Below are 72,089 nucleotides of genomic sequence, written 5' to 3'. Positions count from 1 at the left end.
GGTATGCAAGTGTGAAATCTGAAGCTGGACAGGTTAAACTAGGACTGGTTGTAAAACTCTGGCCTCTTATCTTCATCCAGCATTCTTTTCATTGCACTGGGCTCCCTATTATCTCCAAGGATACTCCACTATGAATTTACTATAACATGGAGAAATTCAGAGAAAATCAATACTGTCATCCACATAGGAAGTGAAAATTTTAAGTAAGCTTTAGGATTACACAAGGAAGTCATCTCATACCACAACTGCAGAGTGTAGTTTTCTTCCTATTCTTGGAACTGGTGGGCAGAGTGAAGTCATGCATTTGAGTAGAGTGGGAGAGTTTGGAACAACCACTATGGAACATGCATGCTGAGAGCTGAGGGAATGAGGTTGGAATTAAATAGAATGACTGTGCGTGAAACTACTTAGCATGTTGAATGAATTTCTCAGCAATGTTGCAACGATAAAGAAATATTAAACCCAAAATGTTAATAGTGCTGAGTTAGAGAAATCCTGCCCTAGAAACATTTTAAGTGTTTAATGGCCACATATGGCTGGCAGTTACTATACTGAACAGCACAAATATAGAATTTTTCCATCATTGCAGAACATTCTACTGGAGAGCTCTGGTCTAGTAGGTTTTCAAGATCCTTTTTTAACCTCTGAGATCCTAAGCAAATCAATGAAAGAAAAGAACAACATAGTAAGTATTGAGAGAAAGAAAAATAAAGGAATGGAATGAAATAGAATTGTCTTTGGAGGCATCAATTAATTATTGACACTAAACATAAGTAGTTCATATCTGAAACACAGAGGGAGATATTTTGATTCTGCTTCACATGTAGTGAAGTGTAGTGTTTGGATCAAATTAACTATTGGCTAAAATTAATTAAGCATGTTGACAAACTAAATGCCACTTTGTAATCTACAATGCGATAGTTGTCTGACTAGTTATTTGTTTTTTTCCTGTTGTCATAGAGCTGCTATAATTACATATACAGTGTCCTACCTGTTTGGAAGGCAGAGAAAATATACAGTGAAAGCTTTCTTTAGAGTGAAATAGGCAGCAAATAGGATTTACATTTAATAATATACCCCAGTTTTAATAATGAGTTGTTTTGAGTCTCCCTTTTCAAAGTGAAATAAAACACCTTCTTGTTCATTACCACACCTGTGCCTAATCCTGAGCACCTGACTCTTGGAGATAAATGAGATGAAGCTGGTGTCTTTAAACAGCCTGCAGGCAGAGGAGAAATATTTAAAAACATTATCAAGTGTAGAAAAAAGGGAAAGTGAAAGAAAGTGTTCTTCAGTGGAGCACTGGGAATTGTTGAATGGATCCTTGGAAGATTAATTAATTCTATAGTAGTACCCACGTTTGATGGGCTTTCTGCTTAGAAGAGGTTGGGACTTACCTGGTCGTACAGTGGATAGGAATCTGCCTGCCAATGCAGGGGATACGGGTTCGATCCCTGGTCCAGGAAGATTCCACATGCTGCACGGCAGCTAAGCCCCTGTACTACACTACTGAGCCTGCAATGTAGAGCCCGCAAGCCACAACCATTGAGCCCATGTGCCTGGAGCCTGAGCTCTGCAACAAGAGAAGCTACTGCAATAAGAAGCCCGCCCACTGCAACTAGACAGTGGTCCCCGGTTTTCACAACTAGAGAAGAGCCCAAAGAAGACCCAGCACAGCTAAAAATAAATAAATAAACTTATTTTTAAAAAGGATAACCCCTCAAATTTAAGTTTATTTCCTTATGGGATGTTAATAAGCTTGGTATTTATTATGAGCATGTTCACTTTAGCATTCCTTTGGCTGATATATAAATCTGTCTTCATATTTTCTTTTGAACTAGTTTTAACATCTCATTCTTTACTCATTAATTGTTATTGTTCAGTTTCTAAAATTGTGTTCGATTCTCTGTGACCCCATGGACTGCAGCATGTGAGGCTTCCCTGTCCTTCACTTTCTCCAGTAGTTTTCTCAAACTCATGTCCATCAAACCAGTGATGCCATCCAACTATCTTATCCTCTGTCACCTCCTTTCTCCTACTGCCCTCAGTCTTTCCCAGCATGAGAGTCTTTTCCAATGAGTCGGCTCTTTGCATCAAGTGACAAAGTATTGGAGCTTCAGCTTCAGCATCAGTCCTTCCAGTGAATATTTAAGGTCGATTTCCTTTAGGATTGACTGGTTGGATCTCCTTTCCTTGCAGTCCAAGGGACTCTCAAGATTCTTCTCCAGCACGAAAATTCAAAAGCATCAATTCTTCAGTGCTCAGCCTTCTTAATGGTCCTACTCGCACATCCTTACATGACTACTGAAGAAAATCATAGATTTTACTAGAGGGGCCTTTGTTGGCAAAGTGATGTCTCTGCTTTTTAATATGCTGTCTAGGTATGTCAGAGCTTTTCTCCCAAGGAGCAAGCATCTTATAACTTCATCACTGCAGTCACTATCTACAGTGATTTTGAAGCCAAAGAAAATAAAATCTGTCATTGTTTCCACTTTTTCGCCATGAAGTGATGGGACCAGGTGCCATGATCTTAGTTTTTTGAATGTTGAGTTTTAAGCCAGCTTTTTCACTCTCCTTTTCCACCTTCATCAAATGGCCCTTAGTTGCTCTTCAATTTCTGTCTTTAGTGTGGTAATTATCTGCATATTTGAGGTTGTTGATCTTTCTCCTGGTAATCTTGATTCCAACTTGTGATTCATCTCATTAATTATGGATTGATAAAATCTTTGACCTGTGTTCATTTCATATTTCTATGAGAGTCACACTTTCTAACTTTTTGAAAGTTATACTTAGGAGAAATCTAACTTGGTCAAGTAATGCTGATGGATCAAGTCTAGTGAATCAAGTGGGTTCAGAGGAAGCCATAGATTTTTGTTTGACCACACTACATGCTTACAGGATCTTACTTCCCAGGGATTGAACAAGGGCCCAGCAGTGAAAGTTCTGAATCCTAAACACTGGACCGCCAGTAGAAGTTAACCTGAAGAACTTTCTGACACTGTGTACTGAGTACTTCCAACTGATCCTCAAATCTGCTCACCACCCAGCTCTGGACTCTGGGAAGTTGATTTCTGTGGGTTACATCATGGGCTCTCCTAACTCGGGGCTGGGACTAGAATGAAGCAAGAGAGACACCTAGGGCACCACATATAAAAAAACACTCATTCTCAGACCCTGACAGAAAGTGCTTCCTTGAATGCAGTACCCTAGGCACTTCTCTAGCTTCACTCTAGTCTCTGTGCTATGCTTAGTTGCTCAGTCCTGTCTGACTCTTTGTGACCCCATGGACTGTAGCCTGCCAGGCTCCTCTGTCCATGGGATTTTCCAGGGAAGAATATTGGAGTGGGCTGCCATTTCCTCCTCCAGGGTATCTTCCCTTTTCAGGGATTGAACCCGCATCTTCCACATTGCAAGCAGATTCTTCACCACTGCACCACCTAGGAAGCCCCCACTCAAGGCTCAGCCTGTCTTAAACCCAGACTTCACATTGATTTTAGCCAATAGCATTATAGTCACAAGAGGGAAAGAGGAGAGTGAGGTTATGATATTTATTATAACCCCTGTAAGCAGATGAGTAAAGTATGCGGAAGATGTGGATTCAATCCCTGAGTTTGAAATGAGCACAGTAGTTTGAACGTTCTTTGGCATTGCCCTTCTTTGAGATTGGAATGAACACTGACCTTTTCCAGTGCTGTGTTTATTGCTGAGGTTTCCAAATTGGCTAGCATATTGAGTGCAGCACTTTCACAGCATCATATTTTAGGATTTTAAATAGCTCAGCTGGAATTCCATCACCTCTGCTAGTTTTGTGCACACTCTAGGACATCTGGCTCTAGGTGAGTGACCACACCAATGTGGTTATCAAGGTTATTAAGACCTTTTTTGTGTAGTTCTTCTGTGTATTCTTGCCACCTTTTCTTAATCTCTTCTGCTTCTGTTAAGTCCTTGCCATTTCTGTCCTTTACTGTGCCCATCTTTGCATGAAATATTCCCTTGGTATCTCCAATTTTCTTGAAGAGATCTCTAGTCTTTCTCATTCTATCATTTCCGTCTATTTCTTTTCATTGTTCACATAAGAAGGCTTTCTTATATCTCCTTGCTATTCTCTGGAACTCTGCATTCATTTGGGCAAATATTTCCTTTTCTCTTTGCCTTTTGCTTCTCTTCTTTTCTCAGCTATTTGTAAGGCTTCCTCAGATAACCACTTTGCCTTCTTGCATTTCTTTTTCTTTGAAATTGTTTTGGTCACTGCCTTGTGTACAATGTTATGAACCTCTGTCCACAGTTCTTCAAACACTCTGTCTACCAGACCTAATCCTTTGAATCTATTCATCATCTCCACTGTATAATCATAAGGGATTTGATTTAGGTCATACCTGAATGGTCTAGTGGTTTTCCCTACTTTCTTCAATTTAAGCCTAAATTTTGTGATAAGGAGCTGATTATCTGAGCCACAGTCAGCTCCAAGTCTTGTTTTTGCTGACTGTATAGAGCCTCTCCATCTTCTGCTGCAAAGAATATAATCAATCTGATTTCAGTGTTGACCATTGGGTGATTACATGAATCACAGCCTTGTGTAGCCTAGTGAAGCTATGAGTGATGCCATGCAGGGCCACCCAAGATGGATGGGTCATTGTAGAGAGTTCTAACAAGACGTGGTCCACTGGAGAAGGGAGTGGCAAACCACTCCAGTATTCTTGCCTCAAGAACCCCATGAGAAGTATGAAAAAGCAAAAAGATACGACACTGGAAGATGAGCCCCTAGATTGATAGGTGTCCCATATGCTCCTGGGGAAGAGCAGAGAAACAGTTCCAGGAAGAATGAAGAGGCTAAGCCAAAGCAGAAATGATGCTCAGTTGTGGATGTGTCTGGTGGTGAAAGTAGTCTGATGCTGTAAAGAACAATATTGCATAGAAACCTGGAATATTAGGTTCATGAATCAAGGTAAATTGGACATGACCAAGCAGGAGATGGCCAAGAGTGAATATTGACATTTTAGCAATCAGTGAACCAAAATGGGCAGGAATGGGCAAATTTAATTCAGATGACCATTGCTTCTGCTGCTGTTGTTGTACTCAACAACAGTACTCAAGAAACCAAGCACCACACTCAGAGAGTTGGAGAACTCAGGTTTATTATGCCAGCGGGCCCAGAGGTGTTAACACTCCAAACTCTGAGCCCCGAACAAAGGGGTTACAGAGTTTTATACATGGACAGGCATGATTAAGTGGGTTTGCAGGGGCTGAGGTGATTGCAAACAGTAGGACAAGGATGAGTTTTTAGTATTGTGAGTCCCCACTTTCTGAGACCTATGTGATCTAGACTTTGCAAGGAGCAAGCTGAGTTACAGAGGCAGAAAGAGCAGTTGGTTACATAAAAATTTTAACTTTCCTCTTCACTATGGGCAAGAATCCCTTAGAAGAAATGGAGTAGCCACCATGGTCAACAAGAATCCAAAATGCAGAGTTAGATGAAATCTCAAAAACTGACAGAATGATCTTGGTTCATTTCTAAGGCAAACCATTCAACATCACAGTAATCCAAGTCTATGCCCCAACCACTAATGCCAAAGCTGAAGTTGAACGGTTCTATGAAGAACTACAAGAACTTCTAGAACTAACACCAAGAAAAGATGTCCTTTTCATCATAAGGGATTGGAATGCAAAAGTAGGAAGTCAAGAGATACCTAGAGTAACAAGCCAGTTTGGCCTCGGAGTACAAAATGAAGTAGGGCAAAGGCTAATCGAGTTTTGCCAAGAGATTATACTAGTCACAGCAAACATCCTCTTCCAACAACACAAGAGACAACTCTACACATGAACATCAACAGATGGTCAATACCAAAACCAGTCAGTTTTTATAGGGGTGGGTAATTTCATACTAATGATTGGGAGGAGTATTCCAGCTATTTTGGGGAAGGGGTAGGGATTGCCAGGAATTGGGCCACTGCCCACTTTTTGACCTTTATGGTAGGACTTGGAGCTCTCACGGAGCCTGTGAGTGTGTCATTTAGCTTGCTGGTGTGTTACAAAGAGCATACACTGAGGCTCAGGGTCTGGTGGAAGTTGCCTCATCTGCCATCGTGGACCTACTTGGTTCTAATCAGTTTATGTTGTGTCCTCAGGCTATTCCATTCTTTTAAACATTGTGCCCTGCCCCCTTCCCTACTGTTTCAGAGTTGCTCACCCAATGGAATGATTGAGTCAGCAGAATGCACACATTTACCCAATTTATTGCTGCTCCCCCTAAATTGGGTCAAAGAAAAATCAGTTCCCTAGTGTTTACAGTCTTTTAACAGATTAGTTCTATGCAGCCAAGACACTTGAACTAATTACTAATACCCCTAATGAAGCTTCTCATTGCTCTTAGTAGGGAAAAGTGAGGTAGTGAGTAGGGCAGGAAACCATGGGTATTAGCAGAGAGAAGTCCCTCTCCCTGTAGGGGAACATGAAGAGCAGGGAAACAGGTGTTCCTGTCTAACTTTCCCTTGCCTTTTGAATTTAATCATTAAGTTATGTTTAATCAGGGGTGTGTCTAGCACCCTTTAGAGAGGATTCAGCTATCAGTGAAGTCCTGCTCCTATATTTATGAGATTGCTCCAACAGTGTACCTTTTTTTGGATTCTCCTGGGAATATCACTTAATAGTGTTAATTTTGTGTTCAGAAGGCTCTAGAATATACAGTAATCATTACATAACAGAGAAGAACAAACTGATTCAATATTGGATTTGTTCCTTCAGCTCCAACCTTTGCGCTCTGTTGCCTGTGCTTAGTCATGCTGGCTCTGCACCTCTGAAAAACAGTGTTACCTATAACCTGAAGTATACACAATAGCCCATTCTCAAGGTTCTGCTTCCCTTGAGCTTTAAAGGTGTAACATCTTTCATTCATATAAAGTTGCAAAACAGATAATAGCAGTTGTCTTGTTGGAGGTTTATAGGAACCTCGTGACCAGACCTGCGCGGACAGCTGCAAGAGCAAGGATTATCACATCTTCTCAGTTTGCAACAAGCAGCCACCTCTCCTCCCTTTTCAGTATAAAAGAAACCTGAGTTTTAACTCAGATAAGAGGCAGTTTGGGACATTAGCCTGCCACCTTCTCAGTCTGCTGACTTTCAGAATAAAGTCACTATTCCTTGCCCCAACACTTTGTTTATTGACCTGTTATGCAGTGAGCAATACAAGTTTGGACTCAGTAACAATTATATTAATTAAATTAATTTCAAGACCAAGATGTATCAAGATTAAAAATTTCATTTCCTATTTTATTTCCCGTCTCAAATTATGGCCAGCCCACTTCCCAGTATAAGTCAACAGAGGTGCTGTTATGAGATTAATACACTTTAGTAATGAAATGCTAACACAGAAATGCCCAATTTTGAATACATAACCCCCCACTCTAAAATTTCTTGCGAGAAATTAAATTCAAAGATTAAAGTCCCAAAGAGACTGTAATAGTCTGACCTTGTTACAGAAACAATTTTACCTTGTCTTGCTGCTGCTGCTAAGTCGCTTCAGTAGGGTCCAACTCTGTGCGACCCCATAGACAGCAGCCCACCAGGCTCCCCCGTCCCTGGGATTCTCCAGGCAAGAACACTGGAGTGGGTTGCCATTTCCTTCTCCAATGCATGCATGCATGCTAAGTCACTTCAGTCGTGTCCGACTCTCTGTGACCCCGTGGACAGCAGCCCACTAGACTCCTCTGTCCACGGGATTCTCCAGGCAAGAATATCGGAGTGGGTTGACATTTCCTTCTCTTAGTGACCAACGATATAAAAACCTTATTTCTTGATCATGTTACATGAGGGCTATGGGTTGGCTGAGGCTCTTCTGGCCTTTGTAGGATTCAACTTGCCTTGTGTGCAAATGTCTTCTCATAGTGGACCCGGATTCAAGAATGACCACTACTTGAGACATGCTGTTCTCATAGTGGAGGACAGGAGCAAGAAGAGCAAAGCTGAATCTTCTGAGTCACATCTGCTTACATTCTATTGGTTAAAGTAAGTCCCACGACCAAGCCCACATCAGTGGAGTAGGGGAATACACTTCAACTATGGAGATACGTGGAAAAGGTATGGAAGAAATCAATAACTGTGAACAAATTGGAAATATTGTATAAACAAGTGTTTAAAATTTTTGCCTTTATGAATTAAAATCTCCAACCTCTACCTCTCTCCCATCTTTCTTACCTTCTCTTCTGCCCCATCTCTCTGACTTCTTCACTCTTCTGCTTTTAAGAGATCATGTGATTATATTAAGCCCACCAATAATTCTGAATAATCTCCATATTTGGGGTCAGATGGTTAGTAACCTTAAATCTGTCTTCAAAGTCCTTTCACAGTTGTATCTAGTTTAGTGTTTGAAAAACAAAGTTGGGAATCTTGGGGAGACATCTTTGAAATTCTACTTACCACACTGGCTTCAACAGTGAAATAAGAAAAGTTATTTGTGAACTCATCTAGTCCTGGGGCATGTCACTGCCTTCTAGGAAATTAGTTCATTCAAATTATCCACTTCTAGGGGTCAATTCTGAGTGTTTCTTTCTGGATAGGAAATCAATCCATTATTTTTTTTAGATTTTCAAATGTGTTGGCATAAATCTGCATGTAATATTTCTTATGCTTCTTTTGCTTGCTCCTATATCTATGGTTATAGGTGCATAAACTAATCAAACTGATCACATGGACCACAGCCTTGTTTAACTCAGTGAAACTATGAGCCATGCTTTGTAGGGCCACCCAAGACAGACGGACGGGTCATGGTGGAGAGTTCTGACAAAACAAGGTCCACTGGTGAAGGGAATGGCAAACCACTTCAGTATTCTTGCCTTGAGAACCCCATGAACAGTATGAAAAGGCAAAAAGAAAGTACACTGAAAGATGAACTCCCCAGGTTGGTAGGGGCCCAATATGCTACTGGAGAAGACTGGAGAAATAATTCCACTTATTTCTGGAGAAAGAATGAAGAGATGGGGCCAAAGTGAAAACAACACCCAGTTGTTGATGTGACTGGTGATGGAAGTAGAGTCCGATGCTGTAAAGAACAATATTGCACAGGAACCTGGAAGGTTAGGTCTATGCATCAAGGTAAACTGGAAGTGGTCAAACAGGAGATGGCAAGAGTGAACATCAATGTTTTAGGAATCAGTGAACTAAAATTGGACTGGAATGGGTGAATTTAATTCAGATGACCATTATATCTACTACTGTGGCAAGAATCCCTTAGAAGAAATCGAGTAACCCTCATAGTCAACAAAAGAGTCCTAAATGCAGTACTTGGGTGCAGTCTCAAAAAGGACAAAATGATCTCTGTTCATTTCCAAGGCAAAGCATTCAATATCACAGTAATCCAAGTCTATGTCAAATAAACTGAAATTGAACGGTTCTATGAAGACCTACAACACCTTCCAGAAGTAACACCCAAAAAAGATGTCCTTTTCATTATAGGGGACTGGAAAGTAAAAGTAGGAAGTCAAGAGGTACCTGGAGTAACAGGCAAGTTTGGCCTTGGAGTACAAAATGAAGCAGGGCAAAAGCTAACAGAGTTCTGCCAAGAAAATACACTGGTCATAGAAAACACTCTCTTCCAACAATACAAGAAATGACTCTACAGATGGACACCACCAGATGGTCAATACAGGTATCAGATTGATTATATTCTTTGCAGCCAAGGATGGAGAAGCTCTATACAGTCAGCAAAAAAAAAAAAAAAAAAAAAGGCCAGGAGCTGACTATGGCTCAGATGAACTTCTTATTGCAAAATTCAGACTTAAATTGAAGAAAGTAGGGAAAACTCCTAGGCCATCCAGGTATGACCTAAATCAAATCCCTTATGCTTATACAGTGGAAGTGACAAATAGATTCAAGGGTTTAGATCTGATAGAGTGTCTGAAGAACTATGGATGGAGGTTCATGGCATTGTATACATGGCAGTGATCAAGACTATCCCAAGAAAAAAAATGCAAAAAGGCAAAATGGTTATCTGAGGAGGCCTTACAAATAGCTGAGAAGAGAAGAGAAAGGCAAAGGAGAAAAGGAAAGATATACCCATTTGAATGCAGAGTTCCAAAGAATAGCAAGGAGAGATAAGAAAGTCTTCCTCAGTGATCAATGCAAAGAAATAGAGGAAAACAATAGAATGGGAAAGACTAGCAGTCTCTTCAAGAAAATTAGAGATACCAAGGGATTATTTCATGCAAAGGACAGAAATGGTATGGACCTAACAGAATCAGAAAATAATAAGAAGAGATGGTAAGAATACACAGAAAAACTATACAAAAAAAGATCTTCATGACCCAGATAACCATGATGGTGTGATCACTCACCTAGAGCCAGACAACCTGGAATGAGAAGTCAAATGGGGCTTAGGAAGCATCACTACAAATTATGCTAGTGGAGGTGATGGAATTCCAGCTGAGCTCTTTCCAATCCTAAAAGATGGTGCTGTGTAAGTGCTGCACTCAATATGCCAGCAAATTTGGAAAACTCAACAGTGGCCACAGGACTAGAAAAGGTCAGTTTTGATTCCAATTCCAAAGAAAGGTAATGCCAAAGAGTGTTCAAACTACCACACAATTGCACTCATCTCACAAGCTAACAAAGTAATGCTCAAAATTCTCCAAGCCAGGCCTCAAAAGTATGTGAAACAAGAACTTCCAGATGTTCAAGCTGGATTTAGAAAAGGCAGAGGAAACAGAGGTCAAATTGCCAACATCCACTGGCTTATAGAAAAAGTGAGTTTCAGAAAAACATCTATTTTTGCTTTATTGACTTTGCCAAAGCCTTTGACTGTGTGTATCACAATAAACTGTGGAAAATTCTTAAAGCGATGGGAATACCAGACCTCCTGACCTGCCTCCTGAAAAATCTGTATGCAGGCCAAGAAGCAACAGTTAGAACCGGACATTGAACAATGGACTGGTTCCAAATTGGGAAGGGAGTTCGTCAAGGATGTATGTTGTCACCCTGCTTATTTAACCTATACACACATTACATCAACTGAAATGCCGGGCTGTATGAGGCACAAGCTGGAGTCTAGATTGCAGGGAGAAATATCAAAATAACCTCAGATATGCAGATGACACCACCCTTATGGCAGAAAGTGAAGAGTAACTGAAAAGCCTCTTGATGAAAGTAAAAGAGGAGAGTGAAAAAGGTGGCTTAAAACTCAACGTTCAAAAAACTAAGATCATGGCATCTAGTCCCATCACTTCATGCAAATAGATGGGGAAACATGAAAACTGTGACGGACTTAATTTTCTTGGGCTCCAAAATCACTGCAGATAGTGACTGCAGCCATGAAAGTCAAAGATGCTTGCTCCTTGGAAGAAAAGCTAAGACTAACCTAGACAGCATATTAAAAAGCAGAGACTTTACTTTGCCAACAAAGGTCCATATAGTCAAAGCTGTGGTTTTTCCATGTATGGATGTGAGAGTTGGACCATAAAGAAAGCTGAGCACCCAAGAATAAATGCTTTTGAACTGTGGTGTTGGAGAAGACTCTTCAGAGTCCCTAGGACTGCAAGGAGATCCAACCGGTAAATCCTAAAGGAAATCAGTCCTGAATATTCACTGGAAGGACTGTTGTTGAAGCTGAATCTCCAACAATTTGCCCACCTGATGTGAAGAACTGACTCATTTGAAAAGACCCTGATGCTGGGAAAGATTGAAGGTGGGAGGAGAAGGGGACGACAGAGGATGAGGTAGCTGGATGGCATCACCAACTTGTTGGACATGAGTTTGAGCAAGCTCCAGGAGTTCGTAATGAACAGGGAGGCCTGGTGTGCTGCATTCCACAGGGTCACAAAGAGTCGGACACGACTGAGTGACTGAACTGAATCTCTATGGTTGTTTCTTTTCTCACTCATAATTATATTCCTTTTTTGCTCCTTTCTCTTAAATCAGGTTTGAGAATAGCTTATCCATTTTAGTGTATTTTACTTTATTTTTTAAAACAGTAGAATTTATTTATTTATTTATATGTCTTTCATTTATGGCTGCACTGCGTTTCAGTTGCTGTGTGGGCTTTCCCTAGTTGTGGTAAATGGGGGATACTCTCTAGTTGTTGGGCACAGGCATTTCATTGCAGTGGCTTCTCTTGCTATGAAGTACAGGCTCTAGGGCACTCAGGCTCAGCAGTTGCCACTCCCAGGCTCTGGAGCATAGCCTCAGTAGTTGTGGTACATGGACTTAGCTTCTCCATGGCAGGCATGATCGTCCTGGATCAGGGATGGAACCCATGTCTCCTGTATTGGCAGGCAGATTCTTCACCACTGAGTCACCAGGGACGTCTCATTTTAGTGTATTTTAAAAACAAACACACAAAACAATAATTTTTGTTCTTATTCACCCTTTTATATTTTATTTTTTTATGTGTTTTCTATTTTCCAAAATAAGAACCTTGGGATCCTTTTCATTGAAATCTTTTCATTAAGAAAAACGATGTAAAAAGGAAGAAAGAAGAAAAATAATAAAAGGAAGAAGAAGAAGAAAGGAGGAGATGAGAGAAGAAAGAAAAACAAGAAATGTAACTTTTGTTTTAAGCTATTGTGCCATAAAGTTTGAAATGAAGTGGCTTCTTTTTCATTACTTTTTACTTTGTAGTTTGAATTTTGTTTTCTTCTTTATCCTTTATTTTTAAGCAGCTAATATATTTGGGTTCTGTTTCATTTTGATTGCTTTTTATTGAGTTTTTTTTTTAAGTTCTCTATATTCATTAAAAAGAAAAAAAAAAACAAGTGTTTCTGTGTAGGCCTGCACATAATTCATTTTCTATGTACAAGCTCAAAAATTTATTTTCTCTGTTTCAGAAAAACAAAGAAACCAGAGTCTATATTCATTACATTAATTTTATTAATTGCATTATATAATTACTCTGTATCCATACTTTTTTTGTGTTACCCGTTTTAACTCTTAAAGAAGGGAATTTATGCCTTCCACAATAATTTTATTTTTATTACATTCTCCTGAGATTTCTAATAGCTTTTGTTTTATATAACTAGCTGTTTTGTTGTTTGGTACATATATAGTGCACCAAAGATGCTGTTATATCTTTTACAGATAGAGTGTTTCTATTATTACATAAAGTGTAAGGTCCTTCTTTGTCACATTTATTGTTTCTAATCTTAAATTTTAACATGTGATATTAATAATGCCACTGCAGTTTCTCTTTGTTTCATTAATCTGGTATCTCTGTCTCCATTCCTTTATTTTCAAGCTTCTTTTTATTGCTTTAACTATATTTCTTATAAACAGAATATATTTATCCCTTTGTGTCAAAGGGATTGGTTCCAGGACCTCCCACAGATACCAAAACCTATGGATGCTCAACTTCCTTATATAAAATGGGGTAGTATTTGTGTAAAACCTATGTACATCCTCCCATACACATTAAATCATCTCTAGATTACTTAACAATACCTAATACAATGTAAATGCTATGTAAATATTTATAAATATAATGTAAATGATAATGTAAATAGCTGCTGATGCTAGGCAAATTCAAGTTTTGATTTTTGGAACTTTTCAGAATTTTTTTTTAAATAAGACTTTCTATCTGTGTTTGGTTGAATTCACAGATGTAGAACCCATGTATACATAAAGCTGATTGTATAATTGTTATTTTTTTAAACTCAGTCTGAGAGTCTCTGTTTTTTAAAGGGAAAATTCAGGCATTTCCCTGGTGGTACAGTGGATAAGAATCTGTCTGCTAATGCAAGGGACATGATCCCTGGTCTGGGAAGATTGCACGTACTTCAGAGCAACTAAGCCCATGTGCCACAACTACTGAGCCGACACACAGCAACTACAGAAACCTGAGTGCCCAGAGTTAGGGCTCCACAACAAAAGAAGCCAACCGCCATGAAGGCTTCACACCTCAATGAAGAGCAGCCCCTGCTCACTGCAACTAGCATAGCCAAAAATAAATGAGTAAATTTTTTAAAAATAAAAGGAAAATTCAAGCAATTCAAATATAGTCTGACAGATATTTGATACCAATATTTTATGTTTTTATATCATGTTTGTTCTTTTTCATTTTTATTATATTTTATAAATTGCATTTCCCCTTATTTTGGAAGCTTTCTTATATTTTCTACTCAATTAATACTTACCTATTCTATCAGTTCAGATTGTGATTGAGAGTCATACATACAACCAGTATTTTGTGTGTGTGTGATATACTTGAATCTACTTAAGTGCTTTTTATTATTTTTTTAAATCAAATTATCCCTGTCTACTCCAGAATCTTTATCTGTTCTACTTATTTTATAGCTGATTGCTAAATGAGCTGGACTTGGCAGGATGAGTAAACAGGAAAAAACTTTTTTTTTCAAATTTTTTCTCACTGCTAATCCTACAAAATTACTACGTTTGCTTATTCCTCCCCATCCCTAGGTGAAACCTCTGTCAGTTCTCACGCCCTTTCCCCTGTTATGTCCTGCCTGGATGGCCACCATTTGCTTGCTGTGACTCTTTAGATGGGTTGCTATTTTTCTCATATGGCTCAGAGAAGCTTAGGTCTGTTTATGGCAGTATTTAGTGACCACAGCTGTGTAAATGGTAGAAGGTAAAGTCCTTTTCATTATGGATTGGTTCTATAAAAGCAAGCAGAATATAATCCTCTGCTGAGGCATTTAAAGGAAAAATTCTCTGAGTTCCAGGTTTTTTCATAGGTTTAGTGTTTTCTTCTTAGTCTCCTGGGGACCAACGAGACCAGGAACACTTAGAGAGAACCAGAGACAATCTTTCCCAGGGGTAATCTACAGATTCCAACTGCCAGCTAGTCCCTAGACACAGCACAATTTCCATTATTGCCTTCTAACTCAGAGACTGGTCTCCAGAGCCATATTCAGATCTCAGCATTAGAACAGAAACCTTGTCTGAACTTGCACCCCACTTTTTGCAGATCCTAGCATCTGTTTGGCTAAGGAGATAATAGATTAAAGCTGAGAGTAGAAGAGAAAGGTGGTGAGCTTATGTCACCATCTTCCCACAACCCACTGCTCCCAGCTGTCCAGCTATTTCAATGGCCAATCCTCAGTGAGATGGAATTTTTAAATTGAGTTAGTGCCCTTCTAAAGAATAAAACTCACATGCTGCAGCAGAAACTTCCAAAAATAACATACAAAATCCTCAGTTCTAATTTAAGTTTACTTTGGGCTAAAGTCTGAAGACTGACTGTAGTTAGGTTTAGCCTCTAATTTAGAAAAGGTTGTAGTAAGAGACCTTTGGGAACATCTTTTAAGAAGTTACACTTACATTAAGAGCAGGGGAAAGGATGGGCTTCCCTGGTGGCTCAGATGGTCAAGAATCTGCCTGCAACACAGGAGACCAGGGTTTGATCCCTGGGTTGGGAAGATCCGCTGGAGAAGGGAATGGCAAGCCACTCCAGTATTCTTGCCTGGAAAATTCCAAGGATAGAGGAGCCTGGTGGGCTATGGTACACGGGGTCACAAAGATTCAGGCACAACTGAGTGACTAACACACACACTTACGTTAAGAACAGGAGAAAGGATGGGAATAAAAGGGGAATTTTAAATAAATCCTTACCATACTCAAGAGACTCCACATTGTTTATTTAATCTTTAAAACGAAAGTGAAAGTCATTTAGTTGTGTCTGACTCTTTGTGATCCCGTGGACTATACAATTCATGGAAATCTCCAGGCCAGAATGCTGGAGCGGATAGCCTTTCTCTTCTCCAGGGGATCTTCCCAACCCAGTGATCAGACCCAGGTCTCGCATTGCAGGCAGATTCTTTACCAGCCGAGCCACAAGGGAAGCCCAATCTTTAAAATAATCATACTGTAAAACAAGGTATTGTTGTCCTCATTTTAAGGCAGGAATATAGAAAAGTGAGACTCAGATAGTTGACATTATTTGCCCAAGTTGACTCATAACTGCCCAGATTCAGGGTCTACACCTGTTTCTCTTATACTGAGTATCAGGAAACCCGACCATCATCACTTGTGCTATTACTAGGTATATCTTCTATTTCTTGTCATTTTTACTGTTAGTGGTTAAGAGTCTGTGTTTTCTCTTCCGAGACCGCAGGGTAATTAGGGAAACTCTGTTGCTTTGCAGTAAGCCGTTGGGATTACTGCAGGGAATATGGTCATGCGGTGGAGACCAAAGAGAGCAAGGTCGATCCCTGTTTTCTGAAAAGATGACTTCATGACTTTGAGCTGCAGCTGTTGCTGCTTCTCCTCTCCACGTAACCAAAAGAAAGGTAATTAGCCAGGAAAATTTGTGTGTTCCCGCTCTATTACTCCCTACATAACTGAACCCACCACCTTATCTTGAGTCCTTTTTCTCTGGTTCTTCTCTCATTTACAGAGTCTCCAGTTAACATTCTCTTTCCGTCATCTTCATTTTCTCTCCTTGTCATCCTATTTGAGAGCCAAAATCTGCTTCTACTCATGCAGAGACGCCCAAGAGTAGCATTGATGACACACGATAAAGAAAACCTCCAGTCGGTGGAAAGAGAGACACCTGAACAAGTTCACTTCCTTACTCTTGAAAGTTTCCCAAAGACCTCCAAAACCTTCCTTTAACTGAAATGCTTCTAAATTAACCTACTTCTCCTCAAGTACTAACAGTTTAGACTTTAAAAAAGAAAAGTCCTTAAACAAGTAGATTACCAATGAACTCCTGAAATGCAACTTGTTTCTTAGTTCTGCTTTTTTACTGTTTGAGTTAATGAGAAGTTAATGAATAAGTAGAATAGCAACTGATTTAAAATTTTCAATCTTTTACAGGATTTACTACCAAAATTATTTACTTACTAAGGATCAGTTGTGCTTTTAAATTGTTTAACAATTCAGAAAAAAGTCAAAGTCACACTTGATAGAGGCATTCTATAGTAAAGAAGTTTCAACATTGACTAACAAAAAGATATTTGAAATTTTGCAAAGCCTTTTAATTTCATGAATTGCTAATGTAATATTGTAATAGTTTCCATCAATTATCCAAAGTGCTTTTATACAATTAATTCCACGTCTATCAAATTAATGTCGTATTGTTTTATTTGATATCTAGTTATGGAACAAAGTTTTGATGTTATTTGGCTTCCAATAGCAGATATCCAGAGTCAGTCTACACCATTCTTGGTCCTGAATCATATTTAACTGTAGGAATGCTGACGACTGAGGAATCAAACTGAGATAAGAGAAGTTTCTGAACTAGTTCCTCTTGGTGACCATTGTTTCCTAATTTTATCCTCCTATTTACTAAAAATATTATATCACTGTTGGTTTGTAATTTCAACTTCTATTCTTTGTTCTCTTCTACCACCCACTAGAATATTACCATTTAGACAAGAATTTCTTCTATGATCTTCTAACTTCGTTATTTGCTTCTTGTTACCCCCCAAATGCTGAATAAACAATACTTTATGAGGTGCTTATTTTTCACTTGACAAGTTTAACAAATCATCCAATGGTGTTACATTATTTATTTTATGGACTTTGAGTATACTTCTTGAAGGCTTTGAGTAATATTTGACAGGTGAGGCACTGAATTTGCTCACTGGTTTTACTGTAGAAAACATTTTTTCAAATTTTCCAGTTTTAGCACTCATTTCTTGAATAACAGTTTTATCAAGGAAACACACAAATTTTTTTTTTAAGCTGGAAAATGTCTGTGAAAAATTATAGAGTTTATCCCAAGATATGTTTTCAAATGTCTGCTTCCTAGTTTTCTTCCTTAGTTTATCATCTACAGTCCTATGGCTGACTTCAAAAGATATTGCTGGTATATCTTTCTTCTGTATTGTAGGCAGAGTTCTTTGGGTTTTGGAAGGAGTAACATATTGATCTCTAGATACAGATTTAAGCATTTCACAATTTCTTTCTAAAAAAACATTTGATCTTTCATATGGGCAACCATTTCCATTTTCCATAGAATGGGGAGGAAGCCTATTTTTTGTCAAAAGTAACATTTGTACATATTCAGCCTCATGGAAAATTATGGGGTTTGTATCATTTTTCCCCTGTGGATTAAAGAAAAGAGTCTGTTATCTGTCTATTGAGGCAAGAAGGCTAAGTAGTTTTTAAAACATAAAATAAAATGGCAAAATATTCTAAAAGTAATTACATAGAAGTTTTTAATATAAGCAGTAATAGTATTTAAACATAACAAAAAGATGTCCTTGTATGTTATACACTTCGTTCTCTTAGTACTCTGTTGCAATGTTAGGGGTAAAATCTGAACTTCTGGCCTCCTAAAATTCTTTTTGAAATAGCGTGAGATGTAAAGAAATGTTTGGCGCTGTCACTGGGAAACATGATATTTGGTAGCATGGAACACTGTCCTGGCATCTCTTAGGTTTCCATGTCCAGAAGTAAGCAGCATACCAAACAATAGATTGAGTAAAGATCAAAAGAAACTGATTACATAACTGATTACAAGCTAAAATTATAAAGTCTGAATAGCCTAATAAATTCAGAAAGTGTAAAATTTTTCTTTAAGAGACTTACATTCATTATTGTATCCCAACACATAGCACAATTTAGCACAATAAAAAGTGCTCAATATATTATATCTGTGAAATAAAAGAGCCAAAGTAGTAGATTGACTTAAAAATAGAGTATTTAAAAAAAAAAAAAAATAGAGTATTTTTTATCACAATAGTAGCAAAATCTCTATGTAAGATCTACTCACTGAACTCTCTTACACATTTCCATTATAAGGAAAAAAAAGATTAAATCCACAGATTACTCATCAAATATAAATATTACCAGTATTTAGTTTATAAACTTTAAGTCAATGATTGTTACTTTTCTTTTAGAAATATAGTTAACAAAGTAAGAAATTGATGATCATCTAATTGTGTATTAATGACCTTAGTGTGAAAGGCATATTAATGCTTATGATTACTGAAAAAATGACAAAAGATCTAGTTTTTTAATCCACCAGTGATGCCAATGTTACCTATTTAGCCAAAGTAATAGAGGTTTGTCAAATTTTTGGTCTGTCCAGTACCTTAGGGAATGTACCCTTGCAAACATGTTCAGTCCCTAAGTCTGTCTGACTTTGCGACCCCAAGGACTGCAATCCGCCAGGTTCCTCTGTCCATGGGATTTCCAATATTCCAAGAATATTGGAGTGGGTTGCCATTTCTTTCTCCAGGGGATCTTCCCGACCCAGGGATCAAACTCTCATCTCCTGTATTGCAGGCAGATTCTTTACCACTGAGCCACCAGGGAAGCCCAATGTACCCTTAGGTAGAGGCAAAAACTCACTTTATCATCTTCCCTTAAGGTTAGGGCATAGGCATGTGGCCTAGGCTCTGCCACTTGGATACACTTAAGACAGTCTTTAGTTCAGAAAAAGCAAGCACTGTGAAAAGCAGGCATTGCGAAAACTATTCTAGAGAGGCTGGTGGTAGATATAGCTAGCTGAAAGGCAGCAGTGGGCAAAGGTCTTAGAAGCAGTGTTTATTGCCCAGCATCAGAATTGTAAACTTCTTTTGTCTGTGACAAGAGCATGGGCCCCAGTAGAGCAAGCTGCGGCTGTACCAGGGTGAGTCCTGATTGGATGGCTTTCCAGCCATATTGTCTGTCCAGCATTCCTAGAGACTCTGAGCTACCAAATCACCTTTAACAAATGCTTCTTCTGGTTGAAATAGAATAGACTGATAGAAAAGTGAAACACAATCAATCAAGTCATTTAAAAAAACACCATCTTTATTTTATATTTCTTTTATAATCAAGAAAATTTGATAAATCCTTCATAAAAGAAAAACACAAATTTTTCAGCTGGTGCCAAGGAATCCCCTGGTTTGGAATGGGGGTTCTAAAAAGAATATTAAGAATCCACGTTGTTGTCACTTCAGAATATGAAGCCAAGAGGTAAGAAGAATTTATCAAAGATTCTGGTCACTAGGATACGATATGCCTACAAGTAGTAATAAAACATAATTTTACTGAACAGTAGTATAAATAGATGTTTTTATTACCGGGTGAGAAGCTACTGTCTTTATCAGACTAGCATCGATTATCTTGGCATCTGGCTTTATCAGTTCATCCTCAAAGCACAATGGGAGCAGACTTTTCTGTCTTACTGAATACTCATTTAGTTGATCATTTCTGATGGATTCATTTTCTTTTGTACCAAAATCATTGAAATCAGAAGAAGATTTTATTCTGAAAATGAGAAGTTCAGCATAAATGTTTATAGGACTGGTTTCAGCTTATCAGTTCTTGTCTACCTATGCCATTCCTCAAAATAACTGCTGCTAATATCTCCCTCAGATCCCCCTGCCATACTTTCAACCTGATAAGACCATCATTTGCTGCTTGGTTTGTGGTGGAAAAAAGCAAAAGCAGGAGTGGAAGCAAGACAGTAATACATGTGCCTCTTTGGTTTTTGAGTGGGGAGGAGGTACATTATGTAGGTTGAGGATACCAACAAAGGAAGACAAGTATATTTGCCACATCTTTTGTTGAGATTCTGGGACAACAGTTCTTTTCCAGGCAGCTTCCTGCCAACACAGGGTCACCTTAGCTTTATTATCAGGATGAAATGATGTGGTCAGGCAGAGAGAAGATACAGCTTTCATTCCAGATCTCCATGGGTCCACAAGTGACATGAACACTCAGATTAGGCTTGCCAACAAGCTTACTATCACAGGGGTAAGCCACAGCAAAGGCTTCCCTTGGGTGAGGTATAAATCAACAGTCTAAGAACAGATGAAGACACGACAGAAACTCACTGAGTTCTGCTGTTCTAATGATACCTGAGAATGAACCCTATCCAAGTTCAGAGAGAATAGGCTGTAAGTTCATGAACCACAAGTGCCAGTAGCCACAGAACATCTAGAAATGAGGCCAGCAGTCCAAAGGCACTGATCAAGATCGTTGGCCAAATACCTTTTTCTCAATGTTACAAAGTCCAGTGAGTCCCTCACTCAGATACCATCATAGAAAGAAACAGAAGAGCTGATTTAAACCTAAAGTGGCTGTGAATTTTTACTCCAATAACATAATCTTCTGAGTGACCAACCAATTCAAGTGATTCTCTAGGTTGTTTTTTTTTTCCAGTTTGAGCTGAAATTTTTAAAATATTTTCATAAAAGGTACATATGTATTATGGTATTTACAAAATACTTTGTATAAAATATTTTACATTGAAAAATAACATGCAAAGTACTTGGTTTCGTGCTTGATCTGTAGAAGCTATTTAGTAAAAACAAATAAACAGAGCTGGAAAAGAATGAGATCAAGAATCTAATGTTTGGCTAAGACAGATCAAACATAAAACTGGTCTTGGAGATTTTTGTTGAAGAAAGGCATTCCCGAATTTGCAAATCTCTCTAATATGTAAACATCATTAGTCAGTGAAAGTGAAAGCCACTCAGTCGTGTCCGACTCTTTGTGACCCGTGGACTATACAGTCCATGGAATTCTCCAGGCCAGAATACTGGAGTGGGTAGCCGTTCATTTCCTCAGGGGATCTTCCCAATGCAGGGATGGAACCCAGGTCTCCCACATTGCAGGCGGATTCTTTACCACTTGAGCCACCAGGGAAGCCCAGTAGGAAGCTCAGATGGTAAAATACTTCGTACAGAGAGAGGTCAGTTAGCATATGCAAAAGGTCAGTTAGATCTTGCCACTTGGCATGAGTAAAGTGTCCAACTGAACTCTTCCAAATATGACTGCTGGCCACTCCAGCATTTCTCTACTTTTTTAAATATGTTCCCAGACACACATGCTGTAAGCAGTAAATTCAGCTTTCTCTCTTGTTCTCAAGTAGTTTGTATTCTAGTGCGATGTTTCTCTATCTTTCCCACATAGTAACATTTTAGTTAATATTCTTTGTTCAGTACACCGGGATAAATAAACACTTGAGGACACTCAAAGCCTGGCTACCATAGAGCCATCTGAGCCATCTTTAAGTGCATTAAAGATTTCAGCACACCTATAACTCTCCAAGCACAACAAATTGCCACGGTATATTAAAGTCAGTTCATTCAGTCTGTTCTGTTTTCTTCTTTACACCAATTATCTCCATGTTGGATATCTTTTTTCTTCTGTTAATGTACTATCTTGTCTAATCCAATCGTATTTTTATCCTTTCATATTGCATTGCATGCAATTTTCCTAAACTTGCTCTTCAGATCTTCAGTTTGGCTTACTCCATGTTTATTCTACTCCCCTACTTTTAATATACCTGTCAGTTCTGCATCATCACTACCTATTTCCTTAAAAATATTGTTAACTCTAATAGCACCATTTCATCCTCAGCAACTATCTTTTGTATTTTCAAATCTTATTTCATAGGATCTTTATTTTCTTTGATTTCTTGAGCACATGAAGCAATAATGTCTAACTTTACTCCTATTTCATAGGTTACACATTCTGTCAAAATGTAGCCATTAGCCATATTTTAAATTATTCCCTTTTTTTTTTTGTCACAGAATTGTTGATAGGGGCCATGTTTGGTTTTTATTTTTTTCATCTACTCACCTTTGAATTAGGACACTTTAATTTGGCCTTGATATTATCCCCCGAATAATAGGGTTACATTTTCTTGGGATGTTCTCCCTGTTTACCTGAGTATTATTAAGTTCTCTCCTTAAAGATTAACAGGTAAATCCAGATATTTTTACTTTACATTATCAGTTTGGGCATTCAGCTATCTGAGTAAGCTGGTGAAGGAGGTGGAGCCCTGAAAAATCATGGGGAAATTTTTCTGTGCACTGAATGTTTTGTGAAACCTCTTCAATGACTCTAAAATGGTAGTGGGGTGGGTTCTCTGTCCATTTACAGGTGAGGTGCCACTGAGTTCCAGTTTTTTACCTCTCTCTTGGGGTAAGCAACTCAGTCTGATGAGGAAGTCAATCAAAGAATGGCTGCATGGCTCTTGGACTGTTGGATGGGGGCATGTTTTTTTTGTTTGTTTGTTTTAAGACAGTATCTAGGTGGCTATTACTCACACTTGCAAAGATGATTCCTAAAAAATTGTATCTGGTTTCTTCTGTTACCAATCCTCCTTTCAAGACCTTGTTCCTCCAAGTTAGCAGGTTTTCCCTCTAACTGAGAACATCTAAAGCAATGTTAAAAATACTGCTAACACAGGCTTGGAGTGCTGTGATTTACAGTGAGGATCTTCCCAAAGGGGAAGATTTCCCATGTTCATATGATTCATCATTGTTTATAAACCTTTCTCTTTGAGTGTGTGAGCGTCTGTGTGGTGGGAGTGGGGTTGGGTAGGGGAATGATGCTTAACAGAAGTATTGTCAGAATATTTTCTACTGGCTCCTTCAATATTGCCCCCCTCCTCCTTTTTTATAGAACAGGAATTGTGCATTGACTTCTGTAGTCTTTTCAGACGTTCATATGTAATACATAGCAGATTTTCTTTGAGTTTGAGATAAACTGTCCTAGTTTCAAGTAAACGAATTTTTCTTCTCTGTTACTTACTTTAGCCAGGATAAACCTGTATGTAGGTTGCCAACTTTCCCAGAAGTCTTAATTTGGAACTTTAATAAAAGAATACAACACTTTTTCCATAGAGAGACTCAAGAAATTTTATAAAGGGAAATTTGCTTTGCTGAAAGAGTAGAACAGTCTGCCACTGCTATTAAGGAACACTTCAGAGAGAATGTAATATCTCAGTAGAATCTTAAACGATAAGTGGTAAACAGAGGGTTGCCTACTTAAGAATCCCCCCCCCCACTTTTTTTTTTTTTTTTTTTTGCTAACAGAACTCTGATCCTATTCATTTTTCTCCAAGCAACCCTATACTTCAAGGGAGGTTGGGCTCCTTCCTAAATCAAGGGAATGAATCTTGAATAATCTAAAGCTGTGCTTTTCAAAATGTGACCTACAACCCATCAGTTTAGATACTAAATCAATTTAGCATCTCCCGACCAACATCTTAAAAGTAGAAGAGAGTGTATCACATAGATCCTTAGTAGTAACTATTCAAAGCATTAAAATACTGCAAGCAATTTCAACTAGTAGAAAGACAAATAATTAGGGATCTATGAATCTGAATCTTCTACTTCACAGATAGATTGATAAAGACATCAGTCTTTGTAATATAAAAAGTATTAATATTTCATACTGTGGATCATATTAAAAGCAGATAATGATTTATTGGTTTTTAATTTTTATTTTTAAAACCTTTTTATTTTGTATTGGGGGTATAGCCAATTAACTATGTTGTAATAGTTTCAGGGACTCAGCCACACATATACATGTATCCATTCTCCCCCAAAACTCCCTGATTTATTGGTTTTTAGGTATGGGTGCATGAAGCTTTTCTAGCCAAGGAGACACCAGAGGAGGTCTTCTGGAGGGCGTTGGAGAGCATTTTCCTCATTCTTACAAAAGGGTCAAAGAGTTTATCTGTTTTTCATTGGGTGTTGTTTCCAGTTTGGTTGAATAGTAGTCACCATCTTATATGGCAAGGCTGTAGAACATTTTATATTTATAAGATATAGACATCTTATCTAGCAAGGCTAGAAGGACAAACTACTTGGTGAGACAATTGAGGGAGGATTGAGAAGCTGGATGTTCGATGACATCATTAAATACCTAAGTTAACCTGGAGCTGCCTTACTGATGGACATCTTGCTATTTGAGACTATTCAAGATAAATAGGAATCTATCAGATGCAGAAGTATGTTCTAAGCATAGAGAATAGAATGGGTCAAATTACATAGCAGTTGGAACAGAGTATTTATACACTGTGATTAGGATCAGTAAAGGACAGAATACATGGCTGGAAAGATATTATAAGCCGTACTCAGGAATCTAGACTTTACCATTTTTGTAATAGAGTGTCTTCAGATGTTATTGAGCAGCAAAATAATGTGTTATATGATTAGATACTGCTATTTCTTGGTTAAAGGTTTCTTAATGTTTCTATCTTAAAGTTAGATGCAGTTAAGTTTCAGTTATTTCAATATAAACACACAATATCTATACCTGTAAATAGAGTCTTCCTTCTTATATGCATTAGACTGATTGCTGGGTACAGAAGAAAAGACTGTAGAACCCGATGTTCTTCTACATTGGGGTCTATGCTGTGAATATAATTCCTGGAAGGGCTTAGCATACTCTGTCTACACATGAAGAAAAGGAGAAACTATTTTAGAAATTATTTTTCCATGTCTATATTGATAAATAAGTTTTACCTGATTATTCACATTTGGTATACCTAACTATGATAACAAATAGCTGTATATACTAAGTTGCTTCAGTCTGTCCAATTCTTTGTAACCCCCATGGACTGTAGCCAGCCATGTTCCTCTGTCTATGGAGTTTTTCAGGCAAGAATACTGGAGTGGGTTGCCATTTCCTACTCCAGGGGATCTTCCCGACCCAGAGATCGAAATTGTGTCTCCTAAGTCTTCTGCATTAGTGGGCAGATTCTTTACCACTGAGCTACCTGGGATACATATACATATTTGAATAGTGCTGGGCACTCTCAAGTACTATATAGATTTTTACTATTATTATTATTTGCCACAAGAAAAAAGAAAGGCAACTAGGAATTCTAGAAAAAGTATACAAGACAGCCAAGGTCTAAACATAAGGGAAACTAATGGCAATATTTTTTAGTAACAGATGGAGAATAAGAAAAGAGAGCCTATTGTGTTTACATTGTACTCAATGAGAAGAAACACAATCCTAGCACATTACTTTATTCTCTAATAAACAATTTAAAAAATATTAAGTGCCGATTATAATATTTTTAATTTTAGAATTAACCTACAGGCAAAATATAAAGGCTTAATCAGAGTTGAAAAATGAATATAATCATTAACCTCAAAATATAAGAATAAATATGCACTTGACCTGGGGAATAAGATGTGGAGGAAAGGCTAAAACTGCTAAGATCTTTCATGTGATGTACAAGAGGAATCAGGAGTTATTGATTATAGTTAATAGGAAAGAAGAACATATTTAGATATACTATTTCAAGGTACAAAAGTTAAAATGGAAGAAGCAGAAAAGTAACTATCATAATCCAAAAGAGGAAAGAGAGAGAGAGGTGAGATGTAGAGCAGTATAAATGAGCTAATTCAAATTTTTGTCTTTGATTATGTAGTAAATACTGCTTCAAGTGAAGTTGTTCAGTCATGTCTGACTCTTTGCAACCCCATAGACTGTAGCCTACCAGGCTTCTCCATCTATGGGATTTTCTAGGCAAGGGTACTGGAGTGGATTGCCATTTCCTTCTCCAGGGGACCTTCCCGACCCAGGAATCAAACCCGGGTCTCCTGCGTTGCAGGCAGACGCTTTACCCTCTGAGCCACCAGGGAAGCCCCAACACTGCTTAAAATTGATAAATAAAAAAATAGCAGTAGAAGCTCATTCTTTAGAATTATAGTTAATCATAAGAGGAATTGAAACCACCAAAGATTAAACTTCATTGCTTCTGCAAAGAGGAAATTAGAATAGGAAGAATAGGTGGAAGGACTTAGTGCTCTTATTAGCCACATGTCAATAAGGATAAAACTAATAATCCAGATGTTGTATTTTATCAATATTTTTTAAAATTACAAAAAGCAGTAACTATTCAACAAAATGATAATTTGTTATTAATTATGGTGCAAAGTATGTATTTCTTCATGTTTCATTCTCCATATTTGCAATAAACTCTATTGATAATAATAACACCTAAGAGACTCTTTTTGAATTTCCTTTGATGATTCTCTGTATTAATTTCTCTTTCTAATAAAACCTGAATGATATCCAGGCATGCTCAATGGTCAAGGCTGGTTGGTCACTTTACAGGATGCCTGTGTACCTCAGCTCAAGCGGTCAGCGAGAGTCAAAAGTGTTGTTACTACAGACATAGAGAACACACTTGGGGCTGCCAAGAGGGAGAGATGTGGGGGAGGGATGAATTGGGAGTTTGGGGTTAGCAGATGCAAACTATTATATGTAGAATAGGGCTTCCCAGGTGGTTCAATGGGTAAAGAATCTGTCTACGATACAGGAGAGGTGGGTTCCATCCTTGGGTCAGGAAGATCCCCTGGAAGAGGGAATGGCAACCCACTCTAGTATTCTTGCTTGGAGAATCCCATGGACAGAGGAGCCTGGCAGGCTATAGTGCATAGGGTCACAAAGTGTCAGTCACAACTGAAGCAAATAAGCACGCAAGCACCCACATATGTAGAATGGATAAACACCAAGGTCCTACTGTGTGGCACAGAGAACCATATTCAATATCTTGTGATAAACCATAATGCCAAAGAATATGAAAAGAATGTATATGTATGTATAACTGAATCACTTGGCTATACAGCAGCAATTAACACAACATTGCAAACTATACTTCAGTAAAACAAATTAAAAAAAAAATTTCCCAATAGAATTGTTTCTAAACCTAATATAATCATCATTATTGTAATTATATGAGCTAAATAACTATAACAAAAATGGTCTTGGCTACATATCAAAAGATTAACAAATGGATATATATTTTCATATTCTAAATTAAAATAAAATATTTAAGTTATGTATGTATAATTTTCTATGAGGCCCTGTCTTAACAGACTTTATGACAAATGCTAGTACTTCACACATTCAAAAAATAATTTTTACTGTATTGCCAATACAACAAATATATTATTTTCTTTATTATTTCCATATTTAAAGTTTTACATAATATAAGAGGTGAAATCATTTAAAATTTTGTCTTTCTGAATCTTAAAATTCATTTGAATTTCAGATTTGTAGAAAAATGCATAAAACTATTAGAGATAATCTGTATTTCTATTAAATAATTGTAAGTATACAAATTAAACCTACCTCAGGTATATCCTTAAGATAATGAAAAGATCTAATAGATCTTGATTTTAGATATTCTTCTACTGGCTCTAAAGAAACAAATCCAAACATAAATGATATTTCTATATTATTAGATTACTTCTAATTTAACTCAACAAACCATTTTCTCTACTTGTAAATTTTTTTGGAAATGCAGTTTGTTAGAGCTAAATATATTCTAGAATAATTTGCTTTTAAAACAAATTTCTATTAACAGAATATAACTTTCAGTTACTGTTATACAGTAAAGCTCTATTTTCTTAGAAAAAACTGATTTCTAAATAAACAGAATCATAGTTGATAGTCAAATAAATCTCTTCATTAATTTCTTTGAAAAGAGAATTATTGCCTTCAACCTGAATCCCCCAACTCCAATTATGAATTTTCCTAATTTGGATTATCATTTAATGGATTTTTTAAAAAGTAGGTATAATGTAGGGTCAAGCATACAGACTTTGGAGGAAGATAGCCTGGGACTTCTTGGGTTTCCTGGTGGCTTAGTGGTAAAGAATCCTCCTGCAATGCACGAGACACAGGTTCAATCCCTGAGTCAGGAAGATCTTCTGGAGGACAGCATGGCAACACACTACAGTATTCTTGATTGGAGAATCCCATGAACAGAGGAGCCTGGTGGGCTGTGGTCCATGGGACTGCAAAGAATCGGATGTGACAAAGAGACGGAGCAGCAGAGAGTCCCAGACTTGAAGCTTGCTTCCGTCAGCAGCAACAGCAGCAGAGACTGGGACCAGAAGCTACTTTTCTGTTTGTGAGTTAATTAGTTTCAGAAAAATCATTTTAGCTCTCTGAGTCTTAGTTTCCCCATCTGTTAAATGGAAACAATAGTACTTATGTAACAGGGATGCTGTGAGGATTAAATGAGATAATAGATGTAACAAACTTACATCTGGTATTCCTTCAATCAACAGTTATTTGTTGATCACCTGCAATGTGGCAGAAACTGGTGTTGGACTCTGGAATTGTGATTTCTGCCCAATGATGCACACATTTTAGTGGATAATGCCGAAAAGGATTAAATAAAGAAAAGAGTGAACAACTGAGATGCACGCTGTGACATAGACAGATTTTGGTGAGAAATAGCATTAGAGGGAGGTATAATTTATCAATAGATAGAGTAGTTGCCATGGATTGAATGTTTGTGTTCCTTCCAAAATTCATATGTTGAAGTTCTAGTTCTCAATGTGTTAGTTTGGGGAAGTGGGCCTTTGGGAGGTAATTAGGTTTAGATGAGGAGATAAGGGTAGAATGCCTGTGATGAGATTAATGCTCTCTCTCCACCATCTGAGAATAAAGCAAGAAGGTGACTATCTGAAAACCAGAAGGCTCTCGCCAGAACCGGACTCTACTGGCACCCTGATCTCAGACTTCCATCCTCCAGAACTGTGAGAAATAAACGTTTGTTGTTTTAAGTCTCTCAGTTTACAGTAGTCTGCTCTAGTAGCCTGAATAAAGAGAGAATTGGGGACTGAGAGATACTGTAACAAATACCAAAAAATATAAAAGTACCTTTGGAATTGGCTAGCGGGGTAGAGGTTGAAACTGTTCTGAGGTGCATCCTAGAAGAAGCCAATACAGCCAGTGAAGAGATTTTAAAGGCAATTCTGGTAAGAAGTCAGAAAGAGAGAAGAGAGCTGTAGAGAAGGCTTCCATTTTTAATAGAAAATACATGAATTACCAAATGCAGAAATGTTGGTAGAAATATGGATGGTAAAGGCCATTCTGATGGGGTCTTAGACAGAGATGAGGAACACTGGAGAAAAGGTAATCTTTGTTAAAAAGTGGCAAAGAACTTAGCTGAATTGTGTTTCTATTGTAGTTTTTTGTGAGTGATGAAGTTGGATAGCTGAGATTTCTAAGCAAAGTGTTAAAGAAGAGTCTTGGTTTCTCCTGGCTGCCTGAAGTAAAATGCAAGATAAGAGAAATGAACTGAAGGCAAAATCATTAAGCAAAAGGAAGCAGAACTTACAAATTTAGAAAATTCTCATATTACAAAAGTGAGAAAGCATACTCAAAAGAGAACATTAAGGATGTGGTGCACATCTGATAAAGAGTTAAGAAGATTAGCATGGGGGTGAAACATGGACCTGATCAGACATCCCAGCAAAGACACTGCCAGTTTGAAATGAAAGGGATAAAGACAGGATAAAATGAAGAAAGGCTGTCAGACTTCTTGGCTTTTACAGGATAGGACCACAGAGCAATCCACTGCAAATATGTTATTCCTTAAGACAAGGGAAGAAAGACTATGAAGGTGACTCAGGCCTGCCCCAGTTTCTGCCTGCCAAACCCTTGGGAGGAGGCCAACACTCCCACTAGATAAAGTCCTGGGGAAGGAATTCTGGCCTACCAGAGTCCCAGTGGGGTGGTGGGAGAGGTGTGACCCTTCTCTACCCAGTAGAGTTTTGAGAGCAGGACCTCTGCCCTGGTTGCTCAGGAAGGCAGAGCATGAAGCCAAAGAGGATTATTCTTAAAACTTAGTATCCATAAAGTTTGTCTTAGCGGGTTTCAAACTTTTTTTTGATTTATCACTCCTTTCTTCTTTCTTATTTCTCCCTTTTGGAATGAGAATGTCTATCCCATTCCTGTCCCATTGTGTATTTTGGAAGCACATAATTTGTTTGATTCCACAGGTTCAAGCTGGAATTTTACCTTAGGAGCAATCATACTGAGTCTCCCCACAGCTGATTTAGAAGATATTTAGGTGAGACTTTGGACTTCAGTAATAACACAAAACTTAGTGTGGCAGTAAAATAATTAACATGTTCTAAGATTCTTTTATTGTTCAGAAGGAGGGTAACACTATAGCTTGATAATCATTTAAACGATTATAGGATAATCATTTTAGGATTAAATCATTTAGGATTAAAGGATAATCATTTGAGGAATAGAAAAAGAGTACATAACTTCCAAATTAGTAAAGGAGAAAAGTTTAAATTTAAAAAACTCAGTCCTAAATAAGACATAAGAGGACCAAAAAAGGATCAATAAGAGAGACAGAAAGAACAAAATAAGATGACAGATTTAAATCCAAAGATATGAGTAGTTACATTAAGTGCAAATGGACTAAGTGCTCCATTTCAAAAACAAAGATTACAGAGTAGATTTTAAAATCTAACAATTTGATGTTTACAAGAGATGTCTCTTATATAAGAGATCGATGATAATGTTACAGAAATCATGGTAACAAGATGATAGAAAAGATATATCATGTAAATGTTAGCCAAAAGAAAGCCGGGGTAACTATAGTAATTTTTGACATAATTTAAAAAGATTCAATTCACTAGAAATATGTAATAATTCTATAATTTCATACAATTAATAAGACAGCCAAAATAGTATTCAAGATCTTTAAAGCAAAATTCGATAACACTACAAGGAAAAGTCAGTAAGTCTGAAATTTCTTGGCAACTGACAGAATAAGTAAGCAGAAAAATCATTAAGGATATAGAAGAGTTGAAAAACACAATGAAGAAATTTGACCTAAAAGACATATATTGAAAACTGCACCCAATAGCTGCAGAATATACATTATTTTCAAGCACATACTGAACATTTCCAACAATTGACCATGTACTGGGTGAAAATGCAAGTGTTAACTAATTACACAGGACTGAAATTCTATGGAGTATATCCTCAATCTGCAGTGTAATTGTGCTAAAAACTTATAAACAAAAGATAATTAGAAAAGCCTCATATATTTTGAATTAAGATATAACTTCTAAATAACTAATGGGTCAGAAGAAGAAATCATAATGGAAAACAGAAAAAAAATCATGATACTACTGAAGAACAAGGTGGGAAGACTTGCTTTACCAGATATCAAGGGTTATTTTAAGCTATAGAAATTAATGTTGTATGGTATTGATATTGAAATGGATAAATAATTGAATGAAACAGAATAAGAGCTCCAGAACAGAGTCCAGAGCATCAGGGAAAGAATAGTCTTTTTAATATCATGCTGGGATAGCTGGGTATTCACGAGAACAAAAACTACATTTGACCCTTGGGATGTGCACGCATGCTCAGTTGTATCTGACTGTTTGCAACCCCTGGACTATAGCCCGCCAGGCTCCGTTGTCCATGGGATTTCCCAGGCAAGAATACTGGAGTGGGTTGCCGTGCCCTCCTCCAGGGTATCTTTTTGACCCAGTGACTGGACCCAGTGATTAAACCTGTGTCTCCTGCATCTCCTGCATTGGCAGGCATATTCTTACTACTGTACCACCTGGGAATCCAGATTTGACCTTTGCTTCACTCAAAATGTAATTCCAGATAGACTTGCAAAAGAAGAACAAAAATCTTTTGCAAGATAAGTAGCAAAAGATATTCAGGACCACGAAGTAGGAAAAGATTTCTTAGATATGGAACAAAAAGTACTTATCAAACAGGGGAAGATTTTGTATTTTTGACCTTATTAAAGTAGAAGAATCCTGTTCATGAAAAAGACAACAAAAAGAGAAAGAAAAGAAACTCACAGAAAAGATGAATATATTCACAATACACAAAACCAACAAAGAATGAGTAAAAAGAATATATTTAAAAATCAAGGAGAAAAGAGCAAAAAGCTAAATTTAAAATAAGGTAAAACTTAGATGATTTCCAAAAGTATAAATCCAATTTATCAATAGTTTATTAAAAAATTTTGAAACCTACTAGTAATCACAGAAATGCAAATAAACCATAATGGTATACTATTATATACCTAGTAGATTGCTAAAATTAAAAACTTGCAATTTCAAGTGTTAGAAAGCAGAATAAAAAGAACCCTCACAAATCTGATGAGAGCATAAGTTGGTAAAAACACCTTTACCATTATCCAATATATGATGGAAAGTAGTCATCATCTATTGTTGAAGATAAGCAACCCTGATAATGTAAATTCTGGATATACACTCTTAAGAAACTTCTACACAAATGCAGCAGGATGCATTAAAAAATATTCATTTCAGCATTGCAATGACAAAATAAATCCCCAAATTTCAAGAGTGGTATGGATAAACGGTGATATAGCCGTGCGATGGAATACTTAACAACAATGAAAATGAAAGAACTATGCCTCCACACAACAATTTGAGTGAATGTTACAAACAATGCTAAGAAGAAAGAAAAAGAAAATACAAATGAATGCATATGGCATGGTTTCAATCATGTACAGTAAAAACCAAGCAAATTATATTTTGTAGAGATTCAAAAAATAGGTGGTAAAAATGTAAAGAAAAGGAAGTGATGACCACAGAAATCAAGACAGTAGTAACCCCCAGGGATAAGGAAGGGAAAAGTGATTTGGAAAAGGTCAAATGGTTTTATGGGATGTTGGCAATGGTCTATTTCTTTACTTGGAATATGGTTATATAGGTGTTTATTTTTATAATTGATTGTTATACTGCATATTTTATGCTATATTCACTTTTTATAATGTATGCTATTTCATAACTTAAAATGGTTTAACAAAAAAAAGAAGGAAATTGATTAGAAAGAAGGCAAGAATGAAAGAAGAAATACATGTCAGCAAGCTACTATAGTTGACACACAAAAATGATGATTTGGATTAGAGTGGTAATAGCAGAAACAGTGAAAATAGATTAATTCAAGATGAGTTAGAATGAAAAGAACTTGTTGATGTATTGAATTTTGGAGAGGAAGAAAAGGGGAGATGAAGGATGGCTTCTAGGCTTTATTATTTTGTTTTATTTATTTTTAAAAGATTTTTTATGTGGATCATTTTTTAAAAGCATTTATTGAATTTGTTACAATATTGTTTCTGTTTTATGTTTTGGTTTTTTGGCTGTGAGGCATATGGAATCTTAGCTCCCAGACCAGGTATCAGACTTTCACCCCCTGCACTGGAAGGCGAAGTCTTAACCACTGAACCACCAGGGAGGCCCTGGCTTCTAGGTTTTAGACTGGAGTCACTTGGTGCACTTTGATCCAAAGTACAGAGAATGGAATGCTGTTGAGGGGCAGAGGGGGAATGGGAGAAAGTATTCAAGGACAGTTAGGATAAGGAATCATGAGACCAGTTCTGGATATAAGGTTTAAGATGTAGTGAGAAGTTTAAGTGGAGGTATCAAATAGGCACTTCAGTATAGGCATCTGTTCTTCAGAGGATTAGTCTGGACTGAGATACAAATGAAGGATTTAATGATATTTCTATGGTATTTTAAACTATAAGACTGGATTAGATTCCCTAAGAGGAGACAGTGTAGAAACAGAGGCAGGCTCAAGACTGAGCTCTCAGCAAATACAGTACTTTAAGGATGGAGAAGAGAAATTAAGAAGAGAGACTGAGAAGAGGCAAGATAGCAGAAAAACAGAGTTTTAAGAAGGAGGGAGTGATGAACTAATTACACTGGTGTTGAGAAGTGGAAGAAAACAAAAACAAAAATCCTTTGGATTTAGCAACATGGAGACCATTGGTACCCTTATTCAGGGTAGCTTTAGTAGGATGGTAGAGGCAGAAAAACAAATTGCAGCAGGTTGAAGTTTGAACAAAAGTTGGAGTAGAGAGTATATGTAAACGAATCTTCTGAGGAATCAGATTATGAAGAGTAACAGAAATGAGGCAAATGGGACAACATGGAAGCAAGGCATCTCAGTCAAGGTTGTTGATGAGAACAACACAATCAGACATTTTTCTGATAAAGTCAGAGAAAGAACAAAGATGACATAAATCACCCAGATTCTCTGAGGAACTGTGATGCTGGTTCCTAGCTTACAGATTCCTTAAGTTTTTAGGAAAGTGAATTCTTTTACAGTCCCTATAAAGTAAGTTTCTACTAAGCAAGATGTCTAGGCTTGAGTGATTTTTTTAAAAACAATAATAAGAAAATTCAGGATTGAGTTGAGAGGAAATCCAAATATTTTCTTTCTAGCAAAATAAACATAAAAATATGAATTTTTTGTGAATTGTACAAATTGCCTATTCTGATATTTATCATCTCTTTCTCCTAGGAAGTCCTTCTTGATAGCTCACTGAAATCTTTCCCAAGCATTTTCAAGAAAATGCTTTCAACAGAAGCATCAAATTGTAAGAACTTATAAGACAAATTATAAGAACTATAAGACAAACTAATAAATAATAAAGTAGTAAATAAAAGCATTCAATACATCGAAAGAAAGGCAAATATGTTACACAAAATATTACCTATTGACTTGATTTCCTGAGTTTTTATATTTGTTGGCAAAAAGGGTGGTCTTAAATTTGAGTTTTGAAAATCACTTTTTTTAGGTTCAGGCATATTTTTGAAGGAGACAGATCTGAAAGAAAGAAAATTAATCTAAATTAAAATAATCAGAAAATTTATAAACTAACTTAAAACATACTTCTGAAGAAATGTGGTCAAGGCCCAGTTATATAAATGTGAATGTTGTTGTTTTAATATATTATCATACAGTGTAAAAGACTGGGACTGATTAAGCAGAAACTGAAAATATTAGTAAGAAAGAAAGAAATAGAGAAAACTGCTGGTGTTACAGGATTGAGGGCACTGAGGAAACTACTGTTCAAAAGCTATATTGAAAAAAATTGAAAAAAAAAAAAAGCTATATTGACCCTTTTAGAAAAATACCTTAGAAATATGTTAAATTAAATATCAGGAACACTGCCAACTCTAGTCAAGCAGTGGGATATAGATTTAGGGTCAGTTCAGGTTCCAGAACAGTATGCCAGATAGGATCATGACATCTACTTACTGTGAACAAAAACTTCTCTCCTCTAAATTCTTTGACTATTGATGGTATATAAGGAAGTTAATACTACCATATAATTCATGGTATTTCTGACCTTTAAATACTATGACTTAGACCTCAGACACTCATCTTTAGTTTATATCATCTAGTCCTCCACCTTTAAATATTATCTGTAGATTGGTATTCTCCAGATTTTTAATACAGACCCCAAACTCTCCCCTGAATTCCAGATGTATGAATCCAGCTGCTTCATGACTTCTGCATTAGATGTATTGTGGGAATTTCAAACTTATATTCAAAACCAAATGTTTGCTTTCACTTCCTTTCCAATCTGTTTCTCACCCAGGTTTTCTCAATTCCATTCAACCAGAGGGTTAGGCCAAAATTCTGCACTCAAGTTTGTTCCTGTTTGTTTTAAAAATTTTATTGGAGTATAGTTGCTTTACGATTTTGTGTTAGTTTCTGTTGTACAGCAAAGTGAATCAGCCAAACACATACTTGTGTGTGCATGCTCAATTGCTTTAGTCATGTCTGACTCTTTGTGACCCCATGGACCCGCCAGAGTCCTCTGTCCGTGGGATTTTTCCTGACAAGAATACTGGAGTGGGTTGCCATGCCCTCCTCCAGGGGATCTTCCGGACTGAGTGAGTGACCCTCATCTTCTGTGTCTCCTGCATTTCAGGCAGATTCTTTTCCACTGAGGCACTGGGGAAGCCCACATATACATATATCCACTCTTTTTGGATTTACTTCCCATTTAGGTCAACAAGGCCGTTGAGGAGAGTTCCATATGCTATACAGTATGTTCTCACTAGTTATCTGTATTATACATAGGATCGATAGCGTCTGTATGTCAATCCCAACCTCTCAATTCTTCCCACCCACCCCCTTCCCCCTTGGTATCTGTATATTTGTTTTCTATATCTGTGACTCTATTTCTGCTTCATAAATAAGATGGTCTATACCAGTTCTTTCAGATTTCAAGTGTGTTCTGCAGTCATCTTTGACTTCTGTTTCTCTCATTCCCCATTCCTGATACCTCAACAAATCTCACTGGATCTTTCTTTGAAACACCTTCCAGATTGAACAGCTTCTTTCCTCATCACTTCTGTCCTAGTTCCCAGGCCCCTTCATGTCTCATCTGAACTGCTTCTCCACATCTCTAGCTTGTTTCTATCTGCTCTCTCTGCTATCTCTCTTGCGCCCAACGGTCCCAAGACAAGCCATGGTGACATCCATAAAATGTAAATGAAATTGCCATTTCCCTCCTACCATTTCCTGTCACACTGAAACAAAATTCCAAATTCTCATTGCAAGACAGAAACTTTCCTCAGTTCTTATGTTTCTAAGTAGAGGCGCTTCCATTGCATGCCCCTCCAGGCTTCTCTGTGCACCCCTTCACCCTCCCCTCAACATGGAAGCAGAGTGAGTTTTTTGGCTGTTTGGTTTAAGAAAAGGAACTTGAGCTCCTACTTCAGGACCTTCGCCCTTGCTTTGTCCTCTGCTTGTAATATTCTTCCCCTAAATAATGAAAGGCTTACTCACTAATATCATAAGTGATATATTTCATAAGTCTCTACTCAAATTTTCACCTTTCCAGAAAGGTCTTTTTCATCCCCTCCCATCTAAAGTAATCCCTATCAATCCTAATTCCCTTAATTTACTGTATTTTTCTTCATAGCATTTGTCACTAGTAAATTTAAATTATATGTTGATTTATTTATTTAGTTTGCTGTCTATCTTCCCACCTTATCCTAGAATGTACATTGAGGGCAGGGTCTTTGTTTAGGTCACTGTGGTATTCCTAGCACCCAGGAGAGCGACTGGCACATAGTACCTGTGTACTAAGTATTTGTTGAATGTATAAATTGTTTTGGTAAATTTCCATTGAACTTTCTTAAAATCTTATAACCTCCAGTGAGTTTATTCTCTTTAGGCTTTTCAGTAAACAATCATTTAATCTTCATAAAATAATTCATCTGTTCCTTTCAAAACATTAAATTTTTATCTCGTGTTCTTATGTAATATCATTGACAAATACTTCCACAATAGTCAGGTATACTAGTAAGAATGGGCATCCTATTTCTAATTTAAATGGGAATGTGTCAAGTATTCCACCCTAATGGTGTTGACTGTCTTGTTAAGGAGATGATTTTTTTTATCCTTATCTAACAAAGGTATTTTTTCAAATACATTTGCAGAATATATTGTTTAGTTGCTAAGTTGTGTCTGATTCTTTGTGACCCATGAACTGTAGTACAACAGGCCTCCCTGTCAGGAAGGGAGGAAGGGAGGAAAGAGAAGGTGATGAATTCCAGGCTCTCTCCTTCACCCCCACACAGTAGTTCTGGGAAGACCCACCTGTGATAGTGGATGTGGCTATTTTTCCCCTTTTCATGCCCCCTCCCAGCTCTAATTCCCAGTGTCTGATCACTTGCACAAATAGAACCTTCTGTTGGGTGTAACAAAAGCAAACTACGGGACTTCAAAAAAATAGATAATAATAAAATGTAAAAAAATAATGAGGAAATGATGCACTTTCAGTATTTGTTTTAATATGTCATTGAATTTTTAGTTTACATATTTAATTTAAATAATGACTGTATTTAACCATGATCTCACAAAATCCCTGCAAATTCATCACTCAGCTCTAAAGAATTGGTGGGAGCTGGCTCTATCACAACAGTGTCCCCCTAACAGAAGGAAAAAAAAAAGATTAAAAGAGGGAAGAGGAGGAGATGTGCTGGAGGAAGACCACACCCACCCCCACTTACAGGTCAGGACAGAAAGAATCAAATTGCTGGCCATACCCTTTTCACTTCAGGTCCTCCAAGTCACTAGACTTACATATGGGGGAAGGGAAAGCCTTGACTAATATGTAGGATCAAAATACTAAACTGCACAAACTTTTAATAACCAAAAATGGTCAGGAAGAAATGGAGAAATATAGAACTGCTTTATATGGTCCTGAGTTGAGAACAGACAATGAAATGGTTAAGTTAATATTTTATTTTAGATTTTAAAAAAATCTATAAGTGAAATACTGTAATGGTTTTATATTCTCATGGTCAGACTTGAGGATCAAAGTTATTTTTATGAGAAGAATTGGAAGTATTTCATCTTTGTCTATGCTCAGAAACCACTTAAACAGTTCTTTGAAGAAACTCACCCTTGACACAACTTCAAGGTGGTGCTTTGGTAAAAGATAGTTTTCTGACAGCTTTCTCAAATATTTCTAGCTGTTGATTTATTTATGTTTTCTTCTTGTTGTTAATTCTGTTTTCACCATTCATAGTTTCCCAGACCTTCCATTACCAGACTCATGTTTCAAAGCAGCGTAGTTATAGGCATGCTCAGCTGCTTCAGTCATGTCCAGCTCTTTGCATCCAACATGGACTGTAGCCCGCCAGGCTCCTCTGTCCATGGGATTCTCCAGGCAGGAATACTGGAGTGGGTTGCCATGCCCTCCTCCAGGGGATCTTCTGGACCCAAGAATCAAACCTGTGTCTCCTGCATCTCCTGCATGGCAGGCAGATTCTTTACCCACTGGGAGCCACTGGGAAGCAAAGTACTCATAATTATCTTAATTTCTTCTACATCCATGTTTATAGCTCCTCCTTTCCCATTACTAGTACTGTGCCTTTTTGTTGCCTTTTTTCCCCTTCAATTTCTCAAATTATGGTCATTTTAACATTCTTTGGGGAGGTCTTAAACATGCTAATTTTGCAAAATACTCTCAAAGATGCAAAGTGCTTATGAGAGGAAAGCAAAGTTTGGTGGAATTCCTGGGAGATGACAGCTTTATTTACTTATTTATTTATTGGTCCTTTAGTAAATGCACACTTAATTTATAAAAAAGAAACTGAACTAAGTGCTAGGAACTTGTAAAATTAACTTTACACAAACTCTGTCCTCAATTAATCACGTCATTTTTAGCTTACATAATCCCTTATCATGTTGTTCTCTTTCTTACTTAAAATTTTATTATATGGGTTAATTTTGTGGACTTAGTTTAGGTATAACTAATTTATAAATCCTGCTACCTAGGAGCAGGTAGACTTATAGGATAGATAAAATAGCTACAAAATAGGTTCCTTCTAAGCTCAGAGACGCCTGGATAAGAATACTCTATTAGTCACCGAGGAATAAGCCACAATTTTGTTTACCACTCAGTTTAAGAGAAGCAGCGAGGTTTCTGTCATTCTACCCCAAGATCCTTCCCTCCAAGCAGATATGAAGAGCTGTGAAAAGTCAGATTTGATCCTACTTACAAAGTAATAAGTTGGCCTGATACAATTTCATCTCTTTTGGACGATATGAGACTCCTGGGTCAGAGACAAAGGACTATCCCACACAGCAATAGGAATGGTATCTTCTGTATTAATTCTCTGAGCCCCAGTTCCCCCGGGCAATGAGCAGAAGGCCAGATGACATCAACACACACGCTGGGTTATGCTACAGGAATGGAACCTTGAGTTTAGGGAACACAGATCTTTTTAATGGACAGTAATATTCCTGCTCTTGCTCAGAGGAGGGCACTTTCTTTGTCTTCCAAGGCTGTCTGCTATACAAATGTCCTAGAAAAGATAGGAACAAAGGCAGCCAGTGCTTTTGCTCACAAATGTACAGAAATATAAGACACCTATAGAGAGTTTTCCCAACAGTAGAAAGAAGGAATGGAGGGGATAAGAGCCTAGGAATAAAACTTGTGTGTTCCTAGTACTGTGTTCTCAAAAAATATGAGGAATTGGACTTGGAGTTATAAATTTGGTAGGTGACTTCACTAGCATAAAATTATAAATCTGTTTTTTGTAAGTTGTATTGGTTTGGGGCTATGTGGATTTTTAAAAGATTCAACCCTTCCCCTCCCCCTTTTTGTCTTACAGTTAGAAAAATCCCCTGTGAAATTATATCCTGTTGCAGTTGAGTTAAAGGGAGCAGAGGAAAAGGCCTTGATTTGTGCTGCATGGGCTGGAAGAGGAAGGCTGTTGCATGGGCCTGGAATGGACCATGCGAGTGGCCCGGGCACACGAAAGAAAACCAGAGAAAGGTCCAGCTCAGGTGGAAGCATGGCGGGTGAGCCAAGGCTGCCTCTTCTCAACTGGAAATCTCTTATGGAACACTTGCCCGTAATTCTTTGGAATGCTTTGTGTTTTCACAGAGCAGCCATTTTGAGATGGAAACCCAGAGTTTCATTCAGGTGCCATGGGAAAATTTCAAATACATTTTTGTGTAATAAAGACACTCAGTTTGGATCTTTATTTTATTCATATTTAATTTAAATTTGGATAAAAATATTTCTCCAAGTAGGTTCCTCAGGGAGAATAAATAAGTAGATTACATTCTAAAGTCTTTCAAGTCCAAAAACTTGTGTCTGTTTTCTCAAATATAAATGATGATTCACCCAAATAGCAGATTCCTGGATTGCCAGTCTATTTAAAAGTTGGAAAGGTTTTATTGTTTTCTAGCCTCAGAGATACAGATGAGACATGAATCTTATTTGCTATCTTTTCCTTTGTAATTAACTGCTATTTTCTCCCCTGTCTGAAATTGAGTAATTTTACCATTACTCAATGGTAAAATTGAGTCTAGCACTTGATAATGCTTTAGATCTGAAAATTGAAGTCTGTCTTAAATGACACTTTTTTCTTATAATTCTTTTATTTCCTCACCATCTGTTTCTTGTCTCCTGATTTATGTATTAAATGTATATTTTCATATGGAGTATCCTAAAACTGTACATACATGTCTCTTTTTAACCTGATTTTCATTTTGGAGGGGGGTATTTTTATAAGATTGTGTCTTTATTTGATCATCTAGATTATCAATGCAGTCTTCATCTGTATTCTGTTTTTAATTTCTCTATTCAGTTTTTTATTTAAAAAGTCTTTTTTTCTAAATCCCCTTCCCCCTGTTTGAGAGAGATTTTCTAAATTTTCCTCCCATGAATGTGTTTCATTAGGAGTCACCAGTTAACGAGTTTAGTTTCATCTCCCTCCTTCATATGAGTCCCTTTAAATGGCCTGTGGTTTTTCACTCATTTCAGTGAGTGTGGATTCCTGTAACAACTATGAAGGTCAAGCTATTTGGGACTCAGGTAGCATTAGGCAGTGAGAAAGAAGATTCTTTTACAGTGAATCAGTGACAAACAATCCCCATCTTCTTAATCTCTATGCCAGGCTAATGTCACACAGAGTATAAGACATGTATATTGAATTAAGGAAGACAGAATTTGACTGATTAAATTTCATTATAGGCTGTAACCATATTCTCTGTTCATATTTCATTATCTTTCCTGTATGCAAGTTTATCCTTCTATCATAAAAATACTTCTAAAAGGAATATTCTTTTGGATTTATTTTTAGGAAAGTAATTCTTCTAACGAGAAGCTCCTATTCATCTAAAGAAAAGGCATTCTTAATATGTCTACTTGCCCCTAACTTGTTTCCTAGTTCTTACCACTTAATAAGTGGTAAATTTGGCATTTTCACTTGAGAATCCAGTATGGAAGAGATCACTTTTATTCTCTTTTAAAACTTATGTTCCAGGTAATTTTCTAAAAAGACTTGTAAAACGTCCAATTATGAAAAGTTGCAAAGAAGAGTAGCTTTGGTATTTGCTGACAAGTCTTAAAGACTATAGGCAAATGAAAGGCAAAAGACTGAGAGAGATTTTCAAATGATTATAAAACTCTCTGCCTATCAGTAAAGTAATCCCAGGAATGTCCTTCCAGCAAATTTTGGATGTTTGTGGCCATCACCTTTATCAGTTTCCATTTATACCAGAAAAATGCAGAAATCTTGAGCTAATAGTAACATGGAAAAGATGTCTCTGGGAGTAACTGAGAAAGAAGCCCTATGAATTTTAATGATTCTCAATCCTAGCTTTTCTCAGAATCATTGGAGAAATCTTAAAAATAGTAATGCCTGGGCCCTACTCCAAACTAATTAAAGTTGAATCCAATTATTTTAAAGCTCCCTGAGTAATGCTAACATGCAGATGGGTTAAAAACCACTGGTTTGAAAACAAAACTCAACTATAGTTCAACCCTAGGCATGTTTCATCTAGGTGATCATAACACCAGGTTGAGTGTTGCTATGATATCCATCAAATCAAGAACAGATGTCAGTGTTGACCAGCATGATTACAGTGGGGCACAGCTAGAGAGGGTGGTTCCTATGCCAACAGCATCAGTGTCACCTGGAGACTTAACCAGACTTTCAAATTATCAGGCCCCAGCCCAGACCTATAGAATCAAAAACTCTGCCAGTGAGGCCCCACGATCTGTATTTAACAATTCCTCCATGTTTGAAAGACTAGAGCAGTGCTTCTCAACCGTTAGTGTCCACAGAAATGACCTGGGGGATCTTGTTAACTGCAGCTTTGGTTTGGGATGAGGTCAGAAAATTCTGTATTTCAAACAAGCTGCCAGGTGATACCAATGCTGCAGGATGGAAGACAACACTTTGAATAGCAGTAGACTAGAGATCAAAAATGAAAAAGGCATGCAGTTGGAAGGAGTTACTCTGGTACTGGTGGTCATGATTATGTTGTAAGGTTAAGGCTGGCTGAGCTGAAATCTGTGTGAATCAGATCTGACATCTTGGCTTATGTAGGAATGAGGTTTGTAAGCACTGGTAGAGGTTGGTATCCTGTTATAATTAATGTAACTTATAAGACCAGGGGGCTTCCTAGATGGTTCAGTGGCAAAGAATCTGCCTGCCAATGTCAGAGCCGCAAGAGACACAGGTTCAATCCCTGAGTTGGGAAGATTCCCTGGAGGAGGAAATGGCAATGCCCTCCAGTCTTCTTGCCTGGAGAATCCCAAGGACAGAGGAGACTGGTGGGCCACAGTCCATGGTGTCCCCAAGAGTCAGACACAAATGGGCATAGTGAAAGCTGCTCAGTCGTGTCTGACTCTTTGCGATTCCATGGACTATACAGTCCATGGCGTTCTCCAGGCCAGAATACTGGAGTGGGTAGCCTTTCCCTTCTCCAGGGGATCGTCCTAACCCAGGGATCAAACCCAGGTCTCCCGTATTGCATGCGGATTCTTTACCAGCTGAGCCACAAGGGAAGCCCACAACTGAGCATACATACATGTATAAGACAAGGAGCTGCATCTCCCAATTTGGAGGAATTAAATCTGTGCAATATAGTCAAGGTAATCAGTATATCACTGTTGATATGAGGGAAAAACTTGCCCCTTATACTCTGCTATTTAAGTAATCATTCTGTTATGGCTGAAAAAGGACTCGTTGCAAGATGACTTGTTTCCTGGAAGAGGCAGTTTTTGGAGATACTGTGAATTCTAAAAGGTTAGGTTCTCTGAGGAGCTCTCATAGTTTTTAATAACCTCTTTTACTACCTAATGATATTTCTAGAATCCAAGTATGCACTTCCCAGTTTAAGCCCTTCAGTGGTTCCTCACTGAAGGAGATTGTCCAGAGTTCACCTGGCTCATAAAGCCCTTGGTAATCTGGCCTTTCTTTACCCTTCTAGCCCAATTTCTTACCAATCTGTCTTTAGTCTCTGCCTCATATCCCTTTCAAGTCTAGTAACACTAAACTACTTCTGGTTCCTCAAATGAGCTGCACTTTCCTTTACCTCTGGCTGACCCTTTGTCCTGGAATCTCTTTCTTTTAAATTTTGATGCCTCTTAACTAACTCTCTGGGTCTCACCTGAGGGGCCACCTCCCCTAGAAACTTTTGTTGATTCTCACATGAGGAATCTCTCTGTAGCAACTGGTGCTTGCCTGTTCACTTATCTGAATCCCCACTGATGAGGTATATTTCACAGTTGCTGTCAGATGCCCAGAGCATGGCAGTCACTCAATCAACACTTGTAGAATAATATTAATAAATTAAATCACAGTAGTATGTGATAGCAGCACTACTATTAAAAATTAAAATGAAGTTGTCTAAGAATTTTTTATTTGAACTTGGTTTAGGGCCAATCATTCAAGCAAGAGTGAAAGACAGCACAAAATTGCTACATGAGAAAAATTATTTGAAAAGAGGAAAATGTTAGAAATAGTCTTAGAAGGAAATCTCAGAACCTAGATATACTGCCAGTTGGGCTTATCTATATATACTAGATCCTCTTAATTTCTTCAACCAAATTTTCTTTCTTTTGGCCTGGGTTACACCCTAATTCTGATGTAAATTCTTTTGATTTTCCCGTACTTTTTTTTTTTCGCATGTGTGCTAGTTTTGGTCCTCTGAGCATTGATCAAACAAAGTTTACTTGGTCTTTGAATCTTGAAACTATGTGCCAGTTTGTTTCTATAATTTAGATACTGATTTCAAACTTCAAGTTAGCCAGACTTAAACAATTCAAAGGAATGTTACTCAGCTATTAGGATCAATGATGCCTTTATAAACTATAATCTACAGACAGGAAAGGGAAAGCAATGATATCGTCCTGGAAAATGCTGCCATAAGACACATTGCACATTATCTTTAAATGTATCTAATGGGTCATTGGCCATATATTATGCTATCACATAATGACTTATATATAATAAAAATAAAAATATATACAAATATAAAATATTTATAATTATAATTAATAATACACAATATATAATAAGATGTATTATTTTTCCCTTCTCTACATGCCCAACTTCTATTTTATGCAACTTTTTCTATGTATTATTAAAATATTCTATTTCAACATGGATAGATCTATAAATGATTTTGAAGTAAAAGTATTGGTCGTATCTACATAAAAACAAAGTAGTAGTGAAAGAAGTTGTGATAAAGCTAAAGCATATAAACCATTAATATTTATTTGTGTTAGAAACAAACTCCTTTTCTGCACAATGGAAACATATTCTGACACCCTGGTAAATCACAAATAACAAATACAGTTGAGTAAGCTGTATTTTGAGTCTAACTGGTCTTGTTTTACTTTATATTCAGACATGTTTGTTCAGTTGTCTTTTAGATACCATCACCTGGATGCCCCAAAGCTCAGCATTTCTCATTCTAATCTCTTACCCACCCCTATCTGCTTTTCAACCCGTGATCTCTACCTAAGTACAAAACACTAAAATACATCTAGTCACCAAGACCAAAAGCTGGAAATCAGTCTGTAGAATGTGGTAGAGATAAGAGCATGGGCTCTGAAATTTAAATCTAACTAGTATTTAAATCTAGATTCTGCCACTTGTTAGCTGTATGACTCTGGGCAAGTCATTTTAGCTCACCAAGACTTGGGTTTGTATCTGTGAAACTGCACTTAATACATTGAGTTGTTTTTGCTGTTTAGTTGCTAAGTCATGTCTGACTATTTTGTGACCCCATGGACTATAGCCCGCCAGGCTACTCTTTCAGTGGGATTTCCCAGGCAAGAATACTGGAGTGGGTTGCCATTTCCTTCACCAGGGGATCTCCCCGACCCATGGATCACACCCGTGTCTCCTGCATGGCAGGTGGATTCTTTACCACTGAGCTACTGCGGAAGGCCACCAGAAAGTTGAGCTACTACAGAATAAAAATAAATGAGGTAAGAGCAGTATTCACTCTACCACAAATGCCCAACTGATTTGAAGTCTCATTGATTCTACATCTTACTATTTCTTTTGTCTTGGATCTCCTCCACATTTCTAGTGCCTAGAAAAATTATACCTCATTACATACATGCATAGTGCCAGTGAAAGACCAATTATTACATATTCAGGCTACCCCTTGTAAGTACACAGAGAAACTGCCTTACTTAGTTTTCTAGGAATATCTCTTTTTTTTGCAGTATATTGGTTGAAGCTTGAAATAAATCCTGATATTAACTTGGAGTGATATAATAAAGCTCAAGAAGTCTTTATTTAAATGTTTAGAATTATAATTACTATGTACAATTATCATCTACAATGGTGAAATATTATAATAAATATTTTATAAACTAGTATTGAGAATATGAATCTAGCATACTATAACTCATAACCATTATGAAATATACCTATGTTGACAAAGCTTACACTTAATATAGATTGCACAATCTAAGTCAATAAAAATAATGCTTTAAAACTTCAGACTGAAAATTTCAAGTAGTTATAATGATAACCTTTTTGGTTTTTTAGTGCCATATGATCTGTCTGTTGTGATCTTTGAGTTTGTCTTAGACATGGAGGTAGCAATATCCTTTTCAAGTTCCAACTGGAAATCAAACGTCAGGGGTATCACTGAAATCTTTCTCTTTACTTGACTCTGAAGGTAGTTTTTCTGCAACAAATCCAAAATATAACACAGTGAAAAAAAGGAGTACATTTCATATGAGGAAAATCCTGTATATAAAGGACAAAATTAATCTCACTTTATACATACACCCTCATGCACAGAATTTATGTGGCAGGCAACAATGGAAAAATAATGCAACAATGGAAAAATAATGCAATGAAAATTGGAGGCCTTGTGTACAGACTCTTTTCCTATTTATTAAGTGATGGTGTGGGACTAAGATGCTCATTAAGGCTCCCTCTGAAGTTCAGATTCTAAAGTTCCAAATTTAAGAATGACCTATATATTCAGCAAAGACAATTATTAATCCATAGAGTTATTGAAGCCATAGCAGGCAGGTCCCTCCAACCCACTTCTCTCCCTGGAGCCACATACATGGTGGAGCCAGAGCCAGAAATTGAGTTAAGAAAGCAATCAAAAGAGAATTCTGTTCAAGTATTTATACAGATCCACTGAAGAGCAAAAAGGGTAAAGCTAAAGAGTGAGTTAAGGAGCTGAAAATCTTCTCTAAAAAGTTCTCTCAGAGAACTGCACAGAGGAATAAAGAAATAATAACGTGAAAAGGAAATCATAGGATATGAGCACTTCGGTTTCTGCCAGTGAGGGAATAAGTCCTACAGGAATCACCCTTCTGCTATAAACAACTGAAAAACCAGACAAAGTATATGAAAATAACTACAATCAGGCATTAGGAAACAGGCAGAGCAGGACCATGATCCCTGAGGAAAGAGAAACAAATGAGGTAAACCCTACAATAGCCTAGCTTATTCTTGAAGGCCGTTTCCAGACTGAGGCACAGGGAGGGGGAACTCAAACCAAACCTTGTGGCTCTAACCTGGTTGATTCTGAGAGACAGACACTGCAGTGGCAGACACACTCTTAGGCGTTCACCCCAAAGAAATAAAACTTACATTCATAAAAATCCTGTACATAAATATTCATAGCAGCTTTACTTCAGCTTGTTTTTTTAGCAGCCTTATTTTCCAAAGCAAAATACTGAAAACAATGAAATAGCCTTCAGTGGGTAAGCAATTGAAACTCTGTACATTCATATAATGGAATACTACTCAGCAATAAATTTTACATATTATTTACCATTAAAAAAACATTATTACTTCATGCAAAATCTTAATGGATCTCAAGAGCATAGTGAAATAGTCAATCTCAAAATTTTACACACTGAATACTTTTCATTTATATAACATTCTCAAGATTACAAAACTATAGATATGAAGAATAGATTCATCATTGCTGGGGATAGAGACAGAATTGGGATGGGGGAATAGGCTTTCCTGGTGGCTCAGTGGTAAAGAATCTGCCTGCAATGCAGGAGATGCAAAAGACGTGGGTTCAGTCTCTAGGTTGGGAAGATCCCCTAGAGGAGGAAATCGCAACCCGTTCCAGTACTCTTGCCTGTTAGATTCCATGGACAGAGGAGCCTGGCAGGCTATAGTCCATCAGGTCACAAAGAGTTGGACACAACTTAGTGACTAAACAATAGCAACAAGTGGATCCAAATACAAAGAAGTAACATGAGGGAGTACTTTTATTGGATGGAGGTGTAATATGCTTTGATTATGGTAGTTTCCACAATCTGTAATGTGATAAAATTGCATAAAACTACATATACAAATGAATAAAGGTTAAAAAAGGGAGATGATTGGGTAAAGTCTGCAGCCTGGTTAACAGTAATACACCAGTGTCAATGCTGGATGTGACTCATACTGGTTTTGGCTAGTGAACCACAACTATGTAAGATGTCACTTTTGGGGTCAACTGAGGAAAGGTACCTGGAACTATTTGTACTATTTCTGTAACTTCCTGTGTGTGTGTGTGTTAGTTGCTTAGTCGTGTCCGACTCTTTGCAACCCCACAGGCTGCAGCCCACCAGGCCTCTCCATCCATGGGATTCTCCAGGCAAGAACACTGGAGTGGGTTGCCATTTCCTTCTCCAAAAGGAACTATAGAAAGAAAGAATGTGAAGTCGCTCAGTCGTGTCCGACTCTTTGCGACCCCATGGACTGCAGCCCACCAGGCTCCTCCAACCATGGAATTGAAGATTATTTCAAAATAAAAGGTTTTAAAAAATAAAGAAGCAATTACCAAACTGATTCATATATTGTATTTCATTTTTTTGACAATAAAGAGAGACAGTCTATCTTCACAAATATATGTGTATGTAAATATGTACCTGTATATTTATATTATAGATATTTGTAAGATAAATGTATGTATATAATCATATATTCATATTTGTATATCTTTGTAAGACTAAAAAAGATGTAGATGGATAAACCTCAACTGCTAAAAGGAGTCTGCCTCAGAGGAAAGGATTAGAGGGAAGAGGCCAAAGACTATTAATATTTCTTTATATCATTTTCCCTATGTACAATTTTCTTTATACATATCTATATATATTGCTTAACTTGTTTCCAAAAATATAACTTGAAAACTAAGAAAAAAATTTTTTAATGACTTTATTTACTTTTAAAAGAACTTCCAGAGAATTTTCTGTCAGTTGCATGAATTAAGCACAGTTACACAAAATGAGGAAATACATGGAAATGCTTTGTGCAAAGGAGGCTCCCAGAAAAAGTAAGAATTATTATTACTAATTATAACAACATTTTATGTATAAAGAAATTTTGTGACAAATTTAATAGATTTATCTCTGATTATACTTTTAAAGCAAATTACAATTCATTTAAAATAAAAAATTAAAAAGCAATAAACTTTGGGGTGTCAAAATCTAACAGGTTTGCTTTAGTTAAGTTACACTTAGTTTGGTATTTCAAAATTTTGATAGCTATCACAGAACAAATGTATTCCATTTTTCCATATTCTTCTACTTTATTTTCTGAATGAAAGGAGAAAATTATGAAATATTAAAAAAAAACAAATTATTTTTCAAACATTAATGCTTTCATTTTCAGGTTTGCAAATATGTTTATTCACTTAAGAGTTTCTGTGGTGTCCTCCTTGATTTCTCAAACTCCACTGCTCTTTATATATGCTTAATTTATCCACACTGTTATATTATCTTATAAGTATTTTTGTAACCAAATTAAATTGCTCACATGTAAAAAATCTGGTGTTTCAGAACTGTATTCTTTATTAATATCTTATATTTAATTTTACAAGAGTCTCACTCTTTTGGGTTTTCCCTGGTGGCTCAGTGGTAAAGAATCCACCTGCAATGCAGGAGACTCTGAATCCCTGGGTAGGGAAGATCCTCTGGAGAAGGAAATGGCCACCTACTCCAGTATTCTTGCCTGGGAAATCCTGTAGACAGAGGAGCCTGGCAGGCTACAGTCCATAGGGTTCCAAAAGAGTCGGACATGACTTAGCAGTTAAACAACAAGCACTTTTCAGTTTATTTTCTAAGAACTTTATTTCTAACTTGGTAGCTACATCAAATATTTTCTTCCTTTTAATGAACCAACTAAACAAGTTTTTACATTTAACATATAAGTAAAAACTATATTAGTCACATTAAAAAAATATTTATTTATCTGTACAGGGTCTTAGTCGTGGCCTGTGGGGTCTTTAGTTGTGGCACGTGAACACTTAGCTGTAGCATGTGGGATCCAGCTCTCTGATCAGGGATTGAACTCAGGGTCCCTGCATTGGGAGCATAGAGTCTTAGTCACTAAACCACCTGGGAAGTCCCAGGAGTGGTCACATTTACTGTTTGATTGCTTAGGATTTTTTTTAAAAAAACAGGTTATATGCATCATAACCACACATTACAGCTGGCTGGAAGTTAGCTCGTATATTTAATCAATTCTTTATAGTATTACATAGACGACTCTTTCAATTATTATTTAAATTATTATTTCAATTATTCTCTTTTTAAAAATTGGTCTATAGCCCATTCACATTTGAAATGACAACCTTTTAATGATAAAATTTAGTGAATTTTAGCTTGTATTTTACAAACCTTTGCTCTTGTGGCCAAGAGGGTCTTTGCTTGCTCATCAAGAATATCCAACTTCTCTAAGACTCTTTCTGCCATTGTCAGTAAATTCCTGTTTAAAAGGAAGAGGGGGGGAGGAATAAGTCTCCAAAGCAAAATTAAACATATAATTAATTATTTAGGCATAAATTAAGAGACATACCTTTCCAACAGTGTTTTAGGTAAAGAAAAGAATACAGTTCTTTTCCAGATCATGGGACAATTCACAGAATTGTAGAAGTACTCAAATGTTTTAGACAGAAGCTCATATGATCAGAATTCCCAGAAGCATGTGGACCCCAGGAATTTTTAAAAGCATGAGTAAAGGTGAGTTGAAGAAAGTTCAAGATTACTGTATGAGAACCAGATGTGACTCATACCTGAAGCAAGGGCATGCAGTTTGATTTATATCTTCTTTTTGTTGTGATTTAATTTTAATAAAAGTAAATAAGGAGAGCTCACATTTATAGAATTAATTACATTCAAATTAAATTGGTCAATGATCCAAGACTGTTAATACAGCACTTAGCAGGCAATCAGTCACACAGAAGGAGCAGCAGCCAAGCTGGGAAGGGTCTGTTGCCATAATAGTTCATATTTCCAGTTAATTAATTTGCTACAAATCTCATCTGGGCTCAGATGGTCCACATTACTTTTAGGGACTTGAATATTAGCCACTAGAACCTGGTCTAATTTATTTCCATTTTCAGATGAGAAAATTAAAAGCCACAAAGTACCTTACAATGCAATACAAATATCTAGGGGCAGAGTGGAGATAAGGATCAGGAATACCAACCCAAAACTCCCTCTACTTTATTTATTTATTTATTTTAAAAATTTGAGTAGATATTCATGCATTCAACATATTGTTGTTCACTGAATTGAATGGGTTCCAGCAACATTTATTTAAGTGTCTGTGAAACTTCACAGAAAGTATTGAATTCATCAATATTTCTAGTGAACATCAATGTACACTAAGATTCTTTTTAGCTCAAAAACTTTTTATGCAATGTCTCCCATATTGTATATTATTCAGCCAACATCACACAGAGGCAATAAAGCATGAAAAGACAAGAATTAAGAACCCTATGCCAAAAGCTCAAGTTATTTTGTACTTGGTATCTTTTAGCTGTCTTCTATTTTATTTCCTTTACCATCTATTGTGCTGGTGAATTCCTGATGCTCTGCTGGTGTCTTACCATCCCAGTAAGTCCTCTGACATTTGGCTACATCTAAATACTCCACCTCCATCCCATGATGTAGTCCTATGTGACAAAGAACTTTTGTGAGCTATGCAGATAGCCTGCCTTGGTATGAACCACATAACCTTGGGTTGCAGCTTGGAAAAGAGAGATGTAGGGTAAAGGTGTTAGCACAGTGTGAATGTCTCAGATTCTCTGGGTCTCCTACAGGAGAGTAGGGGAGAAATTAGAGATTATCTAGACACTGTATACTGTCTTCTCAGATTTAGAAACCACCCCTCTTATATATCCTAAAAACAACTATAGGAATTTTAGCTTCTGTGTTTCTCTTAAACATAATATGACTTCAAATATGGGGAAGGATATTATAATTCTCACCAAAATTTATTTTACTGGGGACAAAGATTTCTATTTCTAAATAAAATACACAGAGGTAAATAACTAGAAGAACCAAAGGAATGCATTTCCCAGTTTGAGGAAGACATAAGTTACATGAGGGAATGGAGACTTGCTGCTTACTGTGGGAGGGACAGAAAGAAGGGCTTTTAAAGGGTAAAATGTCTTATGCCTTTTACTTTTACAGTCCCTCATCTTCAACATCACATCAGACATTTTAAGCTATGCCACATCATTCTATTTTTTTTTATAAACACACACATATAAAACTGTAATTTGAAGGAAATTTTTCTGTTTTTGATCTAAAATTATTTTTGCTATGAGCAAATTATTTAGCTATGATATGATTTCTGGCAAATCAGTGTGCTCATCATGAGTTTCTTTGAGGTGAAGAATACGAAGCTTGACAATGAAACTGACAGAATGTTATTAGTTTCAGTTTCACAGTCTTATATTCATATTTTGGAGGCAAACTTTTCTTCTTTAGCTTGCAAATGTTTTCATAGCTCTTTGGCAACATGCCAGTGGTTCCCGGTGGATGAAGGGCACTGGGGGAGACTGCAGGTGAGGTAACACCACAGACTAACTTGCTTGCCTTCATCATCATCCTGGTACCAAGAACCTAGCTGTGTCTCTTCAAGTAAATGCTGAGAGCAAAGGCCCACCAGGTCTGATACGATGGTGCATCCCAGCTGCTTTTGCATGAAGTAAAAACTAACCTTTTAATCAAGAGCATCCAGACTAAATTAAATGTCCCTCAATTTGACCATCTGTCCTTTCTTGATTTAATCTTTAATTTTAATGTCTATTTTAAACCAGCATACTGGCTTCATACTTTGGTTTCATATTTATACTTCTATGGGCATAAATTCTACTTCATTATTCTATCAGCATACAATTTCATTTAATGATAAACATTTCATTTGGCTTCTAGCCACTAACTCCATTACATGAAACAAACTGTGCTAGGTATTCTGTCACAGTAAGTTTTCTAAGTAAGTAAGTTGTCTCTTGGCAGACATTTTTCTTGTGACACCCATCTTCCTAGGCAAGGCAAACAGTCTCTCATATTTCACCAAAAAGAATAGAGACCATCAGGTAAGAACTTCTTTAACTTCCACTTCTCATACCAAAGTCTCATTGACATCCATCCATTGCCATCTCACTTGTATTTTAATTTTAATATAAGTGTTGCCTCTCCCATCCAAAGCTAATTCCGCCCGTATACCCTAGACTCTACTATCTCTAGCCTCCTAAAAGAATTATTTCCATTTTTTACTTCCTCGTCCCTTTGTCTTTTATTGTTTTTCTTAACCAATTCCTTTTCCTTAGCATGCTCAGGGCTCTTCTATTAAAAAAACAAAAAGGAAAAAATGCCTCCATTCTCCACACTAGTCATCACACTCTCTCTCATCTTCCCTTGATAGCCAAATTCTTAAGATAATTGTTTATACTGAGGTTTTCTAATTTTTTACATCCCTTTTCCTTCTCAGTTGGTCATCATGTGACTTCTTCTTAACCTATTCCTCTAAATCTGCTCTCATAAGTTACCAGGGTCACCATTTTATAAATAGGTGGATACTTTCCTGCTCCTATTTATCTTGTTTGAGTTTTTAAAACTTTGGCTAATGTTAACCACTGCTTTCTACAGGTCTCCCTTCTCTGTTTCTATGACAACAGTCCTGTCATCCTACCTTCTCTAAACATTCCTTGCCAATATCTTCAACTTGCTGTTTTTTCTCACACTACTTCCTAAATACTAGCATTCTTAAATGTTCAGCCATTTTTCCACTATTCCATATACTCTTTCAGGATGACCTCCCAAACTCAGGTCTTCATCTACCACCACCTATTTCCAAACAAAATCTCTCTTCTCAATTCCAACCTATACACCTCACTCAGTCCAGATTTCCCATAGGTGGCCCAAATGTAGGACTAAAAGTAAATCCATTCTTCTGCTCCCTTAGCCAAAAACCTCTTCCAACTTTTATTATCACATAGATTATATCTTAGGCATCTAGCCCAGAAACTTAGGCGTTGTAATGGTTTTCAATCCTAGTTACACTGCAGAATGAACTAAAAAGGTTTCAAGAAGTACAAATTCCCAGTTACCACCTCAGACCCACTAAGTTAGGATTTACAGAGGTAAAGACCAGGGATATATTTTTAAAAACCCTTCTAATGCAGCTGTTCCCCAAACCAGAATTTGGTCACCACTCTCCAGGAATAGCCATAGTAAAATAGCTGCACCCAGCTAAAAGGGAGGCTGGGACTTGCAATCCCTTTATCTCTGTGATACAGTCAGGTAAAAATCAGGATTTTCTTACTAAGAGACAAATGGAAAATAAATATCAGAAGCTCTGTCATATTCATTTTGTCTTCTCTCCTGATTGCTTCTCAAATTCTCTGCTAGGTTAATGGCTCCCATTACTCTAAAATGTTTTCCTATTTTGAGTACAACAGAGTAGAAGATAGGTATCTCTCACTAGAAGTTAAAATTAAAAAAAAAGATAATGGCAAATTTTCTGTTTTGGTTTATAGATAAAGTAAAAGCTTACATCACTGGAATTTTGGCTAAGAGATGGGAACAAAACTAGGGAATAATTTGAGCTTAAAAATAGAGGTATTTACAATTAATTAGGGCTTCCCTGTGCCTCAGACGGTAAAGAATCTGTCTGCATTTCTGCCAGTGCAGAAAACTCGGGTTCAATCCCTGGGTTGGGAAGATCCCCTGAAGAAGGGAATGGCAGCCCACTCCAGTATTCTTGCTTGGAGAATTCCACGGACAGAGAAGCCTGGTGGGCTACAGTCCATGGGATTGCAAAGTCAGACACAACTGAGTGACTAACACCAACACACTCCAGGAAAACTCCTTCCTACCCTTTCCTTAAATATATAATAATCACTTTCTCTTATATATTCTACACCCTATATATCTTTTCAGTTTTTTTCCTCTTATCCATTCACATTGCTATTTGTCTCAGTGTAAGATTCCACAACTTGGCTGGGTTATTGCAACAGTTTCAAAATATCTTTGTACATTTGTTCCATCCCATCCATTTTATTCTTACTTTTGCCTGAATTATTTTTTCAAGAAAAATACAATCACATGCTTCCCTGATTACACTTCAACCCCTATGGATTTCAGGACAAAGGTCAAGCTCCTTGCTTTATCCTATGAGGCTCAAGGTTTGGCCTCTGACTAAGTCTTGAACCTCACCTGCCTCCTCCTCATGTATCCTTGATATCCCAGTCCTGATGAACAACTTGCAGTCCTTGAATGTGTTGTATTTTCCTTCACTAGTTGCTTTGTCTTTGCTGTTTCCTCTACCTACCATGCTGTTATCCGTTCTCTGCATTTCTAAGCCCAATGCATCCCTCAAGATCCAATAGAAATAACACCTCTGCTGGGAGGCTTTCCTGATAAACTGTGATTTAGATGTCCAATGTCTACATTCACATGATAGTCTATGTATACTGCTGTTCTAGTTCTTTACTCACACTCTCTTAAAGCATTTGATATATTTTATCCCCGCTCTACACTATTTATTGAAGGCCGGAGGCAGATCTAACTCATCCTTGCATCCTGAATACTTAACAACCTGAATAAATGAATTAAGCACCAGCCACAGAGGAAATGGAAAATGGTAAATGAAAGGCAGAGGAACCAGACATCATTGCCAACATCCGCTGGATCACTGAAAAAACAAGAGTTCCAGAAAAACATCTATTTCTGCTTTATTGACTGTGCTAAAGCCTTTGACTGGGTGGATCACAATAAACTGTGGAAAATTCTGAAAGAGATGGGCATACCAGACCACCTGACCTGCCTTTTGAGAAATCTGTATGCAGGTCAGGAAGCAACAGTTAGAACTGGACATGGAACAATAGACTGGTTCCAAATCAGGAAAGGAGTACGTCAAGGCTGTATATTGTCACCCTGCTTATTTAACTTATATGCAGAGTACATCATGAGAAACGCTGGGCTGCAAGAAGCACAAGCTGGAATCAAGATTGCCAGGAGAAATATCAATAACCTCAGATAAGCAGATGACACCATCCTGGCAGAAAGTGAAGAAGAATTAAAGAGCCTCTTGATGAAAGTGAAAGGAGAGTGAAAAACTTGGCTTAAAGCTCAACATTCAGAGAACTAAGATCATCGCATCTGGTCCCATCAATTCATGGCAAATAGATGGGGAAACAGTGGCAGGCTTTATTTTTTTGGGCTCCAAAATCACTGCAGATGGTGACTGCAGCCATGAAATTAAAAGACGCTTACTCCTTGGCAGGAAAGTTATGACCAACCTAGACAGCATATTGAAAAGCAGAGACGTTACTTTGCCAACAAAGGTCCGTCTCGTCAAGGTTATGGTTTTTCCAGTAGTCATGTATGGATGTGAGAGTTGGATGGTGAAGAAAGCTGAGCGCCGAAAAATTGATGCTTTTGAACTGTGGTGTTGGAGAAGACTCTTGAGAGTCCCTTGGACTGCAAGGAGATCCAACCAGTCCATCCTAAAGGAAATCAGTCCTGAATATTCATTGAAAGGACTGATGTTGAAGCTGAAACTCCAATACTTTGGGCACCTGATGCGAAGAGCTGACTCATTTGAGAAGACCCTGATGCTGGGAGGGATTGGGGGCAGGAGAAGGGGATGACAGAGGATGAGATGGTTGTATGGCATCACCGACTCAACAAACATGAGTTGGGGTAGACTCCGGGAGTTGGTGGACAGGGAGGCCTGACGTACTGTGGTCCATGGGGTTGCAAAGAGTCGGACATGACTAGCGACTGAACTGAACTGAACTGAACTGAACTGATGCTTACTTTTAGTCTGCATTTACATTTATGAGCATGCATAAATCTTTCACAGAGTCCTGTTGAGGTTCTCCTAGATGAAGCCATCACATTAAAAAACACTGCTTTCTCTCCCACCTTCAAACTTAGAAAGGCAGCATAGTATACTGGTTAAGAACATGAAATCTAAAATTGGGCTGCCTGGGTTTGAATCCTTGGCTCTGCAACTTACCAGCCGTGTGACTATGGGCTAATTGCCTACCCTCTCTGTATTGTCCCATTCATAAAAAGGGAATAATAGAAGAACCCACCTCACTTGGGCTTCTATGAGGTTTAACTGAGTGAATGCAAGTGACACATAAAGTGTTTGAAAAGTGAAAGAAGTAAATATAAGTAATGATACATTTACTGGTTAGGGATAAAATGTATGAGATTACCTGTAAATTCTGGAAAATGCAAGTTCCACATCTGCATATCATTTTGTTTTTTTCTGCATACCTGTCACCATGCAATCACCAATGATCTCCATGTATCTGATGGCCTACTTCACAGGATATATCTTCAATTATACCGAAATGAAATGCTTGGAACTTGGGAAATAAAGAAAATTTATTCAGCAAGTCAATGTCTTCTATTTAATCCAGCAATTCAGTATATTCTATTTTAATTCAGAAATTTCATATCTTCTGTACCATGTCATTTTCTCATAGTTTTACTTCTCAATTTTTTATTCAATTCTTTTTTCTGAGTTCAGTCAACAAAACCTAAAACTCATTGTCTCATAAGGCATTAGTGTAGGTCTTGAATATATAGTAAGTGTTTAGGGAGACAGTTTGATGTTACTTCGATAAGCATTATGATGTTGGCACACTAGAAAGTGAAAGTGAGGTTACTCAGCCGTGTCCAACTCTTTGCCACCCCATGGACTGTAGCCTACCAGGCTAATCCATCCATGACATTTTCCAGGCAAGAGTACTGGAGTGGGTTGTCATTTGGAGACTCATCAAAAGACAAAATTAGTTTGTGTTCAAGTAAATAGATCTAATCATCCACCTTTCAATGATATATTAACTAGGGATAAAAAAGATGATCTCATTTCTTAAATATGCATAGATACACCTGAAGCAATCTTATGTACACTTACAGTTGCTGGGAAATGCTCCTTTCTGGAATGGAGAGTTCTTATGTGGTCACAGAAACCTAACCCATAGAATCTTGGGGTTAAAATGGACCAATAGTCTTTCACATAATTCCATGTACTGTGAGGCTACATTGACCCCAACTGGACAAGGCCTGTCTGATCCTGGCTTTTACTTTCAATGCTACTGTCTTCCTTCAGACCTTAAGATGTTCATTTCCCCTTCTCTCAGTTACTGCACTCTAATCTCCCTAATTTGCCAGCCCCTAACTTTCCTCCTCATCCCTCAAATATTGGTCCTTCAAAATGCCATCAGAGCTGGCTTAATTAAACAGGACACTGATCAGGTCCAGCTCCAGCCCTCAAACCTCAGTTTGCTCCCCAATATCTGTAGAGTAACACGCAAGCTCTGCAGATGACATACAGCACAGTTTAAGAAAACAGTCCAGGATCTGGCTCACTCCACCTTTCCAGTTAACCTCCCCCATAACCCAGCTTCTTCTGCCATGTTTTACCATTTGTTTTCCCAGGACACATCCTGCCCCTTTCCAAGCATGTCCTTCACTCCTGCTTTCTTTTCTTTCTTTTTTAAAATATTTATTTGTTTGAGTGTGCCAGGTCTTAGTGGCAGCACACAGGATCTTCAGTCTTCATTGCAACATGAAAACTAGACATGTGGGATCATCGTTCCCTGACCAGGGATTGAACCCAGGTCCCTTGCACTGGGAGCTCAAAGTCTTAGCCTCTGAACCACTACAGAAGTTCTATTCCTTCTTTTCATTTCATTGGGATATTCTTTCCTAATGTCTTCTAGTCAAAAGCCTATCCTTTCTCAACTCCTAATGTAAAGGGTGGGCTTGCCAGGTGGCACAGTGGTAAAGAATCCACTTGCCAATGTAGAAGAAAATAGAGACACAGATTCAACCCCTGGGTCAGGAATATCCCTTGGAGTAGGAAATGGCAACCTGCTCCAGTATTCTTGCCTGGAAAATTCCATGGACAGAGGAGCCTGGCAGGCTACAGTCCATGAAGTCACAAAGAATCAAACACGAATGAGCACGCAGCACAGCAATGTAAAGGCAAGCTCTTTTGCAAGACTCTCCTTGACATTCTCTCATTCTTTGTTCCAGTGACAGTTACATTTTATTATGTGCTATTGTATTTTGTCCTTCATGATAGAACTTGGCACATTGTACTACAGAGATTTACCATTTGACAAATCTCTTCCTCACTGTGTTAAATCTCATTTAAAGCAAGAACTGATTTACCTGCTTTGAATCTCAGCACCAGATAAAGGATTTTACACCTAACTGGGATCTGAAAATTATAATTTAGTTTGGACATGTCTCTGAATAAAGCATTTTATGGGGAGCAATCCCAGTTTATCTGTGATGGATGATATTAATTCAGGATGATTTACTGGGGATGAAATATGAAGTTGAGTGAATTATAAGATTTGGTTCTTGCCAAATCTAAACCTGGTAAAATTATTTTCAAAGGAAACTGAGATTTATGTTCTTAATTATGGGCTCAGTAATGACAGTTTTTTGAAAAAGAACCTAATGAAATAGAGAACTTGCCAACTAGGGCAGAATAAAATTCCCAGTCACTCTCAAAGTAAATCATCCACTGGCTTCACTGCAAAGACTTGGCTACATCAACAATTTCAAGGTTGCAAGGCCAACATTATAAGCAATCAGAGACTGAGTCATTACTAAAAATAATAATATCAAACTAAAAAGTTACTTTTTAAAAAGCATTAATTCATTTTAACAGTACTTTTGGACTGGAAAAACGTCAAAAATCAAACCAACAAAAAGCCCAATGCTGCCAATATAATAGGCTCTGCGAAGAAGTCTTCTTCATCAGGTTGCAAACATCTCCTATTAAAGGAAAAACTAAAGAAAACTGAAACTGGCTTTAAACTCATAAACTAAAGAGCTGGACTGAGCAACTATCCAGAAAATGGAGGCTCAAATTAACATTTACTCCTTTATCTGGCTTCATCAGGTCATATGTTCACTCCTTGCAGGAAAGACCTCTTATACTTGTACTTGAAAGAGCCCACTGAACACTGTGCATACATGCTAAGTTGCTTCAGTCGTCTCTAGCTCTTTGTGACCCCATGGTCTGTAGCCTGCCAGGCTCCTCTGTCCATGGGACTCTCCAGGCAATAATACTGAAGTGGGTTGCCATGCCCTCCTCCAGGGGCTATTCCTGACCTGAGGATTGAACCCATGCCTCTTAAGTTTTTTGCATTGGCAGACAGGTTCTTTACCACTAGCGATACCTGGGAAGCCCCATTAAACATTGTACTGAGCACCTAGAAAGCACTTGTTGTTAAGTGATTATGTTTTGCTCCATTTGAGAAAACTGGCTAAATTTCTTTACCTCACATTCCAAGTACAGACACAAGAGAATTCTTTTTTTTTTTTTTAGTCTAAAATGTTGACTCACATTACAGGCTGAACTATGTCACCTTCAAATCTTTGTGTTGAAAACCTAATCCCAAGTATCTCAGAGCGTGGCTGTTTTTGGAGCCTTTATTTTTAAAAAAGTAATTAAGTTATAATAGTTAAAATGAGGTCATTAGAGTGGGTCTTGATCCGCTGTGCCTGGCGGCACACAGGAAGAGGAGGTTAGGACACAGACAATATGCACAAAGGGAAGATCAGGTGAGACACAGGGAAAAGGGGTCCATCCGCAAGCCAAGGACAGAAGCTTAAGAAGAAACCAATCCTGCAGACACCTTGTCTTGAACTTCTAGTCTCCAGAATTGTGAGGAATAAATTACTGTTGTTCAAGTCATACTATCTGTGGTGTGGTGACCCAAGGACAAGGAAGCAGATAACCAAGGAGGGTCTTAGAATGCAGGAATGGGAAAACCAGACCCTTATTGTCCTTCCCTCCCCCATGTTGTAACTGTTAATGGAACAGTATAACCTGTCTCCCCACCTACCCCATAGGGAGGAGGTATTTGCCTTACTCTCCCTCCCACCCAGTATAGTTTCCTCATCCAATAAGCAAATGACCTGCAAGATCCCTATCCCACTCCTTGTACCCTGGGTAGAAAGTGGACTAAGGACCCCTATTCAACGCTGGTTCTCCCTTGAGCTGCCCTGCTGTTCTAACAGCATCTCCCACTCTAATAAACTATTTCCCTCTCATTCTGCCTCACGTCTGGAAATTCTTTTCCAACCCGCGCATTGACCACAACATATGGTATTGCAGTTGCGGCAGCTCTAGCAAACCAACACAACCCACGAATCATGAGAACTAACTTAAAAAAATCATTATTAGAAGATTTCAAGATTAATCCTGGTCTCTGCGCATAGATCCATACTATATAATTTATTGTCCCCTTTGTGTTATGAGAGCAGGGGAGAAAATTGACTCTTGGTTTTCAAACATTACTAAAATTTTCCTGGCACCAGTTTGAGGTTGGATGGTAAGCTTCTAACGAAAAATATCAAAGATGTTTTAAAAGTATGTGTATAAGCTCTGGGGAGTGCCATTGCGAGCAACCAATGAGATTACCATAGGAAGACTCCTACTGGCAAATTTGAAACCGCATCACAATTATTGCTGGAGTGATCAGCTCCAACCAGCCCCGTCCACAACCGTTCTGTCTGTTTCCGAAGTTTGAGATGCACGGTTTATGATGCCCGCAGTTCACCTTCCCCGGGAGCCTCCACCTCAGCAGGGCCGCGCAAAGAGGCTGGGGGCACCTGGAAATCAGGGAGCCCTTCGCAAATACCCTCTGCCTGTGGTCCTTTAAGAGGAAACCAAAATATCAAAGATGTTGTGATTGAGGAAACTCCTTAAAATTAAGTATAGAAGAGGCAAAAGTCCTTTCAAGGAAGCTGCGAGAAGCCCCTGAGGCTTGCCTCCCAGCTATCTCCCACACTTACCTGGGAAACCTTCCGGGAGCAACTCCGCAACCCAGCGTGACAGGGACGCCTCGGGCTCAGTCCCTCCCCAGCCAGATCCCCGGGGGGAGAAAGTTCTGTTACCGGCTGGGGAGGGAAAGGGCCTAAGACTTAATAAAAGCATGCGTTTCTTATTTCGCTTTCCAGTTCCATACAAATTTTAGCTTCTAAACTTCCAACGCCTCCGCCTCCCCAAGCCGCACCTACTTTCTGCTCTCTTCTGGCTCTGGTAACTGTTTTCTGCCGGATTCAGGCCCTTGGCTCTGCGTCCTGTGTCCATAGAAACAGTTTCCTGAGCTTTCCTAGCCTTGAAAAGGTCTCTGCCTCCAGGGGATTTCGCCCACAAACTTTTGTGATTAAGATCCAAAGTGACTCACCAAATCCTTACGGATATAAAGCTATTAGGCTGAAGAGTGGAAAGAGAGAGAGGATAAGCAAAGGAGAGAAGTACAAAGATCTGGGGGCAGTGACTCCGCGAAAAGTGCAAAGAACTGGGGGCAGTGACTCCGCCTCTCTTTATTTCCTTTTGGAAACGCAACAGTTCAAAAAGAAAGAAAGTTTCCTCCGTGCAGTTTGCAGCTCTGAATGGAAGTTGCCAGTCTGAATATCTGATGAAAGATTGCTTTTTCATGACTTACGACTTTAATAAAAAAAATACCCATTCTTATTCCTAAGGCCAAGAAACCACCCATGTGATTTGTAAAATCACCCTTGTATTTTACAGATTGTGTAGCAGGTTTGGCTACACACACACACACACACACACACACACACACACACACACACACACTACCCTATTCACACACACAACAGAATCATACTCTAAAAATGACTGACTTGAAAGCATTCTTTATTTGATCAAGAATGGTGAAAACTTTCTACAACAATGATTAATTTTTTAGTCAAGAATTGTGTTGATAAGTATTTCAGGAATGTGCCTTAACTAATGCAAATCAAAATGGAAACAAAAGCTTTAGAAAACATCACACAATGTTAATCATCACAAGTCCATGCTAGTGGCAATGACAGAACTTTGCAAAAATACAGTTTTAATTATGTAGTAATCAAAAGTCAGCTAGAAATTGTTATTCATAGCCAATGTATGAAAACATTGGAATCGATTTATTTAAATACAAGATTTTCAATGATAAAAAATATGAGGTAGTTTAATTCTATCATATTTCATAAATCATATCCATGAAGTGCAATGATTTGTATGGGATTGGTAACTAGTTTCTAGTGAACATTTGACTAATATTATTACAATGCCTTCACCTCAAATTTGCACAAAGGTGGAATTAGTGTCTTAAAAAAAGGAAAATTGAGTTCAGAAACGTTAGCTACTTCACAATTTTTAGTCAATGAAATTTATAAAGCATGAATGATATAAAATTCTTGGAATATTATCATTACATCAGTTAATATTTATGGAATACAAACTATGTGCCAGATAGTAGACTAGAAATTTTTAGTAACATCTCTCATTCTATCCTTCATCTTTCATTAATCCTCAATCTTTAATTAGTATGTATGGGAAAGGTATTATCTTCAATTTTAGAAATGATCAAACTCAAAGAAATGATGTGATTTGCCCAAAAATTATACAATTATTCAAATAGATGGGGAAACAGTGGAAACAGTGGCTGACTTTATCTTCTTGGGCTCCAAAATCACTGCAGATTGTGACTGCAGCCATGAAGTTAAAAGACGCTTACTCCTTGGCAGGAAAGTTATGACCAACCTAGACAGCTTATTAAAAAGCAGAGACATAGATTCCTTAAAAAACTGGAAATAGAACTGCCATATGACCCAGCAATCCCACTCCTGGGCATACACACTGCGGAAACCAGATCTGAAAGAGACACGTGCACCCCAATGTTCATCGCAGCACTGTTTATAATAGCCAGGACATGGAAGCAACCTAGATGCCCATCAGCAGATGAATGGATAAGAAAGCTGTGGTACATATACACTATGGAATATTACTCAGCCATTAAAAAGAATTCATTTGAATCAGTTCTAATGAGATGGATGAAACTGGAGCCCATTATACAGAGTGAAGTAAGCCAGAAAGACAAAGACCAATACAGTATACTAATGCACATATATGGAATTTAGAAAGATGGTAACGATAACCCTATATGCAAAACAGAAAAAGAGACACAGATGTACAGAACAGACTTTTAGACTCTGTGGGAGAAGGCGAGGGTGGGATATTCAGAGAACACCATTGAAACAAGTATACATCAAGGGTGAAACAGATCACCAGCCCAGGTTGGATGCATGAGACAAGTGCTCAGGGCTGTTGCACTGGGAAGATCCAGAGGGATGGGATGGAGAGGGAGGCGGGAGGGGGGATCCAGAAGGGGAACACATGTAAATCCATGGCTAATTCATGTCAATGTATGGCAAAAACCACTACAATATTGTAATTAGCCTCCAACTAATAAAAATAAATGGAAAAAATAAAATAAAATTTAAAAAAAGAGAGAAAAAAATAAAATAAAATAAAAAGCAGAGATGTTACTTTGCCAACAAAGGTCCATCTACTCAAGGCTATGGTTTTTCCAGTAGTCATATATGGATGTGAGAGTTGGACTATAAAGAAAGCTGAGCACCAAAGAATTGATGCTTTTGAACTGTGGTGTTGGAGAAGACTCTTGAGAGTCCCTTGGACTGCAAGGAGATCCAACCAGTCCATCCTAAAGGAGATCAGTCTTGAGTGTTCATTAGAAGGACTGATGTTGAAGCTGAAACTCCAATACTTTGGACACCTCATGCGAAGAGCTGACTCATTTGAGAAGACCCTGATACTGGGAAAGATTGAAAGCAGGAGGAGAAGGGGACAACAGAGGATGAGATGGTTGGATGGCATCACTGACTCAATGGACATGAGTTTGGGTAGACTATGGGAGTTGGTGATGGACAGGGAGGCCTGGTGTGCTGCAGCCCATGGGGTCGCAAGGAATTGGAGATGACTGATGACTGAACTGAACTGAACTAAGTATTAATAATATAACATAAAGTATTTTCTCTTTAATAAAAAAAAATTTAGTAAAATGTACACCAGAAACAATTTAAATGGATTCTTTCCTAACTTCCTTAATTACTCTCAGTTAAATTCAACAGGTATTTACTGAATGAGCTCATGAACCTATTATAGATAAATATCAGATAAAGGAATCTAATAAATGCATTATTTTAAAAGTACTCAATGTCTTAGAACATAAACTGTATTCTATAAGAAGCAAAGAAAGTGATATCTGTAGACTTTTTCCTACTGCAAGGTGTTTAGGCCATCCATCTCACACGCTAGTAAAGTAATGCTCAAAATTCTCCAAGCCAGGCTTCAGCAATACGTGAACTGAGAACTTCCAGATGTTCAAGCTGGTTTTAGAAAAGGCAGAGGAACCAGAGATCAAATTGCCAATATCCACTGTATCATCGGAAAAGCAAGAGAGTTCCAGAAAAACATCTATTTCTGCTTTATTGACTACGCCAAAGCCTTTGACTGTGTGGATCACAATAAACTGTGGAAGATTCTGAAGGAGATGGGAATACCAGACCACCTGACCTGCCTCTTGAGAAGACTGTATGCAGGTCAGGAAGCAACAGTTAGAACTGGACGTGGAACAACAGACTGGTTCCAAATAGGAAAAGCAGTACGTCAAGGCTATATATTGTCACCCTGCTTATTTAACTTATATGCAGAGTACATCATGAGAAATGCTGGGCTGCAAGAAGCACAAGCTGGAATCAAGATTGCTGGGAGAAATATCAATAACCTCAGATATGCAGATGACACCACCCTTATGGCAGAAAGTGAAGAGGAACTAAAAAGCCTCTTGATGAAAGTAAAAGAGGAGAGTGAAAAAGTTGGCTTAAAGCTTAGCATTCAGAAAACTAAGATCATGGCATCTGGTCCCATCACCTCATGGGAAATAGATGGGGAGATAGTGGAAACAGTGGCAGACTTTATTTTTTTGGGCTCCAAAATCACTGCAGATTGTGATTGCAGCCATGAAATTAAAAGACGCTTACTCCTTGGAAGGAAAGTTATGACCAGCCTAGATAGCATATTAAAAAGCAGAGACATTACTTTGCCAACAAAGGTCTATCTGGTCAAGGCTATGGTTTTTCCAGTGGTCATGTATGGATGTGAGAGCTGGACTATGAAGAAAGCTGAGCGCCAAAAAGTTGATGCTTTTGAACTGTGGTGTTGGAGAACACTCTTGAGAGTCCCTTGGACTGCAAGGAGATCCAACTAGTCCATCCTGAAGGAGATAAGTCCTGGGTGTTCAGTGGAAGGACTGATGCTGAAGCTGAAACTCCAATACTTTGGCCACCTCATGCGAAGAGTTGACTCATTGGAGAAGACCCTGATGCTGGGAGGGATTGGGGGCAGGAGAAGAAGGGGATGACAGAGGATGAGATGGCTGGATGGCATCATGGACTCGATGGGCATGAGTTTGAGTAAACTCCAAGGGTTTGTGGCGGACAGGGAGGCCTGGCGTGCTGCGATTCATGGGGTCGCAAAGAGTCGGACACGACTGAGTGACTGAACTGAACTGAAAGTTAGAGGGCATCTTCTCCAAGACCACCCTTACTTCTGACACCAAGTTTGAACCCTTAGCTTCAATAATTAGCAGAAGGACTCAAAGATCTCACTGAAAGCTATTATTGTTAGGATCACGTTTGATTATAGGATTAAAGGATTCTGGAGAAGGAAATGACAACCCACTCCAGTACTCTTGCCTGGAAAATCCCATAGATGGAGGAGCATGGTAGGCTATAGTCCATGGGGTCGCAAAGAGTCAGACACGACTGAGCGACTTCACGCACTCACTCATAGGGAAAGGATATAAGTTAAAATCAACCAAGGGAAAAGCACACAGGACAGAGTCCAGGAGAGGTGCCATAGGCAGAGCTTCATTTGTTCTTCTCCTGGGGTCAGAAAGAGGTTGCTCTCCCAGCACTGATGTATGACAATACATAAGGAGCACGGCCAACCAGGGATGCTCATCTGAGCTTTGTGTCCAGAGTTTTTAGCTTTTAGGGGTTCATCATATAAGCATGATTGACTCATTTCCCCCATAGTTAATCTCAGTTGGTTGACTGATCCAGAGCCCCAACTTTAAGTCACATTGTTGTTCTTTCTAGAGTGGTCATCCCCCACTGGACTAAGTGGTCAGCCCTCACAAGACTATGCAGGAGTAGACAGTCCTCCACCCTAAATCACATTGTTGGATTATCCAGTGTGACACAAGGCCCCTAGGCAAACAAAGACACTCCATCATGCACAACAACACTAGGACCCAGAGATAACCTCCCAGAAGCCAAAAACAACGTCCAGAGCTTCTCTTTGGGCAAGAGATTCTTTATTATATAGTCTTTACTGCATATTGACTATATTTTATTTTAAAAATATCCAGATATTTATTTAGCCATTCAGAAATGGTGAAATCCTTTGCTTTCCCATCCCCATCTTATTTCCTCTCTGGAATGGGGCCATCTCTTTTCTTGCTCCACACAAACCATGAGGCCTGGGAGAAGTATCAATATTCTTCAACTTGCCTATCATCCCCTTCACGCCTTTATTTTTCTTTTTCTTTAGGAAAGACCTTCTTTTATGAGGTTCAACTATCTCTCCACACCAACTTATTAACAAATTCCTGACCATCTCTCACTTTTATGGATTTGAGATTTTTCTCGGTCTTCATATAAAATTTATGAAGTCAATGTCTCACCTTAACACTCATTCACCTCCTAGATTAAAGCTTTTTTACTTCATTGTCCATTAAAACTGTAACTCTGAAATCTTGAGCTTTACCAGTTTGTCCTAGATCACAAACTCTCATTCCTTTAGCCCATCACCTTTCTTACTTCTAGATAATGAGCTCTTTGGCCCCTTAGTGACACCTTAGTTTCATCTCTCTCATTTGCAAATCCAATGGACATTTTTCAGACCCGATGTTATTTGACCTCAGTTCTGAATTTAACATTGTTGACTTCTCACTCCTTGAAATATTCCTTTCCCTTGGCCTCAAGGTATGCTACTCTTTCCTACTTCCCTTGCCTCACTGAGAATATTCTTATTACCTTTCTTTGTGAACCCCCATTCCTCTGCTCTCTCCTCAAGTATTATTCTACCCTGAGATTCTTTCCTGCTTTTAATCTCCTTTTGTTCTAAAACAAGAGGGAAGGAGAAAGGGCACAACTTTTAAAAGAATGGCATAGCCATTGAGGAGACAACGTAACTGGTTAGAACCAATCAGGCCCAAGATGGTAGAAGATTTGACATTCAGTAGATGTTTAGCCATCACTGTATGCTCATTGTAATATGCTCAAATGATACAACAGCTGGTGCCAAGACCATTCCAAGACTGACCATAAAGCCCCCAAAGATGGTAATGGCTCAATTTCTGGAAATCCCTTCCTTTCCCAAAACAGTTGGAACAACCCATCCACTTGATATCCTATGAAATTATCCTGCTCATAAAAACTAACCTGCCATATTTAAAATGGCTGCTCTCACCTTTTGAGATAAACTGCATTCTGTCTATAGAATGTGTATCTGTCTAAATAAATCCACTTCTTACCTATCACTTTGCCTCTCGCTAAATTCCTTCTGTACTGACATGAAGAACCAGAGCTTTATTAAGTCCTGGAACGTGGTGTGCAATCTCAATCAAAAGACAGTTGGTTTGAGTCCCAACTTGTGGGCACAAGTCTCAGTCTGAGTTTTGGCTGGGTTAGCGTCTCATCTGTGCAGTTTCAGTTCCCTTCCTGGCTTTGATATTGCCCTCAGAACACAGTCCAAATTACACAGTGTAGAATATGGATATGGAAATATCTACTCTCTGAGTCCAGTTTATGCTGAATAGAGTTCTGATTTTTTTAAATTTGGGCCAACCCCTGGCATACAAAATGACAACCTTATCAGTTCATGTAAACTTTTCAAATGTTCCAGGTTTTCATATCTCTGTGCCTTGGGGTTCATGCTGCTCCCTCAGCACAGGCACTTGTGAAGAACTTACTCAACTCCAAGTTTCCAAAGGGGAAACATGTTGTCTGTGCTATGCCAATAAGACCACTGACCACAACCCCCTAACCACAGTGATTGATTTAGGGAGAGCTACATGACTCATGAGAGATCAGTTAGGGACCCCAGTTAAGCTACCATGGAAGTTACAACTACTGTCAGACTTTTTCATAATAAAATAAATCCTCTTTGTGCACAGACTAGTTTGGATTTATTTTTTTCACTTCCTATGAAAGGATATCTAAAAATTGATACTGAGCTCTACAAATATTTGTCAGATGAATGGAAACTGTAAAATAGGTAGATGAATGATCTCATAGGGCTCGTCTGAGAATTAAATCATTTACCAATCTGAAGCACCAAGCCTGGTGCCAAGCAAAAACAGATATTCAAAACTTTCATTATGTTTCTTCCCCCCTAGCCCTCTCCCTATCCCCACAAAGTCCATACAACACAATTAAAAATTGCTACGTGAACTTGATTTTATAGTGCTAAGAAAGCACATATTCTCAAATATTTAAATTGTTTTTCCCTATAAATCTTTTCTTCCTATTATAGAACACAACTTTAAACATATTCTTTTGTATAATATCTTAAAATGTTTTGCTTGATTTACGTGTAAAAACACAGTATTTAAAGTAAAAGATTGCAAAATCTGACTTTATAAACATTTTAAATTTCTGCATGTCCAAAACCATCAAAACATTTTAGACATGGAAAATTACCCAAAAGCTCTCTCAAAAATCTTAGGCATCATCAAGAAAATGGCAAACACAATAATGGAAAAGAAAATGTGTTGAATTTAAATAGTTCATTTGCAAAATACCTGCAAATGACTATTAATTATATTTTAAATTATCAACAAAATATTCAGAGCCATATGCATTAAACCTACAAAATATAACTTTTCTCTTATCACATTGGCAATTTCTATACTGTACCAGTGGAAGTATGACTTGTTAGAATGGTGAGTTACAATTTGTAGGAAATCTTTCAAAATTATGCAAACTTTGATTCAGCAATTTCATTTTTAAGAATTTATATTTAGAAATTAATCATAGAAACACACAAAGAATTAGGAACAATGTTGTTAGTATAACATTCTTTATAATGGTGTGAAAAATTAAAAATAGGATAATGGTATCCAGGTGGCACTAGTGGTAAAAAACCCCCCTGCCAGTGTAGGAGATATAAAAGACTTGGGTTCGATCCCTGGGTCAGAAAAATCCCCTGGAGGAGGGCATGGCAACCCACTCTAGTATTCTTTCCTGGAGAATCCCATGGACAGAGGCTGGCAGGCTACAGTCCATGGGGTTGCAAAGAGTCGGACACAACTGAAATGATTTAGCTTGCACACAGGCAGTACATCACCAGAGTCAGCCACAGGGACCAGTAAATAATAAAGTAGGTTCCTGGCCAGGAGCTCAGTCATGTCCAACTCTTTGAGACCCTATGGACTGTAGCCCACCAGGCCCCTCTCTCCACGGGATTTCCCAGACAAGAATACTGGAGTGGGTTTTCATGCCTTCCTCCAAGGGATCTTCCCGACCCAGGAAGCAAGCCTGCATCTCCTGTGTCTCCTTGCATTGCAAGAGGATTCTTTACCTGTTGAGCCATCTATTCAAAAGAATCAAATGAAAAGAAAAATGATGTTCCCTTACTTCACATACCCTTTTACCACTTGATGGCAGTATACCAAAGTTTAAAAAAAAAAAAAAAAAAAACCAGTTATAATGACTTGAAATGACACTAAATATCTCATGATAAGGGCTGCAAAACAAGTTCCCCAAAATGTGCTATTTTCCAGTTGGAGATTAAGCTACTGTGACTACACTGTAGGTTTTTGAGAAAGATTTTCTCTGCAATGTGTCTCTTCTCCCTCAGCCCCTGCCCATTTTTATATCTACTATAGAGAAAAGAAATTACCATTATAATGCAGTGAAACTATTGAATTAATGTTTCGACCACTTTCTCTTTACTTTTTGCTGCCACTGAGGTCTGATTTGTTTCCTTACATTGGCATTCCTTATTGAAGCAGGAAGATCTTCCTTTTATTAAGAATTGTCTTTCTAATCAAAATGCTGACCAAAAAATTATTATAAAAGTTGATAATTATGAAAATTCTTATATATTTACTTCTTGTGTTAAACTTACATTTCTTCTTAAGCTACTTATAATGATTTACTTAAAACTCTAATAATTAAATTTAATAGTTTATATCAAATACCGTTTTATTCTTTGAACTAAGTGTTAAGTTAAACATTGACAAATTGTTATAATTCTAAAAGAACTAACACTCTCAAACTCCCTTCTATTTCCTTTTGGCTTCCTCCTGCTGATTTGATCATTCCTGTACAAGCTCTTCTTTTCCCTCTCACTCCTTTAATGTTGGTATTATCCAGGGTTCTGTCTTCACACTGCTCTTTTCTCTCAACCTAGTCACTTCTAAGCATCTCATCCACATCCAAAGTTTAAGTCATCTCTTATTTACCGATGATTCCTAGGTTTATCTCCCCAGCCCCATCTCTCTCTGAAACTCCACTCATTTTGTGATGGCCTATTTAACATTTCCACTGGAGGCCCCACAAACACTGCATATTCAACATGTCTACTCATTAATTATGTCCCTTCCCAAATTTGTTCTGTCTCACACCCTTTTGCCCTTTCACTTGGTCAGTGAAAATGAAATATTGGAGTGATTTTAACATGAATAATAATAATAATTAAAATTATTGATTAAGTTCTGAGTCTTTTATATGCATGCATGCGTGCTAAGTCACTTCAGCCGTGTCTGACTCTTTGCAACCCCATGGACTGTATGTAGCCTGCCAGGCTCGTCTGTCCATGGGATTTTCCAGACAAGAATACTGGGGTGGGTTGCCATGACCTCTTCCAGGGAAT

The 72,089-nt window shown here is 37.8% G+C and overlaps 1 protein-coding gene across 1 annotated transcript; it reads right to left on the bottom strand.

The window, feature by feature from the left end:
- Positions 1–17,399: 17,399 nt before the first annotated feature.
- Positions 17,400–62,372, bottom strand: C20H1orf141 (chromosome 20 C1orf141 homolog). Its single transcript, XM_061120006.1, has 8 exons — positions 62,354–62,372; positions 50,672–50,759; positions 46,559–46,716; positions 34,949–35,061; positions 27,769–27,836; positions 24,935–25,070; positions 19,956–20,110; positions 17,400–17,987 (listed from the first exon to the last, which is right to left on the bottom strand). Exons 2-8 carry the CDS (start codon positions 50,744–50,746, stop codon positions 17,400–17,402), a joined length of 1,293 nt encoding a protein of 430 aa, XP_060975989.1. The 5' UTR covers positions 50,747–50,759; positions 62,354–62,372.
- Positions 62,373–72,089: the final 9,717 nt, after the last annotated feature.

The sequence above is a fragment of the Dama dama genome, chromosome 20 (assembly GCF_033118175.1).
Source record: "Dama dama isolate Ldn47 chromosome 20, ASM3311817v1, whole genome shotgun sequence".
Classification (NCBI taxonomy): domain Eukaryota; kingdom Metazoa; phylum Chordata; class Mammalia; order Artiodactyla; family Cervidae; genus Dama; species Dama dama.
Note: the sequence above shows the minus strand (reverse complement) of the source record. Positions and strands in the feature narration are given on the sequence as shown.

What these genes read in the sequence shown, in the direction of transcription:
- C20H1orf141 (XM_061120006.1), bottom strand. Translation starts at nt 50,746, where the DNA reads ATGGCAGAAAGAGTCTTAGAGAAGTTGGATATTCTTGATGAGCAAGCA. An exon ending in TCAGGAAATCAAGTCAATAG is followed by an intron (nt 27,837 to 34,948) that starts GTAATATTTTGT and finishes TTGTTTCTTTAG; the next exon opens with AGCCAGTAGAAGAATATCTA. An exon ending in ATCTTAAGGATATACCTGAG is followed by an intron (nt 25,071 to 27,768) that starts GTAGGTTTAATT and finishes CTTCATGTGTAG; the next exon opens with ACAGAGTATGCTAAGCCCTT.